We start from the raw sequence: 64,059 nt of genomic DNA on the forward strand, positions 1-64,059 counted from the left end.
TACCTGGACTCTGGGTGCTCGCGACACATGACGGGAAGAAGGTCTACATTCCAAGACCTGGTGCTTAAACCAGGTGGAGAAGTCAAGTTTGGAGGAGATCAGAAGGGCAAAATCATTGGCTCTGGAACCATAAGTCTTGGTAACTCTCCTTCCATAACTAATGTACTTCTTGTAGAAGGATTAACGCATAACTTATTATCCATAAGTCAATTAAGTGACAATGGTTATGATATAATCTTCAATCAAAAGTCTTGCAAGGCTGTAAGTCAGAAGGATGGCTCAATCCTATTTACAGGCAAGAGAAAGAACAACATTTATAAGATTGATCTTTCTGATCTTGAGAAGCAGAAGGTGACTTGTCTTATGTCTGTTTCTGAAGAGCAATGGGTCTGGCACAGAAGATTAGGTCATGCTAGTTTGAGAAAGATTTCTCAGATTAATAAACTAAATCTGGTCAGAGGACTCCCAAATCTGAAATTCAAATCAGATGCTCTTTGTGAAGCATGTCAGAAGGGCAAGTTCTCCATACCTGCATTCAAGTCTAAGAATGTTGTTTCTACCTCAAGGTCGTTAGAACTCTTGCATATTGATCTGTTTGGCCCAGTCAAAACAGCATCTGTTAGAGAGAAGAAATATGGATTAGTCATCGTTGATGATTATAGCCGCTGGACATGGGTAAAGTTCTTGAAACACAAGGATGAGTCTCATTCAGTGTTCCTTGAATTCTGCACTCAGATCCAATCTGAGAAGGAGTGCAAAATCATAAAGGTCAGAAGTGATCATGGTGGTGAGTTTGAGAACAAATTCTTTGAGGAGTTCTTCAAAGAAAATGGTATTTCCCATGATTTCTCTTGTCCTAGAACTCCACAACAAAATGGAGTTGTAGAGCGAAAGAATAGGACTCTACAAGAAATGGCCAGAACCATGATCAATGAAACCAATATGGCTAAGCATTTCTGGGCAGAAGCAATAAACACTGCGTGTTATATTCAGAATAGAATCTCTATAAGACCTATTCTAAATAAGACTCCTTATGAATTGTGGAAGAACAGAAAGCCCAACATTTCATATTTCCATCCTTTTGGATGTGTATGTTTTATTCTGAATACTAAAGATTATCTTGGTAAGTTTGATTCTAAAAGCACAAAAGTGTTTCCTTCTTGGATATTCTGAACGCTCTAAAGGCTACAGAGTGTATAATACTGAAACATTGATTGTAGAAGAATCAATCAATATCAGGTTTGATGATAAGCTTGGTCTTGAAAAACCAAAGCAGTTTGAGAATTTTGCAGATTTTGATATTGATATATCAGAAGCAGTAGAACCAAGAAGCAAAACTGCAGAAGTTGGCAGTCTCAAAAGCAATGGATCAGAAGATCAAGTTGCTGCATCTTTAGAGAATCTCAGGATTTCTGAAGAACCAACAGTCAGAAGATCACCTAGACTTGCCTCAGCTCATTCAGAAGATGAGATCCTTGGAAAGAAAGATGATCCCATCAGAACAAGGGCATTCCTTAAGAACAATGCAAAATGTCAATTAGGTCTTGTTTCTTTGATCGAGCCAACTTTTGTTGATCAAGCTCTAGAAGATCCAGACTGGATAATTGCCATGCAAGAAGAACTAAATCAGTTTACAAGGAATGATGTATGGGACTTGGTTCCTAGACCAAAAGGATTTAACATCATCGGCACTATGTGGGTATTCAGAAACAAGCTGAGTGAGAAAGGTGAAGTGGTAAGAAACAAAGCCAGACTGGTGGCTCAGGGTTATAGTCAGCAAGAAGGGATTGACTATACAGAAACCTTTGCACCAGTGGCCAGGTTAGAATCTATTCGTCTATTAATTTATTTTGCCACTCAACACAACATCACTCTTTATCAGATGGATGTTAAGAGTGCCTTCTTAAATGGTTACATAGATGAAGAAGTTTATGTCCATCAACCTCCTGGTTTTGAAGACTCCATGTCTCCAAATCATGTTTTTAAATTAAAGAAATCATTATACGGATTGAAACAAGCTCCCAGAGCTTGGTATGAACGTTTGAGTTCTTTCCTTCTGGAAAATGGTTTCACTAGAGGAAAAGTGGACACTACTCTCTTTTGTAAAACATTTAAAAAGGATATTTTAATTTGTCAAATATATGTTGATGATATTATCTTTGGAACATCTAATGCTACACTTGGAAAGGAGTTTGCTGAGTCTATGCAGGCTGAATTTGAAATGAGCATGATGGGAGAACTCAAGTATTTCCTTGGGATTCAAATCAACCAAACTTCTGATGGAACCTATGTTCATCAAACGAAGTATGTGAAAGAACTTCTGAAGAAGTTTAATCTTTCTGAAAGCAAAGAAGCCAAAACTCCTATGCATCCAACATGTGTCCTAGGTAAGGATGAGGTAAGTAAGAAGGTAGATCAGAAGTTGTACAGAGGTATGATTGGATCTCTTCTATACCTAACTGCTTCTAGACCTGACATTCTCTTCAGTGTTTGTTTGTGTGCTAGATTCCAATCAGATCCGAGAGAATCTCATTTAACTGCGGTTAAGAGAATTCTGAGGTATCTGAAAGGTACTACTAATGTTGGTTTAGTTTACAGAAGATCCAAAGATTACAACTTAGTAGGATTCTGTGATGCTGACTATGCTGGAGATAGAATTGAAAGGAAGAGCACTTCTGGAAGTTGTCAATTTCTTGGAAGTCATCTGATCTCATGGTACAGCAAGAAGCAAGCTACAATTGCCCTCTCAACAACAGAAGCAGAATATGTTGCTGCTGCTGGTTGTAGCACACAAATGCTCTGGATGAGAAGTCAACTAGAAGATTATCAGATATATGAGAGTAACATTCCTATTTTCTGTGATAATACTTCTGCTATATGTTTATCTAAGAATCCTATCTTACATTCAAAAGCTAAACATATTGAGATTAAACATCATTTCATAAGGGACTATGTTCAGAAGGGTGTTATATCTTTAAACTCTTTGGATACAGACCATCAATGGGCTGACATCTTTATAAAACCCCTTGCTGAAGATAGGTTTAAGTTCATTCTGAAGAATATCAGTATGGATTTATGCCCAGAATGAGAAGATGAGAAGATCTTATGTATGAGTATCTTCTGAAATGAGATTGGATTTGTCTCTTATAAGATGTTCTGATTGTAATCAATTAGAAGTAGTGATTCAGTTATTACTAACGTTTCATTGTCTAAGTTGACTCAGAATCTCTTTAAAAGTAAAACAGCTGTAACTGGCCATCCAGATGGTAAACACGTGTTCACTATTTCTGGACAAGCGTGCATGCAGTTGAGGGGACGCCTACTTAGGTAACTGTGCTAATCACTTCTTTTGTCATTATTATCTCTCCTCACGTCATGTACATTAAATGCCACTCATCATTTCAGTTTCTTTTTATACTCTTCAAACGTTTCTTTTCCCTCTTATATTTCTCTCTCTTGCATTCAGTTTCTTTTTCGCCCTCTCTCTCTCTTTGCATTCATATCGTAAACCCTAGCAGTTTTCACTCACTGCAACTTCATCATGAATCCCTCGTCAAGTTCTGCAAATCAAGAAACTGATCGTAAACAAAAGAGAAAGGCAACTGATGAACCAGAAATCAAACCAAAAAGAGTAAGGATCACCTATGACCCTCTCAAAGTGAACCCGTTTGAAACTATGATGTCTGGAAACTACTCTAGACGTTTGTATCAACCTCTTGACAGTATCCCTCAATCACCTTCCTCTTCACAGACTTCCACCACCCTTTTCCCACCAGAACACCTAACCCCTACAGTTTTGTGTTTCCCGACTCCAGGTTCACTGTCAACCCTCCAACACCTACCACTCAATCATTTCTAGAGCTTTTACATTCTGATGTAAATAGCTGGTTGGAGATTCTGGGTGCTGCTCACCTTAATCATCTGGATGAGTATGCTACCTGCAACCTCTGGGAAGCCTTTCGCCAGGATTTTCTGGTTAGGGCTACGGATGTCCAGAGAATGATCATGACTGAAGCACCTGGGGCTCGTGGTCGTCTCTTGGAAGTTGGTGAAAGCAGCTATCACCATCTCATCAGGAACAGAAGAGTTCTTGAAGAGAGGATACCTGCAGATGAGATGGAAGAAGGAAATCCCTGCAGAGACATTGTGGTATGGAGACCAAGGTTTCCAGTGCTGACTGGAGATTTTCAATGGCTATTCAATTGGTTCAGAATGAACCCTTCTGAAAGTGCTCCTCACATGGTCTTTCCAGAAGTGGTTTATCATGCTGAAGTGGCTGGTCCTACTCCTCCAACAAACCTAGCAGCTATTCTTCAGGCGTTGGAAGTTGGAGCTTCTGAGTTGCCTGAACCAGAATATGCTGAGGCTAGTCCTGAGTCAGACTCAGATGTTGAGATGGAAGGTACAGAAGCTGAAGACCTCCCAGAAGATCGTCCTGCTGAGATTGCTGTCCCTGTTGGCAGAAACTATGGTGCTTCTTCTTCTGGTGTACCCTCAGCTCTGATGGAGACCTTGGAAGCTCTACATCAGAATCAAGCTATGCTGGCTTCTCGTTTGGACGCGCAAGAAGCAGCCAATGCTGAGTTTCGCTCCTTCATGGCAAGGCAAACTGCAAGCATTGACGGGGTTCATGACATTCTGGCGCAGATTTTGTCTAAGCTAGGGTCTTAGTCGTTTGGTCTTTGTAGTTTTCTTTCCTTGTTACATCTGTTTTCTGCATACATCTTTTGTAATCCTGCTTGTTTAAATCAATGAAAAGTTTAATTCTGTTTCTTTCCTTTGTCATTTTCTACATCTGAATCTTTTATCTTCTTTTTGATGTTATGACAAAAAGGGGGAGAAAATATATGATAAATGATCTGATTAATATTATCAGTTTACCGGGTAAAAAGGCCCCACATTACTAACAGAACTTGCAAAGTTCTACACTTTAAGTTGTGTTGTTGCAGGAATCGAAGATTCAAGATCAACATAAGAAGCAACAAGATGAATCAAGTTCTTGGATTCTTGAAGCAAGCTGAGTGCTATGAAGCTTCGGAATCAGAAGCAAGAAGGAAGAATGTTCAGATATTCTGATGATAGAATATGATCTGATTCTGAATGTCTATTTGTTCTGATACATTCTATATGACTTACATGGCTCTGATACATATTATGTGTTCTGAAACATATTTTATGTTCTTATTCATTCATGCTGACTTTTGTCGTTTAGTTTTGTTCTGTAACATTTCAGGATGTAGAGATGCTCTGATGAAGCTCTGGTACATTCAACAATGTTCTGATACAATCTAGCATGAAGTGATGTAAGAAGAAATTCAAGCTCTAAAGCTGTCCCAATGGAAGCAAGAATCAGAAGCTGGGAATGGTCTGAAGATCAAAGAAATTCAAGTTCTGAAGCTGTCCGATGGAAGCAGGAATCAGAAGTTGTGAATGTTCTGAAGATCAAAGAAATTCAAGTTCTGAAGCTGTCCGATGGAAGCAAAAGTCAGAAGCTGTGAATGTTCTGAGGATCTAAAAGAAATTCAATGTTCTGAAGCTGTCGTATGGAAGCAGAAATCATAAGTCATGAATGTTCTGAAGATCAAGCACTGTGAACGTCTCTACCGAAATAATCAGGGAAGTCTTTTATTTATAAAATTCTTCTAGTATTAATTTCAGGGGGAGATTATTCATCTCAGGGGGAGATTGTTAATCTCAGGAGGAGACATATTCACATGCTTATGCTATAGCTGTATAATTTGTCTTTAGCCGTCTGATCTTTCTGATCGCAAATTCATATCATTTATATATGTTTTTGTCATCATCAAAAAGGGGGAGATTGTTAGAACAAGATTTGTTCTGATCAATATTCTTAGTTTTGAAGATAACAAGGATATGAATTTTGTGTGAGATAATGTGGTACTCTAATACATTGCAATTTCCCTTTCAGGAAATATATAAAGAGTATGCACAAATCAGCGCTCAGAAGCTTTGTCTCAGAAGGTTCAGCATGCAACATCAGAACATGGTCTGGCAAGACATCAGAAGATGGTCAAGGCACAATCAGAACATGGGTCTATGGAAGCATCAGAAGAACTTGAGATCAGAAGCAGAAACACTGAAGTTCTCATGGTATCACGCTCAGAAGCACTTCAAGGTCAGAAGACAAGAAGACGCTATGCACCAAGCTGTTTGACTCTGATGATATTCAAATATTATATACACAAACATCAGATCAGAAGAAAGTACAGGTGGCAGGCTACGCTGACTGACAAAAGGAATGTTGGAAGCTATTAAAGGCAACGTCAGTAGACACAGCGTGAACAAGGCTCGAGGTAGTTGACAAAAGCGTGAAACATTAAATGCAATGCTGTACGGAATACGCAAAGCATTAAATGCTCCCAACGGTCATCTTCTCAAACGCCTATATAAATTAAGTTCTGATGAGAAGCAAGGTTAACGATTTTTGAAAGAACTTATTCTGAAAAACTTGCTGAAACGCTGTTCAATTCAAAGCTTAGAAACTTCATCTTCATCAAAGCTCACTACATTGCTGTTGTAATATATTAGTGAGATTAAGCTTAAACGTTAAGAGAAATATCACTGTTGTGATTATAGCTTTTCAGAAGCATTGTAAAACTCTTATTTGATTACATTAATTTGTAAGTAACTAGAGTGATCAAGTGTTGATCAGGATACTCTAGGAAGTCTTAGCTTGTGTCTAAGCAATTGTAATTAGAGTGATCACGTGGTGGTCAGGATACTCTAAGAAAGTCTTAGCTTGTGTCTAAGCATTTGTTCCTAGAGTGATCAGGTTGTGATCAGGATACTCTAGAAGACTTAGTCGTGGGCTAAGTGGAAAACCATTGTAATCTGTTGCGATTAGTGGATTAAATCCTCAGGTGAGGTAAATCACTCCGTGGGGGTGGACTGGAGTAGTTTAGTTAACAACGAACCAGGATAAAAATAATTGTGCAATTTGTTTTTATTGTTCAAGTTTTTACGACTACACTTATTCAAACCCCCCTTTCTAAGTGTTTTTCTATCCTTCAGGAAGCACTCTTCCACGAATCCATGCAGGATCAACAGAAGATTGAGTTCTAACAGAAGCTTCCAAGTAACGCTTAACGGCCTTGTGAAGTTCTGCTTGGAACAATGTAGCAAAGCCTTCCACAGAAGTTTTTCTAGACATAATATCTGGGAAGCTTGCAGGAGCAGAAGTTACATCTCTGATAAGTTGCATCCTTAACAGATCAACACCATTGAAGACAGGACCCTGAATAATTCCAAAGAACCTAGGCGTTCCAATAGTCCTTAGGGAGTCCATCAAATTACTTTCTATCAGAATATCTGAGATCATTCTGACGAAGGGAATAGTATTTCTTTGAAGATGAGGATACTTCTCACGTTCTTCATCCCTTGACTCTTCAATAGCCAACTTCAGATTCTGAAAGAGAATGTTGGAGATGTTGAGTTCAATTCTTCTTCCAATGCAGAAGAGAGTGTATTTGTGATCAGGACTGATGTAAGAGGAGGAGAACGATTGCCTTCTGTGATGGAGAGAACCCAGAATAATTTCAGCCCGCACTTGATAAAACGCCCTCAATGTACCGGTTTTATGAGATTCAATACCAGTAGCAAGTGAGATTTGTTTTTCAACCTGTAGCCAGTTAACTCTACCATGAAGAGGACCAGTGCATCCTTCTTCATCATCCAGGTTGTACAGTTTCCTGATCAGTTTCTCAGTTATCACAACTTCATGCCCTAGCACGAAGGAGATGATAGCAGTTGGAGTAACGGTTGCATGAGCCCAGAAGTCTTTCACAAGAGTTGGATAAATTGGTCCAACCAATCTACCAAGATAATTTGACCAGCCTTGTTCCAAGATTCTTGCATCAGGATGGAAACCATTTGCTTTCAGATTTTCAAAATCCACAGCAGACTCACAAAGAACTTCCAACTCTTCAGTAGGAATGGAGCAGGTTTTCAATGGAGCAAAATCACGCTTGCTCATAACCAGTTGAGTGGATGATACTTCTGTTTGGCTTGCATAGCTTGATGAAGGATTCATGGTGAAATGCTTGGTTTCAGAATAAAGCTAGGGTTTGTGCGATGAATGCAAAGAGAGAGACAAATGAATAGAGAGGGAGCGAAAAAGATGAAATGAAGATGAAGCGGGTATTTAAAAGATGAATAAAAGAAAATAAAAAATGCAGTATGGTTTAATGAAATGATTACAGAAAAACATGACATCAATTTGCATTTAATGAGAAATGACGTTAGGAGAGATAAAGTGACAAAATGAAATGATTTGCACAGTTACCTAGGGCGGCGTCTCCTCAACTGCACGCATGCTTGTCCAGAAATAGTAAACACGTGTTTGTTTTCTGGAAAGACTGGTGACAGCTGTTTTGCTTTAAAAGAGCTTCTGAATCAACTTAGATAGTGAAACGTTAGTAATAACAGAATCAGAACTTCTAATTGATCATTATCAGAACTTCTTATAAACACATAATCCTAACACATTTCAGAATATACCCATACATAAGATCTTCTCATCTTCTCATTCTGAGCATAAATCCATACTGATATTTTTCAGAATGAACTTAAACCTATCTTCAGCAAGGGGTTTTATAAATATATCAGCCCATTGATGGTCTGTATCCACAAAGTTTAAAGAGAGAACACCCTTCTGAACATAGTCCCTAATGAAATGATGTTTAATCTCAATATGTTTAGCTTTGGAATGTAAGATAGGATTCTTTGATAGACATATAGCAGAAGTATTATCACAGAAGATAGGAATGTTACTCTCATATATTTGATAATCTTCTAGCTGACTCTTCATCCAGAGCATTTGTGTGCTACAACCAGCAGCAGCAACATATTCTGCTTCTGTTGTTGAGAGGGCAATGGTAGCTTGCTTCTTGCTGTACCAGTAGAGATCAGATGACTTCCTAGAAATTGATAACTTCCAGAAATACTCTGTTAGACGCTGGCCTATAGATCTAGAGGGGGGGGTGAATAGATCTCACTAAGTTTTTACAGATTTTTCTACAGACTCGAGCGAAAGCGGTTCTGAATCGACTTGCGTCTATTCTGGACCGCTATTGCAAAGGTCGTATGTGTTTCAAAACCAAAAAGTAAGTGGAATTGATGGTGAAGTAATATGATAGCTAACCAATACGTTTAACAACTGAAATCCAATTAACTTCTAGATTGACAACTTTGATTTGCAATGCAGTAAGATTGGATTAAGCAAAAACACAAACACTTGGTGATACGTCCAAATTGATAGTGATTCAAGTTGTGGTGAATTGTGATGTTTGTGCAGAACTTTAATTCACAATTTTAACACTCGAATCGTTGATCAATTTTGCACTTATAACCAATTTTGAACAGAAAGTAAAAGAGAAAGTAAAAGCGACAAGAACACGATATTTGTTTAGGCAGTTCGTCGATCGTCCTCGCTACGACTACGTCTGCCCCCAATTCCAAATTGAAATTGGGTAATCTTTCATTAATGTTGAAAGTAGTATATACAAAGAAGATAACAAAGCGATAAACGATAAACCAATTATGTCGATCCTTTGAATCTTCTTCCCCCTTAATCTTGAGTCAGATCAAGGTTATCCAAGAGCTTCACTTTGATTCCCTTCTGCAGTGTCTTGATTCCTTGAACTCCCCGTTCCTCAATCGTTACACTCAGCCGAATCCTCAATGAACGCCTCTTGATAAAAACCCCCAAGAACCACCCGTCGTGGAGGACAAAACCCGCAGATTTTATTCACCAACAAACCCCACAAACCTTCACCCACTAGGAATCTTCAATTCCGTTCCATGGACGTTATCGAACTCATCACTAACCCGCAACGCAAGAATGATTATGTGTAATTGTGTTGGAGATGACGAAGAACGAAGATGAGAAGCGTTTATGTATCTTTCAGTCGTTGGTGTTGCTGAATAATTAACCCTTGCACAGTATATATAATTGCATAACAGTTAGAATCAAGAAAAACTGATTTTTGAACTTTCTTGATCAGTTAGGTCGACCACTTGTAGTGCTTAGGTCGACCTAACAGAGCTTGCAGAATTTTTCTCCCAGTTAGGTCGACCTGTTGAAGAAGTAGGTCGACCAGAATCCTCTTCTGATGCGTTCTGGGGACATTTTCACAGATTAGGTCGACCTAGTTGCCATGTAGGTCGACCTAGCAGACTGATGTGAAGATTTCTTCATTTTGAGTCGACCTAAATAGTCTGTGAGTCGACCTAGCAGAGGTATATGGATTTTCCTTCATTTTAGGTCGACCTAGGTTGACAGTAGGTCGACCTAACTGCTGATTTTCTGCATTTTTCATGTCCAGCTTGTGTTGAGTCGACTTATATGCATAGTGGATCACCTTGTGCTTTCATGAGTGATCAAATTCCTCCTTGTTGTTTGAATGCTCATTTGAGTTTGCCATAAATCAAAAACATCTTTGAGTGTACTCTTGTATTCACAAACTCCCCCTTTTTGATGATGGCAAACCAATACTCAAAAGCTTTGGTAGTAAGTGACAAGGACTCAAAAGGCTCCCCCGTACATCCGGCATCTATCTCTCAACAGGGCAATCTCTCAACAAAGCTCCCCCGTACATCCAGCATCTATCTCCCCCTTTGTCAACATCCAAAAAGAGAAAACAGGAGAATAGAAGAGTAACAAGAGAACCATAGATAATAATGCTAGCATGTATAGTGTAGTAGGTAAAAGGTAGTTAATGGTAGAATGAGACACATATGTGAGCAGGAGCAGTTTTTATGCATGAGGTCACTATAAGCATGTTAATTGATAGCATATTATAGTATCAATAATATTTTTGGAAGTGAACAACAATTACGTTACCGCTTTTTCAATATGACGCCTGGCTTGATGATGAACTACCTTTATGCTAAAAGAAATGTTAGCAAGACAAATAGATATATACATAAAGTAAAGGAATAATATTAAGAGAAAACAAACGTAATTAGCCCAAATTAGAGATATCGAGTATCCCTAATTCCCTACGAATGTTGAAATATTGCTCCGTTGCTAGCGGTTTGGTGAAGATGTCAGCTAGTTGCTTCTTGCTTTCTACATGTTCAAAAGTAACGTCTCCTTTCTCTACATGATCTCGTAGAAAGTGATGCCTTATTTCAATGTGTTTGGTACGTGAGTGTAAGACAGGATTTTTACTCAAGTTTATGGCGCTTGTGTTGTCGCACATGATAGGTATGTGATCAAGCTTAATACCAAAGTCAAGAAGTTGTTGCTTGAGCCATAATATTTGTGCACAGCAGCTTCCAGCAGCTACATATTCTGCCTCAGCAGTGGATAATGCAACCGATACTTGTTTCTTACTATGCCAACTTATTAATGAGTTTGAGAATAGATGACACGTTCCACTAGTGCTTTTTCTATCGGATTTGCAGCCAGCAAAATCTGAATCGGAGAATCCTACCAAATGACACTCATTTCCTTTTGGATACCATAGGCCATATGTAGTAGTTCCACGTAAGTATCGCAGAATTCTTTTGACAGCTTTCAAGTGAGATTCTTTTGGACAAGATTGATATCTTGCACACATACACACACTAAACATGATGTCTGGTCTTGAGGCAGTAAGATACAATAGTGAACCTATCATACCTCGGTATAATTTCACGTCAACCTCTTTACCTTTCTCATCTTTGTCTAGATTTGTATTTGTTGCCATAGGTGTGTCAATTTCCTTTGCTTCACTCATTCCAAATCTTTTGAGCAGCTCCGTACAATATTTAGTTTGATTCACAAACGTTCCATGACTGAGTTGCTTGATTTGTAGGCCAAGGAAGAAATTTAGCTCACCCATGAGACTCATCTCAAATTCACTCTGCATAAGCTTAGAAAAGTCTTTGACAAGTTTTGCATTAGTGGACCCAAATATAATATCATCTACATAAATTTGGACTAAGAGAATATCCTTATCTTTTCTTTTAATAAAGAGAGTAGTATCAACTTTACCTCTAGAGTACCCTTGACTAAGGAGAAATTTGCTCAAACGTTCGTACCAAGCCCGAGGAGCTTGTTTAAGACCGTATAGAGCACGTTTCAGCTTATAAACATGAGTTGGATACATGTAATTCTCAAAGCCGGGTGGCTGAGCAACATAGACTTCTTCATTTATATAGCCATTTAGAAAGGCACTCTTAACATCCATTTGGAATAGTTTGAAGTCTTTAGAACAAGCATAAGCAAGTAAGAGGCGAATAGCTTCGAGACGTGCTACAGGAGCGTATGTCTCTTCATAATCAATACCTTCCTCTTGATTGTAACCTTGAGCAACTAATCTAGCTTTGTTTCTAGTAATAACACCGTTTTCATCAAGTTTGTTACGAAAAACCCATCTAGTGCCTATTACTTGATGATCTCCCGGATGAGGGACTAAGTCCCAAACATCATTCCGTTTAAATTGGTTTAATTCTTCTTGCATGGCCATTAGCCAATGCTCATCAAGTAATGCATCCTTAGCGTTTTTCGGCTCAACTTGTGAAACAAAAGCAAAATGATGGCAGAAGTTACTTATCTTTGAGCGTGTTGTAACGCCCCTTGAGATGTCTCCTATTATATTGTCAATTAGATGGTCTTTTACGTTTGTCCAGGCCTTGGGAAGTTCTTCATTGTTTGAGATGCTTTCTTTCTCATTTTCATTGTGAGACTCATCTTTCTCTCTGTCAGCATCTTTCTTTACAATACTTTCATCCTCATCTTCCTTATCCTTGACAATGTCTTCAGTGGATGGGCCTGCACCATTAAATGAAAGACCTTTCTCGACATATTTTGCGTAAGATTCATCAAAAGAAACGTGTACTGACTCTTCTACTATAAGTAATCTCTTATTATATATTCGATATGCTTTGCTAGATTGTGAGTAACCAAGGAATATGCCCTCATCAGCTTTAGCATCGAATTTGCCAAGATTATCCTTACCATTGTTCAAAACAAAACACTTGCAACCGAATACATGGAGATGAGATACATTTGGTTTTCTACCCTTTAGTAATTCATAGGGAGTTTTGTTCAGTATAGGACGTATTGTTATCCTATTCAAAACATAACATGCTGTACTGATCGCGTCAGCCCAGAAATACTTTGGTAGATTACCCTCATTCAGCATTGTTCTTGCCAGCTCCTCTAGAACTCGATTTTTACGTTCAACTACTCCGTTTTGTTGAGGTGTTCTAGGAGCTGAAAAGTTATGCTCAATTCCATGTTTATCACAGTATTTTTCAAAAAGAATGTTTTCAAATTCTCCACCGTGATCACTTCGAATTGCAACTATTTTGTTGTTCATTTTGTTTTGACATAATCTTGCAAATTGAGTAAAGGCTGAAAAGGTTTGATCCTTACTAGGTAAAAAGATTGTCCAACAAAATCTCGAGTAATCATCGACAATGACAAAACCATAGGTGTTTCCACCTATGCTTTTAGTCCTTGAAGGGCCAAAGAGATCCATGTGAAGTAGTTCAAGAGGGCGTGATGTTGAAACCACGTTCTTTGATTTAAAAGAGATTTTTGTTTGCTTTCCCTTTTGACAAGCATCACATAGATGATCTTTTGAAAACTTCATTTTGGGTAAGCCGATTACTAAATCTTTTGAGACAACTTTATTTAGTAAGTCAAAATTTATGTGGGCGAGACGTCTATGCCAAAGCCATGAGTCATCGCCTAGAGCAACTAGACATTTGGTACTAGACTTAGATACCTCATCCAAGTTTAGCATGTAGATGTTGTTTACTCTTAAGCCCTTAAACATAATGTCTCTTTTCTTAGTATGTTCTATTGTGCATCCAGAATTTGTAAACATTACTTTAAAATCTTTTTCGCACAATTGACTTATACTTAAAAGATTATGTTTAAGACCTTCTACTAGCAGCACATCAGTTATAGTAGTGGTAGAAGGGTTACCTACACTTCCTTTACCAAGTATGGCTCCCCGATTGTTATCTCCATAGGTGACATACCCCTTTTTCTTTGCTTGAAACTCAACGAAAAGAGATAGGTCTCCAGTCATGTGTCTTGAACATCCGCTATCAAGGAACCACAACCTTTCGGCAATGTCAAGACACTTTTCAGCTTTCTTTTTCTTGTTTTGATGAGCCATGAAACATAGGTTTGCTGATTCTTCTTCATCGCTTGACGAGCTTTCACTAGATGAATCACTTTCCCATGCTATGTAAGCTCTTTTAGATTTGTTATGACCTTTGCTTTGGTTCTTCTCCTTTTCTTTCTTAAGGTATGGACAATCCGGTTTGTAGTGACCGGCCTTCCCACAATTGAAGCAAAGACCTTTGATCTTTCCTTTGTTGTCGTCATCTTGTTTGAACATGTTTGATTGCTTTCTATAGTTGATCAATCCTTTGTCGGAATGTTTTGCTCCATTTTTCTTTAGATATTTGTTGTATCTTCGCACAAACAGTCCCATTTCCTCATCATCGGAGTCTTCGTCATCACTTGTGTCACTATCCTTTGGCTCTCGTTTTGAGGTCTTGGAGCTCGAAGCTTTTAGAGCTATTGACTTCTTCTCTACCTCTTTCTCCATGTTCTTTTCTTTCTTTGTCCTCTTCTCATGCATGTCAAGGCATTTAAGATGCTGTTCATGTTCCTCTAGTTTACCAAAAAGAGTGGTAATGTCTAAAGTGTTGAGATCATTTGCTTCCTTAATTGCTGTAACTTTGGGCTGCCATTCCCTGTTCAAACACCTTAAGATTTTGTTAGTAGCAACTGCATTGGAAACAGGTCTATCAAGAGAATTTAATCGATTTTTCAGGTGAACGAATCTTTTCTGCATGCTTTCGATGGTTTCACCATCTTCCATGTGGAAAAGTTCGAACTCTTGAGTTAACGTATTGATCCTAGCTAGTTTGACATCATCCGTTCCCTCGTGGGCAACTTGCAATGTGTCCCACATAGCTTTAGCTGATCTACAATGGGAAACGCGATAGTATTCATCAACTCCTAGAGCTGAGATTAGAATGTTTCTCGCTTTCCAATCGTATGCATATTTCTTTTCATCTTCAGCATTCCAAGTATCTTCTGGTTTTGGAACAACTGCACCAGCTGCATTTGTCATAGTGATCTGAAATGGACCATTGACAATAGCTGTCCAGATGTTCCTATCAATTGCATTGATATGGACACACATACAATCCTTCCAATAGCCGTAGTTTTCTCCGTTGAAAACTGGAGCTCTATTATGAGCCCCTTTAGGTCCAGAAGCCATCTTTCCAATAAGTGTTTCACGTAGCACGGAATAAACCAGAGCTCTGATACCACTTGTTAGACGCTGGCCTATAGATCTAGAGGGGGGGGTGAATAGATCTCACTAAGTTTTTACAGATTTTTCTACAGACTCGAGCGAAAGCGGTTCTGAATCGACTTGCGTCTATTCTGGACCGCTATTGCAAAGGTCGTATGTGTTTTAAAACCAAAAAGTAAGTGGAATTGATGGTGAAGTAATATGATAGCTAACCAATACGTTTAACAACTGAAATCCAATTAACTTCTAGATTGACAACTTTGATTTGCAATGCAGTAAGATTGGATTAAGCAAAAACACAAACACTTGGTGATACGTCCAAATTGATAGTGATTCAAGTTGTGGTGAATTGTGATGTTTGTGCAGAACTTTAATTCACAATTTTAACACTCGAATCGTTGATCAATTTTGCACTTATAACCAATTTTGAACAGAAAGTAAAAGAGAAAGTAAAAGCGACAAGAACACGATATTTGTTTAGGCAGTTCGTCGATCGTCCTCGCTACGACTACGTCTGCCCCCAATTCCAAATTGAAATTGGGTAATCTTTCATTAATGTTGAAAGTAGTATATACAAAGAAGATAACAAAGCGATAAACGATAAACCAATTATGTCGATCCTTTGAATCTTCTTCCCCCTTAATCTTGAGTCAGATCAAGGTTATCCAAGAGCTTCACTTTGATTCCCTTCTGCAGTGTCTTGATTCCTTGAACTCCCCGTTCCTCAATCGTTACACTCAGCCGAATCCTCAATGAACGCCTCTTGATAAAAACCCCCAAGAACCACCCGTCGTGGAGGACAAAACCCGCAGATTTTATTCACCAACAAACCCCACAAACCTTCACCCACTAGGAATCTTCAATTCCGTTCCATGGACGTTATCGAACTCATCACTAACCCGCAACGCAAGAATGATTATGTGTAATTGTGTTGGAGATGACGAAGAACGAAGATGAGAAGCGTTTATGTATCTTTCAGTCGTTGGTGTTGCTGAATAATTAACCCTTGCACAGTATATATAATTGCATAACAGTTAGAATCAAGAAAAACTGATTTTTGAACTTTCTTGATCAGTTAGGTCGACCACTTGTAGTGCTTAGGTCGACCTAACAGAGCTTGCAGAATTTTTCTCCCAGTTAGGTCGACCTGTTGAAGAAGTAGGTCGACCAGAATCCTCTTCTGATGCGTTCTGGGGACATTTTCACAGATTAGGTCGACCTAGTTGCCATGTAGGTCGACCTAGCAGACTGATGTGAAGATTTCTTCATTTTGAGTCGACCTAAATAGTCTGTGAGTCGACCTAGCAGAGGTATATGGATTTTCCTTCATTTTAGGTCGACCTAGGTTGACAGTAGGTCGACCTAACTGCTGATTTTCTGCATTTTTCATGTCCAGCTTGTGTTGAGTCGACTTATATGCATAGTGGATCACCTTGTGCTTTCATGAGTGATCAAATTCCTCCTTGTTGTTTGAATGCTCATTTGAGTTTGCCATAAATCAAAAACATCTTTGAGTGTACTCTTGTATTCACATACTCTTCCTTTCAATTCTAACTCCAGCATAGTCAGCATCACAAAATCCTACTAACTTGTATTCTTTAGATCTTATGTAGACTAAACCAACATTAGTAGTACCTTTCAGATACCTCAGAATTCTCTTAACAGCAGTTAAGTGAGATTCTCTAGGATCTGACTGGAATCTAGCACACAGATAAACACTGAATAGAATATCAGGTCTAGAAGCAGTAAGATATAAAAGAGATCCAATCATACCTCTGTACAACTTCTGATCAACCTTCTTACTTACCTCATCCTTACCTAGAACACACGTTGGATGCATAGGAGTTTTGGCTTCTTTGCTTTCAGAAAGATTAAACTTCTTCAGAAGTGCCTTCACATACTTCATTTGATGGACATAAGTTCCATCAGAAGTTTGATTGATTTGAATCCCAAGAAAATACTTGAGTTCTCCCATCATACTCATTTCAAATTCAGCCTGCATAGACTTAGCAAACTCCTTTCCAAGTGAAGCATTAGATGTTCCAAAAATAATATCATCAACATAAATTTGACAAATTAAGATATCCTTCTTAGATGTCTTACAGAAGAGAGTCGTATCCACTTGTCCTCTAGTGAAACCATTGTCTAGAAGGAAAGAACTTAATCTTTCATACCAAGCTCTAGGAGCTTGCTTCAATCCATACAATGATTTCTTAAGTTTGAAAACATGTTCTGGAGACTTAGAGTCTTCAAAACCAGGAGGTTGGTGGACATAGACTTCCTCATCTATATAACCATTTAAGAAGGCACTCTTAACATCCATCTGATACAGAGTGATGTTATGCTGAGTGGCAAAAGAAATTAATAAGCGAATAGATTCTAACCTGGCCACTGGTGCAAAGGTTTCTGTATAGTCAATCCCTTCTTGCTGACTATATCCCTGAGCCACCAGTCTGGCTTTGTTTCTTACCACTTCTCCCTTCTCACTGAGCTTGTTTCTGAAAACCCACTTTGTACCAATGATGTTGAATCCTTTTGGTATAGGAACAAGGTCCCATACATCATTCCTTGTAAACTGATTAAGTTCTTCTTGCATGGCAATTATCCAGTCTGGATCTTCTAGAGCTTGATCAACAGAAGTTGGCTCGATCAAAGAACCAAGACCTAATTGACATTCTGCATTGTTCTTAAGGAATGCTCTTGTTCTGATAGGATCATCTTTCTTTCCAAGGATCACATCTTCTGAGTGAGCTGAGGTGAGTCTCGAAGATCTTCTGACTGTTGGCTCTTCAGAGATTCTGAGATTCTCCAAAGATGCAGCAACTTGATCTTCTGATTCTTTGCTTCTGATATTTTCAGCTTCTGAACCTTTGCTTCTTGGTTCTACAGCTTCTGATATATCAATATCTATATCTGCAAAATTCTCAAACTGCTTTGGCTTTTCAAGACCAAGCTTATCATCAAATATGATATTGAATGATTCTTCTACAACCAATGTTTCAGTATTGTATACTCTGTAGCCTTTAGAGCGTTCAGAATATGCAAGAAGGAAACATTTTTGTGCCTTAGAATCAAACTTACCAAGATAATCTTTAGTATTCAGAATGAAACAAACACATCCAAAAGGATGAAAATATGAAATGTTGGGCTTTCTGTTCTTCCACAATTCGTAAGGAGTCTTATTTAGAATAGGTCTTATAGAGATTCTATTCTGAATATAACATGCAGTGTTTATTGCTTCTGCCCAGAATTGCTTAGCCATATTGGTTTCATTGATCATGGTTCTGGCCATTTCTTGTAGAGTCCTATTCTTTCGCTCTACAACTCCATTTTGCTGTTGAGTGTAGCAACCTGCCCGAAAAATTAAAGGTTTTAGAGTCGCCACCTATTCTGAAGGGCAAATAGGAAACCCTACGCAGTTTAGAGATTCGAGGTAAGTTATTATAATCAAGTCGAGGGAAGGTGTTAGGCACCCTCAACCCTTTCATATGGCTTTGAATCTAAGGTAACCGTTTTATGGCTAAAATTATTAAGGCAAGGTTCATGCTTTCAAGGATTAATAATTAAGGGAATCAAATCGGGAAAAAATGAGATTTAGAGGGAAGGGGACTCACCTTGGTTATCCAAGTGCCTACGTATCTCCTTAGGGAGAATCAGAGTCAACGTAGTTCGGGCACAGGGTTGTACGCCTTAGAATTTGATTTGTGGTTTGAAATTGTTTAAAGGCTTTTAGAGTGGCCTATCGTAGTTTTAGAAGTTGTGATTTGAAAGGCTTTTTGAATTGCCTAATTGAAAAGGATGAAAATCCGTAGTGTCGTGGTTTAGTGTGTTTTAGGTGTTTTGAATTTGTTTTGAATGTTTGGGCGTACAACCCTGATTTAATATGTCACTGTTAGTTGCGATGATCAATAGGTTTGATCATTATAGTTAACGGATTAAAGGGCATTGCTGGTTACTCTGATCGATAGATTCGATCGTCGCGGGCAGCAAATTAGATGTGTTTTAGATTTGATATTTTTATTCTTTTATCTCTCATCTAATGCGACTAATAGCTTTAGTCGGGTCGAGGAGAGAATTAATCGAAGGTTAATGTTTTGCCAAATGGCAATGGGATTGGGCAAGCCCTCGTTCTTACACCTTTATAGGGTTTTTGTGATTTTTTTAATATAATAATAAAAAAAATTAGAATAAATTAAATCGAGTAATTGAAATAATCGGGAAAAAAATCCTAATTACTATCCTAATCCTAATGCTCATTTTATTATCTAATTCCTAATAAGAATGATTTAATTGAATTAATCAATATTAACTAATATTAACTAATATTTGGATAATGATAATTAATATTTATAAAGAAAACCTGGCTTCTATTGCGTGTGGCAGCCCTGGAGTGTTTATGATATACCCCCAGCCTCATGGGCGTTGGATCTTGTGATGGTGGCAATCCAATGGTTGATGTAGCAGGGCGTGGCGTAGGTGTGTATGAAGGAGCAGCCTTGGATTTTGTATCAAGATACATCATACAATTTAAAAAGTAAATTGTCTTTGGTGGGGATCGAACCCCCGTCTGTAGATTTCCCAGCGCTATCCCATTACCACCCTTGCTACAATAATCAGTTGTGAAAAAAGCAAACAGAATAGATTATATAGAAAACTAAAGCGTTAAATTAAACAAAAGCAGTCTAATCCTTATCTATTCCCTTGACCCATACCAACGACTCCTATCCTTTTCTTTTACCAACCATCAACATGAATATGCAGCAAGCTAAAACTCCCTTTCCCTTTGATTTCTACACAAAAAAAAACACAAACAAGTAAGGATCAAATGAAGTGAAATTGAAGGTATCATCCCCTGTTTATCATGCTCGGGATGAATCGAAAAGCACAGGGGTAGCCGGAATTTCAGATCCGCAACGGGGAAGGGGGCGGATCCACACAGAAGGGATGCCGTGGGTGGCGCTGAGTCGTTCGGTCCGTGGGTTCAATCGCGGGTTGCTGCGGAAAGGTGTGGTTCCCGGCGTTTTTCGGTGACGGTTGGTATGGCCTTTACGTGTGGCTGCGCGTGCGGATCCGAAGACGATGTTTGGTTGGAAATCGGCAGCGGATCTCCTTCGACTTCATTCACTTAATCAACCTGCAATCGAAACTGAGAGAACAATCAAGCAATATACAGCAATGCCAATTCAGTTCTTACTTCTTTTTCTTTTGATTTTTCAACTGTAAGGGGATGTTGTATGTATTGGAGTCAAAATAAGGATTCGGACTCCCCCTGTTTATGTTTTCTTTTGAGAAATTCTGTTGTTGATCTGTTATTACCTTTTGACAGCAGCTCCCTGTTTTATTCTTTTCTAAAAAAGGGAAACAAACTTCAAAACAAACAAGATTTTGTCAGCATCTTTGTTATCTTTGGATTTTTCAGGTGCTTGGTAGAAAAACTTCAACCAATTTATTTCGACTCAATTGGTTACATGTTTGGTGATGTTATGAGATGGTTCTGTAAAGTTGGGGTTTGAATTTTTGTAAAAGGTTTATGTGATTGTATTGATTTCTCGAAGGTTTTGACTATCTTTTGTGCTAAGGCATGTATAAAAATATGAACAACGTGAAAAGTGTCGGTCCCAAATTGGGTGGAAAATAGGGGTTAGGATAAAAATAGGTTTTATGAATGGAGTTGGCCTCCCCTAATTGTTAAAATTAGTCTTATTTATATTAGTTAAATTAGGTTTTCTTTCCTAATGGGCCTAGTGCCCAATTAACCTAATAACTCAAAATAAGTTAAATTAAAATTGATAATAGCTTCATTATAATATGAACCTTGAAATAAAAATAGAATACTAATTCTAATCAGACTATTATTAATCCTGAAAATAATCCTAATATATATTAGTAGTTAGTAAAACACAATAATACTAATAATAAAATAAGATTGCAAATAAAAATTCAACAAAAAGTGCAAAAATGAAAGAATTAAATAGTGGGACCAATTTATGGTAAAATATCTCAAATAAAATGATAAAATCCTTATGATGAGATAATTGGACCAACTGTTTGGGCCCCAAAATACCTGCTGATTGCACCCCCGTTTTGACCAGTTAATTAGAGAATGAGTTTAACAATATGAATGTTAAACCCCACGGCTCCAAATTTGGTATTTCCTTAAAGAAATGATCAGGCAAATTTTGGGGTATGACATGGAGTTCTAGGGCAAGAGAAATCATGGGCAATACCATTTTCTTTGAAGAACTCCTCAAAGAATCTGTTCTCAAATTCACCACCATGATCACTTCTGACCTTTATAATTTTGCACTCCTTTTCAGATTGAATCTGAGTGCAGAATTCAAAGAACACTGAATGAGACTCATCCTTGTGTTTTAAGAACTTTACCCATGTCCAGCGGCTACAATCATCTACGATGACTAATCCATATTTCTTCCCTTTGACAGATGCTGTTTTGACTGGTCCAAACAGATCAATGTGCAGAAGTTCTAACGGCCTTGAGGAAGAGACAACATTCTTAAATTTGAATGCAGGTCTGGAGAACTTGCCCTTCTGACATGCTTCACAAAGAGCATCTGATTTGTATTTCAGATTTGGGAGTCCTCTGACCAGATTTAGTTTGTTAATCGGAGAAATCTTTCTCAAACTAGCATGTCCTAATCTTCTGTGCCAGACCCATTGCTCTTCAGAAACAGACATAAGGCAAGTCACCTTCTGCTTCTCAAGATCTGAAAGATCAATCTTATAAATGTTGTTCTTTCTCTTGCCTGTAAATAGGATTGAGCCATCCTTCTGACTTACAGCCTTGCAAGACTTTTGATTGAAGATTATGTCATAACCATTGTCACTTAATTGACTTATGGACAATAAATTATGCGCTAATCCTTCTACAAGAAGTACATTAGTTATGGAAGGAGAGTTACCAATACTTATGGTGGAAGAGCCAATAATCTTGCCCTTCTGATCTCCTCCAAACTTCACTTCTCCACCAGACTTAAGCACCAGGTCTTGGAACATAGACCTTCTTCCTGTCATGTGTCGCGAGCACCCAGAGTCCAGGTACTATGAAATTTTATGCTTTGTCTTCTTTGCTGCTAAGGATATCTACAACAGAAATTATCTTCTCCTTAGGTACCCACAATTTCTTGGGTCCTTTCTTGTTAGTTTTCCTCAAGTTCTGATTGAACTTGGGTTTAGCATTATAAGTAACAGGAGGAACAACATGATATTCTTTAGGTTTGGCAGCATGATATCTTTTAGGTTGTGTCACATGCTTCTTGGTGTGTGTAGTGTGAAAACTCTGTGCATGTGAGGTGAGCCTGATATGATGTGAGTGGCCATATTTGAACTGATCATACAATGGCTTGTATGTGATTTTCAAATCATCAACAGGTTCAAATTTATGTGAGGTATCACCCTCATAGCCAAAACCAAACCTTTTGTTTCCAAAAACACCATATATCATAGAAGCAAGGTGACTTCTGCCAATACTCCTAGATAGGAACTTTTTGAAGCTCGAGTCATATTTTTTCAGAATATGATTGAGACTAGGAATGGATTTTTCTGATTTAGAAGGAGATCCACTATCTTTGGATGATTTTAAAACTTTTTCCTTCAGTTCATAATTTTCCACTTCCAGCTTCTTAGTTTCAAATTCAAATTGCTTTTTCAGCTTTTTGTATTTGATACTAAGTTGAGCCTTGAGTTCCAGAAGTTCAGTTAAATTGGAAACTAACTCTTCTCTAGATAGTTCAGAAAATACCTCTTTAGAATCTGATTCTGATGTAGATTCTGATCCATCATCCACAGTGGCCATCAATGCAAGGTTTGCTTGCTCTCCTTCAGAGTCTGATTCTGATTCAGATTCAAAATCATCCCATGTTGCCATAAGACCTTTCTTCTTATGAAACTTCTTCTTGGGATTCTCCTTCTGAAGTTTTGGACATTCATTCTTGAAGTGCCCAGGCTCATTGCACTCATAGGAGATGACCTTCTTCTTGTCAGATCTTCTGCCTCCAGAAGATTCTCCTCTTTCAGGCTTCTTTGAACTTCTGAAGCTCTTGAACTTCCTTTGTTTGATCTTCCAGAGATGGTTCAGCCTTCTGGAGATCATGGACAGTTCATCTTCTTCTTCTGATTCTGATTCTTCAGAATCTACTTCTTCAGCCTGAAAAGCGTTAGTGCATTTTTTATAATTAGATTTTAATGCAATAGACTTACCTTTCTTCTGAGGCTCATTTGCATCCAGCTCTATCTCATGGCTTCTCAAGGCACTGATTAGCTCTTCCAAAGAAACCTCATTCAGATTCTTTGCAATCTTGAATGCAGTCACCATTGGACCCCATCTTCTGGGCAAGCTTCTGATGATCTTCTTTACATGATTAGCCTTGGTGTAACCTTTGTCCAGAACTCTTAATCCAGCAGTTAGTATTTGAAATCTTGAAAACATCTTCTCAATATTTTCATCGTCCTCCATCTTGAAGGCTTCATATTTCTGGATTAGAGCAAGAGCTTTGGTCTCCTTGACATGAGCATTTCCTTCATGGGTCATTTTCAATGACTCATATATATCATAGGCAGTTTCCCTGTTAGATATCTTCTCATACTCAGCATGAGAGATAGCATTCAGCAAAACAGTCATACATTTATGATGATTTTTGAAAAGCATCTTTTGATCATCATCCATTTCTTGTCTTGTAAGCCTTACGCCAGTAGCTTTCACTGGATGTTTGTAACCATCCATCAGCAGATCCCAAAAGTCACCATCTAAACCAATGAAGTAACTTTCAAGTTTATCTTTCCAGTATTCAAAGTTTTCACCATCAAATACTGGTGGTCTAGTATAACCATTGTTACCATTTCCATTGTATTGCTCAGCTGAGCCAGATGTAGATGTAGGTGGTGGAGTCTCAACCATCTTGACTTAGTGTTTTTCTCTTCCTGAATCTTTTCTAAACACGGTTACGTGCTTGCACCTTAGAACCGACGCTCTGATGCCAATTGAAGGATAGAAAAACACTTAAAAAGGGGGGGTTTGAATAAGTGTAGCTTTAAAACTTGTAAGATAAAAACAATTTGCACAATGATTTTTATCCTGGTTCGTTGTTAACTAAACTACTCCAGTCCACCCCCTTGGAGTGATTTACCTCACCTGAGGATTTAATCCACTAATCACACAAGATTACAATGGTTTTCCACTTAGACAACTTCTAAGTCTTCTAGAGTATACTGATCACAACCTGATCACTCTAGGAACAATCTGCTTAGATACCCTCTAAGACTTTCTAGAGTATATTGATCAACAACCTGATCACTCTAGTTCTTACAACTTAATGTAAACAAATTAAGAGTTACAATGCTTCTTATAAAGCTATTATCACAACTGTGATTTTCTCTTAAGATTAAGCTTAATCTCACTATTATATTACAACAGCAATGTAGTGAGGTTGAAGATGAAGGTTGAGAGCTTTTTGAATTTGACAACGTTTCTGTATATTTGCGCAAGAGTTCTATTCAGCTTCTCATCAGAACTTCATATTTATAGGCGCTTGAGAAGATGATCGTTGGGAGCGTTTAATGCTTTGCGTATTCCGTACAGCATTTCATTTAATGTTTCACACTTTTGTCAACTACCTCGAGCCTTACTTTCGTTGTGTCTACTGACGTTGCCTTTCATAGCTTTCAACGTTCCTTTTGTCAGTCAGCGTAGCCTGCCAGCTAGTACTTGCTTCTGATCTGATGTTTGTGTGAACAACGTTTGAATATCATCAGAGTCAAACAGCTTGGTGCAGAGCATCTTCTTGTCTTCTAACCTTGAAGTGCTTCTGAGCGTGATACCATGAGAACTTCAGTGCTTCTGCTTCTGATCTCAAGTCCTTCTGATGCTTCCATAGACCATGTTCTGATTCTGCTTGACCATCTTCTGATGTCTTGCCAGACCATGTTCTGATGTTGCATGCTGAACCTTCTAAGTCAGTGCTTCTTGCGCTGATTTTGTGCATACTCTTTATATAATTCCTGAAATGGAAATTTCATAGTATTAGAGTATCACATTATCTCATACAAAATTCATATACATTGTTATCATCAAAACTAAGAATATTGATAAGAACAAATCTTGTTCTAACAGACATTGCCTCTACACATTTATTGTTATATTTTATTTTAAATATATATATATATATATAGATATATTATTTTTAAAATAATAAAAAAGATAAAACTTTTAATCAAAATTAAAAAAGAATTAATTTTTTTTTTAAAAAAAAGAAAGTAAATAATAACGTAATAAAGAGGATTTAAAATAAAAAAACAAAAAATATTAGTGACCAAAATTCCGATCACTAATTTTTATATATAAAATCATTTTTTTTATCGAACAGGCGGTCTCAATTTTAATCTCTAAATTGGTGGTTGATTTATTTTAGTGACCGATTTTGTGACCTTTTAAAATTGACTCATGAATAATAAATTTTAGCGGATAATTCGGTGACTACAGTGACCAAAATTTTTCAATCACTAAATTTGTCACTAAAAGCGATTTTTATAATAGTGACTTTTACTAAAAATATCATAATATCTTAATTTAGTAAATAACACAAAATAAGACAACCACAACAGTAACCACAACAGTAAGACATTCTCTCACTCACTGCTAGTCTAAAGTGGAGGGAGGTCTTGGAATTAAACACTGCAAAATGTTCAATAAGACATTCTTGAGTAAATGGGCCTGAAAGATTCTTTCAGAGGAGAATTCAATTTGGTATCGGATACCCTCATTTATTTTATATATATATATATATATATATATATATATATATATATATATATATATATATGAGGAGGGATCAAATTACACCCGAAGAGTTACACCACGAGTTACACTCGTTCAATAACTACATCTCGAATTAATATTTTTAAAATTCAACCGTTGGATTGAAACATAATATCATATAGATCATACCTATAAAGTTTGAGCTTAATCTATAATGATTTACTATATCATCAAGATATCCAAAGATTAACGTCAAAATGAGCTTTTATATAACGTTAATTTTAATGTAATTCAATGACATAGTAAATCATTATAGATTAAGCTCAAACTTTATAGGTATGATCTATATGATATTATGTTTCAATCCAACGGTGGAATTTATAAAATATTAATTCGAGATGTAGTTATTGAACGAGTGTAACTCGTGGTGTAACTCTTCGGGTGTAATTTGATCCTTCCTCTATATATATATATATATATATATATATATATATATATATATATATATATATATATATATATATATATATATATATATATATATATATATATATATATATCTTTTAATAAAAATCAAAAAAAGAATTAAAATATTTTTTTAAAAAAGAAAGTAAATAGTAAAATAATAAAGAGGATTTAAAATGAAAAAAAAATATTAGTGACCGAAATTCCGTTCTCTAGTTTTTATATATAAAATCATTTTTTGTTGACCAAACCGGCGGTCTCAAAATTTTGATTGCTAAATTGGTGGTTGATTTATTTTCGTGACCGATTTTGTGACCTCCTAAAATTGGCTCATGAATATCAAATTTTAGCGAATAATTCGGTCACTACAGTGACCGAAATTTTTCGATCACTAAATTTGTCACTAAAAGCGAATTTTATAGTAGTGACTTTTACTAAAAAATATCATAATATTTTAATTTAATAAATAACACAAAATAAGACAAGCACAACAATAAGAAATTCTCACTAGTGCCGAAAGTACTTTTTACCTCGGGCGAAAAGTACTTTTTACATCGGTCCTGAGCCCGATGTAAAGCCAGACGATGTAATAAGTTTGAGACATTTTACATCGGGCCACAGCCCGATATGAAAAGTATCATATCACATCAGTTTAGTTCATAGGTCTGATGTGAAAAATAATGCAATTTTTTTATAAAAAATAATATACGCGACATTTTACATCGGTTTTCAGATTGGCCCGATGTAATAGATATACTTTTCCCATCGGGCAGAAAATGGGCCGATGTAATAGCCCAAACGGCCGTTACTTTTCCCATCGGACAGGAAATGGACCGATGTAATGGCCAAAAGGCCACGACTTTCCCATCGGTACTACTATGGCCCGGTGTAAAAACCCTTATAATTCAATTTCATTTTATTTACAAGTTTGCCACCGCGTTTTTGTTTCCATCATTTAAATTAAATACCTGATGTAAAATCACTAAATTAAATTTTTTTCACATCAATTGGTTATTTAAGCTGATGTAAAATCGTTTGATAAATATTTTTCACATCATATAACTTTATACCTTATGTAAAAACTGTTTATCAAATGTCAAATTTGTAGTAGTGTTTCACTGTTTGCTAGTCTAAAGTGGAGGGAGGTCCTGGGATTAAACACTGCAAAATGTTCAATAAAACATTTTTTTAGTAAATGGGTCTGGAGGATTCTTTCACAGGTGAATTCAATTTGCTATCGGATACTCTCATTTAAATATGGTGACATTAAGGCTTCGTCTCTTGATTCTTCTTTTCCCTCCAACTCAAAATCTTTATTATGGTGGCGACATTTGCAAGTTGTTTTGAGAAATTATAATAATGACGAAAATTTGTTTGGTAGTTTTGTTGCTTGTAAATTGGTAAGTGGGAATTTAATTTACTTTTGGAGGGACCGTTGAATTGGGCAAGATTCTTTATCTAGGAAATTTATTTTGTTGTTTGCCTTGTTGCAAGAGCCTCGGCTGAAAATTGGTAGCGTTGGCTTTTTGCTTAATGAGGTGTGGTTTTGGAACTTTATTTGGATACTATGTTGCTTCATAGGTTTGTACTCTCATTTTGGATTGCATTGGATTGGCTTGCCCTCTCTTTTCTTTGATCATGATGATATTACAGATTATTTGTTGGTTTTTAATCATGCATTAAGATGTAAAAACAAGAAAAATTTAGAACCCTTAGTTGGTCAGCGGCCGTTAGGGAAATTTGGTTCATTAGAAATGACACTTTGTTCAATGGGGGTACAAAGAGAGCTCGTGACATTGTTTTAGGTTTGAAGTTGTTGTCTTGGGATTGGTTTGGGGTTAGATTTAAAGGCATCTTTACTTTTTCTAAAAAAGATTGGTTGGAAAACCCTTTGTGTTGTAAGAGATAGTTCTATCATTTTCTTGTATTTGGGCTTCGTACCCATGTACTCTTCATCAATACATCATTGCTTATAAAACAAATAAATAAATAAACAAATATTCAACAACTTACATTCAAGTGGTTTTGTCTTCAACTAAAAAAATTTAATTTTGTCTTAACCGCTGTTTAATTATTTCCTTTTAGTGTGGATATTTATACGATATTTTTTACAACCGTCGCAATTATCAAAACTATTGGAAACTGGATGCTATTTTCCTTACACTGGTGCTAGAATAGTTTTTAGTAAAACTTTTAAAATATATTGTCCTAACACCCGACTTAAGAAAAAACGAAACTTTTGAAAAAAAACTTGGTTATATAAGATATCAACTGTCTCTTTTTAGTAAAGTATGATTTGTCTATGTAAGTGTGACTCAAATAACCAAAAACTTCATTTTAATCATGCAACTTTTTGATTCGAATCATTTGAAAGCTTTATTTAAATTATGGATGAAGTGCCCAATTTGGGATTCACCTTTATTTGTGTGATTCGAATAACATATTTCTTTCACTCGAATCACATGATAAGAATCACGACTAAAATAATCAGTGCAAATATGGATTTTCTGTTCTTGATTCAAATCATTCTCTCACTGACTCAAATCATATTATTTATATTTAACTCAAATCATAAGGGTCTTTTACCTCATTTTTATGCATAAACTCTAGCACATGTATAAAGCAAAAATTTCTCATAGACACACATAACTCTTACAACTTTTGAAAAACCATTTTGAGTTTTGTCTTTCACACAAAATCTCTCTCTCAAATTAAACTCGAAGAACAAATTTTTCTTGCTTTGATTTCATGATCTTTTGAGCAATGTTGTGTGAAATATTACTTCAAACCCTTCATCTTGATCCTTTATAATTTCTTGTGTGTTTAGCTTCTATACCATAGGAGTCTAGGATATGTTGAGAATATGGTCATTAAAGGGCTAATATTTGTGAAACTTGAGCTTTTAGATTGCAAAATCAAGATGTGACTGTGTAGTTAGGGCTAACAATCCAGAAGGGGAAATAAATGGTTTTCTTTTCTCCAAGAAGGCAACGTTACAGCCAAGTGAAGGACGCTACAAACAAAGTTGAAGTTTCTAGTTCCTTAAGACAGATAAAAGGCCCAGACAAGGGACTTTTGCAGAACTGAGTGAAAGTCACTCAAACTGAGGCTTCGGAGAAAAAACTATGGATTTTGAAGGTTAACGACTTCCATAATGAGTAAGTATCTAATATAATTCATCCTCGTTAGTTCTATATTTGAGAAGAAGAAGATTTTGATTGAAATTGTTTATCTGTTGATTTTAATTTTTAGCATTAAGGTTATCTGATTATATTGAAAGGCATGTTGTAACAATCGTCTAAAAAGTGAAAGACTAACGAATTCTTAATGGCTTTCCTTTTGATATTAAACTAAGTGCTAGTGAGGACGAATGTGCTGGACAAGCATAAACTTGGTGCACTAACTTTGTTTCCTTATCTCTCTTTAAATTCTTGTATTTATTTGGAAGATCTTAGGTTTTTATTGTGATTAACTCTTTAGAAAGTGGCATATGAAATGCATAGCCATTTAAATTTATTTTACTAACATTTTGGTTGAGTTTTAAAGTATTTTCGGATAAAGGGTGCAAAGAAATAATTAAATAAAGAGGGTTCCAAAATCAAAATGCGAAAGCCTCTTGATGCGTCCGCAAGTGCACAGATATATCGAAGTAATATAAAAGATTGTAGAACCACAGAGATCAATGTCAACCTACTGTAATCTATTGTTGCTTTGTAAAGCTAAGGCTAATGAATGTTTGATTGAGGGGAAACTAAGACTAAAATAGAAATAAAATAAAGATTAAGATAAATATAAGAAAAGAGAGACCGCAATGTGGGCTCCGCGTACTTCGGGAACTCTGTAATTCGTTGACTTATAAAAATGTTAAAAACATATTCAGTAGAAAATATTATCTTAAAGACTAAACCTCACACTTCCGTGTTTTTGAATAAATTCATGCTCTTCAATCATAGGATTTTGCTTCCGCTCTCCCACTTAAATCAAGGAACGCGTTTTGAAAACTAAACAAGTTCTAATTAATCCTAAAGCGCTCTCGCTATGTTTAGAATTATTGCCTAGTTTTTAATATCCGGTTTGACCCCCACGTTTCCGCAGTGTCGGTTCGAACCTTAATAGATCTCTCACTTCCGTGACGAAATCGTGATAGGTAACCTCTCACTTCCGTGACAAGTTTACCTAAATTAATATTAAAAACTTAAACCGAAATAGAAATTAATAATAATAATTAAGCCAACACAATAATGTATTAGCGTAAACTTAGTGTTGCCAAAACCTGACGCAAACACTAGCGTCAACTCAACACTAATGTTAACTTTGAGCTGTAGTGTGTCGACCACGACACCGATGATAGGCCAAGAATAATGTCCATTAGCATCGGATTGTGAGTTGTTAGCAAGGGTTTTTTGCCAACGCTAATTTGTAGTTTTCTTGTAGTGCCCTATCCTAAACCCTAAGAGAAGATTCAACACTCTTTCCACATTTATTAGAAGAAACACACAAGCTCTCACCCAATATCTCCATATAATATTAAAACTAAATCTAATAGACATATAGCCCACAAACTTCCAACTAACTGAATTATACTCTTTGTTAAATTCCACTTTAAAATGAGACAATACTTTATAGATCTCGTAGCCAAATCTATCAACTAATCATTAGCCACCACACCATTCACTAACAATCTTCCTTAGGGAAAGATCAGTTGATTTGGAGAGATGAGCTTATCCATCATCATCCTAAGTCTAGTACCCAACTATTTAGCCATCAACTTATAGAGATAAATAATGGAGGAACTAGCCCTAAGATCACATAATTGAGAATCAAGTTTTTCTTAAAAAAATAATTCAAAACTCCCTTTCTTGCATTTTTCTCAACCTTCAAAATTTCCAATCCATACTTCTTGTTCTATGTTTCAAATATTTCAATCATTAACTCCATCAATTGTCTTTTTATGAAGTGGTTTGGAGTTCTATAACCACCCCAAACACAACACACTTTCAAATAAAAACCATAACTAAGAAAAAGGTAAATAAAGGGTAAAGGAGACATGATGTTACTTGAAATTTTTAGAAAACAGAGAATGTGAAAGTAGAACGAGGGTTGAGCATGAAGCATAGAGAAATAAGAAAGAACATAGTCGTGAAAAGATATATGTATTTTCTATTCAAGGAGATAAGCGGAAGACGAGAAAGTAGCTACATTAAATGTTAGCTACCTAGGGATGTATGGGTTAATGATAACACGGTATCCATGTGAGTCCTAAGGCACTTAGAAATAGTTAGGGCTAGCCAAAGATAAAACCTAATAAATGTATGGAGGACAAGAAATAGGAAAGTAAACTAAAAAATATCGATTACAACTTCACCTCACCTTTATTATAAAGTGGGCATCTCGCACTTACAAAAGAGTAGATATCTTGCCCATACAAAATAATAGACATTCAATCTAGAGGAACTTTGTATAATATGATCTTTCCACATAAAGAATTTCACCCTTAATTTCCTTATGCTTGAGGGACTGTGTACAATAGAGTCTTTTCCATAAAGCATGTCACCCTTGTACGCATGATGCTTGAGGGACTGTGTACAGTATGCTCATTCCCAATAAAGCATTCCATCCTTACAAGCCTCATAATTGAGGGACTATGTACCATCTGATAGTGTTGGTTGGATCTAAACCTAAACTTTGAAGATCCCGCCCCAATTTCTAACATGTCCAACAAGGCATGGCCAAGCTAGGTCAACTAACAAGTCAATTCAATCAGGTCGGCCTAGAACGTGAATGGAGAGATTATTCAAATTAGAGAATGAAGGACAACACATTAATGTTTGTGTTAGGGAAATTATTGCTGGAAATCATGAATTAAAATCCACCATTAAGATCTATCAAAAGGATACAATCTTCTTAAATGGCCTTTATGGATATTCAATATAAAGGATGCAATCAAAGAGGAAAAGGCACACACTTTTCATACTATTCAAATCCATAAGTGTTTATGTTACTAGCTTTGTGTTAGAGGAGTTTTCAATTAGTTTACTCTAAACGTACAAATATGTATTTGAAAATGATGAAATGTATCTTTTCTTATAAACTTATAATGTCATGATTTATGCATTATTCAAAACAAAATATTTTTACAATTCCCTTATGTTGTTTAAGAACTTTAAGCGTCAATGATTTTGTAATTCATGTATTGAGTTAGAGAAGAATATATTCTCTAATTGTATTTTGATTGATATATTGCTGAAGATAAAAAAAATATTTACGAAGCAAATGAGATTGTAGTTAAGATTATCAGTAATGATCAAGGCAATAATAAATATTTTCAACATATTTGATAAGGAGTTGAAGTTGAAGGTGAGATAGAGAAATAAGACAAAAATTGATTAGTACAAGCAAACATATTATAATCCATGGACCGAGTAAGGTTAGCAATTTTGTGGGTGATTAAAATTATTTAGAATATACAAACACATTGGTTCGGGTGATGGTTTGAATATATGAAAGTTGTAATATAGCACTTTGGGAGTATGCATGTATTATTGAAACATAACAAAAGAAAGACATTCTTTTATGATGTGTAGGAATTCCCGAAAGGTTTGGAAAGAAATGGCCGAGTGGATAGGAATGGAATTTTGTAATCATGTGGATTTTAAAGAGAGTTTTTGGGCTTGGAGTTCTTTTTGTCATAAAAAGAGAGTCAAGAAAGGAAAGGAGGGAGTTGTTTAGTTGGCCATATTATGGAGTTTGTGATTGAGTAGGAATGGCATTATTTTCAACAATTCTTCTAGCAATATTCAAGATCTTATTTGGAGTGTAAAACTCTAGTTTGGAGGTGGTCGGACATAGGGAAAATTACACATCCCAAATGTAATTTCTACGAGTTTCGCAAAAACCCGTTGTTTTACTTAAGTTAGGATCCATTTGGGGTGTAATTTTCTTTTCTTTTTGGCTCTTGGCCTCGTTTCTTTATATCCGAGACTTTTTTAGAACTTTGGTTCTATATTAATACATCTTGCTTATTAAAAAAAAAACTAGGAGAGATTTTTATAATTATGCTATAAGGAATTTGAAATTCATATAAGATGATAATTTACATAAAGTACACCAGAGACTGGCCATAGATTGACACAACCATAGTTTTAACTAAACTTGAGTTGGTTTTATTTAGAATATATAATAGTGCTGCAAATACATATAACATGATATTTTCATATCATATTTATTCCCAGATAAAACTTTAGAAAGAGGTCCAAATATGAGATTCTAATCAAGGTGCAAATCAGCTTAGATGACACAAGAATGGCCACCAGACTCACTCATATCAGGTACCCAAGCAATAGCCTTATTGTCGATAAAATGGCAAACGGGGACAGTTCCTGGCTCAACATTGAGAACTTCCTTCAACATGCTAGGATCCATACCTCTAGTGTCATGGTGGCAACTAGTAAGAGCTTTTGATTTAGTTCCATCAGAGGCCACCAATGGGACTATGTAAGTTGTTGTCGCATTGACTGTGTGACAATAAAGTACAACTTTTTTTAAATTCAATCTATGACACATTACTGCTTTGTCTCCAATTTTATTTACTTCCTCCACTACATATTTGTCCTGATTTTGAACAAAGGAACTTGACATCACTTTGATATTCTTTCCAAGCTTTGAAATGACAAAATCTATCATTGATTCTAGTGATAACGCACAATGTTTGTCTTCTCCTGTTGCTGCTGGGAGTCTACAATAGTTGTTAAGAATGTGAGCTTCATTTTCATCTGATGTGAGGGCTACAAAAGGTTGAATTTCTTTTCTAGTTTCTTTTTTAGACCATGCCCAAAATCCAAAAGGTTGATTTTCTTTTTCTGTTTCTTTTCTAGCCCATGCCCAAAATCCAAATGGTTGATTTTCTTTTTTAGTTTCTTTTTTATCATACTCACTAGATTCATAATGTTTTTGAACACCTAAGTTCATTGTTTTTCCAGGATATAGATCATGTTCAAAAAAGATAGTCCAATATTGATTCTCTTCGTGACTTTTGATAGGCATACTGGTTTCTATATCTGCGGCATCAAATCAAATGTTAAACCAAATAAATACATACTAATATATAAATAGTTGTCCTATACATTAATATATGAACTAACTAATATAAAATCATATAAAAAAGTAGTACATGTCAGTGTAACATACTATATAATTGTAGTCAAATTGATCTTTGTAATACGAAAAATATTAATTTTAATCATTTAAATTAAGTACTAAAATAAATATTACAAAAACTGATTTTAATAAGTCAATATTTTAGAACAAACAAAACTAATAAAGACTAAAAACAAAATTAAAATATTTCTAAAAATATATACATTAACTTAAACTAAAATGTGATACAATTATAATGACAAAATATATATTATATGATCAAGCTGAAGAGATCTAAAAATCTCCTCCAATTATCAATAGTGTAAACTTTTTTTAAAGCTATATATCATTCGATTATTGAGGTAAAGAAATGGTGTTCTAGTTTTCTTGTTATATATACATTGTGATTTGAAGATAATCTTATAAAAAGAAAAAAAAAAATGTATGTAAAGAGTGAAAAAAAATCAACATATGACAAGATCTTATTGATGTTTCTACTAACCGGATTGTAACATATCTGAAAGTGCCTTAGGTATAGTAGTGTTTGGCCAAACTGATTTCCAATATTCTTCTCCTGATTTAGATCCATTGATTCCAACAAAAGCCAACTGCAAATATATTCAAGTTTGAATGTCATTTTCATAGAACACAGAAGAATATGAAAAAAAATATTAAACAAGTGTTATTAAAAAAAAATTAGCATTCAACAACAATTCAATTTTAAAATGTAAGAAAAGAAGATATTTTTAATAAGAAATATTGGGTTGTATTTCCTTTAGATTTTCCAATTCTTACAAAATATTGATAGAAAGATGAGACAACTAAATAAAAAGTGCTAAAACAGCTTACAAAAAAGAGAGCTAAAACAGACAGATTTTTAAACTCCATTAAGCTGTGTAGTAGTGATATGAACGAAATACTTCTGCAGTATATATAGTGATATGTTGTCGTTTTGGAGTTCAATTAATAAAACAATTTATTAAATTCATAATAAATATTGATGAGCCCTAGCCTAGGTTATCATTGAGTAACTGATCTATTAAATTTACAATAAATATTGCTCAGTACTAGTACTAGGTTTTCTTTGAATAACTAAATCAACAATATTCAACGAATTCACAATAAATATGTAAATTCACAATAAATATTGATGAGCTGTAGATTTCTTTGAATATTTATGGACAAAATAAATATTGATGAGCTGTAGGTTTTCTTTGAATATTTATGGACAAGTTGTATTAACAATGATTAATAGTCATGAGTGTGTTTCCAAATTTTCAAAATAATCTTGTCACTGTATAAACTATGATATGTGTATTTATCTGCTAATGTAATATAATTCAGTAGTTTCCAAAAATTGTTTCTCTTAAATGTTCGTTTTTGATAACGAATCAACCAAAACAATATATTAAAGTTTTTTCTAAGGCTATGTTTGGGAGTTTGGAGGGGAAGGGAGGGGAGGTCTTTGAAAAATAGGAGAAATTGGATGAAAAGGATAAAAAGATTTTGGGTAACAGGGTTTTGGAGGTTTTGAGTTTATTCATAACACCAAAAACCCCATAAAATGGGGGAACTCAAAAATTATATTGAAAGAGGGTTTTGGAGGATTTTGAAGGGCTTACATAAATTTCATGAAAAAACTTTAATATATTGTTTTGGTAATTTATAAAGTATTTAAGTAGATGTATGGATTTTGTTTTTCATGAAATTTACTTTAAATACTTTATATCTACTTAATATAAATCTAAGGTTGTCATGATAATAACCCTAAAAAAAAAAACATAATATTTACTTATGTGTCATCCTCACATAGCCTCATGCTTATATGTCACCTCACAAAAATCTACAAAATTCTACCAATTAATAAAACCTCATTAAAATTATAACTAATAAAATCAATTAAATAAAACTTAAAAAAATATTTGCATTTCTATTCCAATTATTAAGAGTATTTAATAAAATAAAAATAAAACAAATAAAAATCTAAACATATATATGAATAAGTAAGTATATATATATATATATATATATATATATATATATATATATATATATATATATATATATATATATATATATTACTTACTTACTTATTCATAAATTTTTAACTAATTACGATAAAAATAGCTTTCACTTAGTTTATAAAAATTAAACGATTTTTTCTCGATTTTATTTAGTGACTAAATCATATATCAATTTTATATAATTCAAAATTTAATTATTAAATATATTAAAAACATTTTTTCCTTTATATAAGTAAATAATAAATTTTTAAATTTCTAAATAACAAATTTATTTTTATCTTTAAAACTGTTTTTGAAAATTAGTTTATCAAAGAATTTTTTTATATTTCAAACTAAATTTTAATTAAATAAATAAATAGTAATAAATACCTTAATCATCATTATTAATTTTATGTATCATAACTGAAATATGAATAATAATATTAACCATACAATTCATATTTTTATTTCAATTCTAATTATAAATTAATAAAATAAAATCAATAAAAATATATACATTCATATTTCAATTATTAAAATATAAAATCAATAAAAACACTTACATTCATATTCCAATTAGATACTCTATATATAAAATATAATTTTATGTAATATATAAATTTACATATCCATATAATAAATACAATATATTAAAATACAAAATATTTGAATTCATTTCATAATCATATTCATATTGTATAGTATAATATCTTATTAATATTTTGTAGGTTTTACAATTTGAATGAGAGTCTAATCGACCCTAGCTCTTACAAACAACAATTTTAGAACTTGAAATATACTTCTCTTGAAATCATTTGGAGCATCTGAATTTTAGAAACTGTAATACATATTTTTATTTTTTGTATTGATTTTTAATTTATTTTTTGTTTAATTTTCTTCCTCTTTCTTCGCAATTCTAGAATGGTACTACTTATACTTTTTTTGGATATAATAAATGGGTACATGTGTACTATTTTAAAGACAACACTGTGTTAACAGGGAACATACCAAATGCTTGCTCCTGGATATTGAAAGCCATAATCAATAAGATAGATATAATACCCTCCATTCAGCAACAGTGGGATGCGCTGGTAACTAAGAATCAGTTTGAGATGAAGGTTACCTACCTCTATCTTATTGAAGATCATAGTAGAGTGGATTGGAGAGAGCTTATGAGAAACAATTATGCTAGACCTCGAGCATTACTTACATTATGGCTGGGATGTCATACACGACTTGCGACCAAAGATAGGTTGGTGAAAATGGTCATGCTTAATCAGGTACAGTGTGAGCTATGCAGTAGAGATGATGAAACTCATGATCATTTTCTTTTTGATTGCTGTCAGACTAGAAATATCTGGGTTGGGGTGCTACAGTGGTTAGGAATCGATCACTCCCCCCTTGTGTGGAAGGATGAACTCCTTTGGATTGTTACACTACAAGAAACAAGCACCCTAGCTGCTTAATATAGTGACGTGATTATCATGTGTTAAAATTTTGGCTGTTCCGACGTGATAATCACGTCACTACATATTATATTAATAAAATATTACAAAGTACAATACATTTGTGTGTGTCAGCATATTTATTTTTAAAAAAAAATTAGCGCCATTATGATCACGTCGCTATTTGAAAAAAAATTAAATTAAAATGGGCGGTGGATTTCAAATGGGGGGAGTTTGAAAATTTTAAAATTCAAACTAGCGACATTGATCCCACGTCGCTAATAATAAAGCTGGGAAAGTAATAAAGTTGTCTGACTCAAACAGACAATGATTAGACCATTTATTGACCGTTGCAATGCTAGCGACGTGAACCCCACGTGTGTATCTAGCGAGGTGGAATTAATGACGTTGAGGGTGCATTAATTCCAATTAAATATGACCGTTGTGGCTTGCGACGTGATTGGCATGTGGGAAACTGGCGACGTGTAAATCACGTCGCTAAATATCTTATAAGCCTCCCAAATCTGCTTCGTCTTCCCAGACAGTCTTCTTCATTTTCTTCATTTCATTCTCATTTCCTTCCCTCTTCAACTCTCTCAAACCCATTTTCTTCTTCAACTCTCTCAAACCCATTTCCTTCTCCAATCTCTTCCAACATCACCATTTCAATTAAGGTATATCTCCAAACCATTTTAATTCCTTATTCCATTTAATAAAATATTATTTGTGTGTTGCTAACAAAAATCTGTTTGTTGTAGATATTTTTTTTCATTGAAAGGAGCTTCCAGAGCAACATTTGAAGAAATTATAGAGGAAGATAGAGGTATTTTAGCATTTATATTTTATTTAATGTGTTATTAGGTATAGTTTTTTATTTTTGTAGGTATAATTTGTTTTATTATATACACTTTAATGTTATATAAATCTGTTATATATATATGTTATATATAATATGTTATATATATGTTATATAAATCATGAATTCTGAGTCCAATTTGTTAACTGAATGAACAAAGATATAATTGGCTTGATGAAACCATGAATGAAAGATATAATTGGTATGATGGATGGATGAATTTTTGGTGGTGTCTGTTATATATGTTATATGTAATTTGTTATATATGTTATATAATATAATATGTTATAGATATATATTATTAAAAACAGATTATTAAAAATATATTATAAATGTTATTAAAAATAAGTTTTTTTAAAGAATTATTAAAAACAGAATATTATATGTCTTAAAAAGTTATTAAAAACAGAATATTTTAATAAATAAGTTTTTGAAAAAAATATTATATGTCTTGAATAGAATATTAAAAACATATTTAAAAAGTTATTTTAATAAGGAATATAATTATGTAAAGAAATATTAAAAAATATATATATATATATATATATATATATATATATATATATATATATATATATATATATATATATATATATATATATATATATATATATATATATATATATATATATATATATATATATATATATATATATATATATATATATATATATATATATATATATATATATATATATATATATATATATATATATATATATATATATATATATAGTTATGTAAAAAAAAAACAGAATTATTAAAAAGTTATTTTAATAAGGAACTTTCTTTTTAAAAAGTTATTTGTTTGTTTTTTTTTTTTACTAAAAAGTATTTATATTTAAAAACTGAAATGTTTTTTATAATAATTTTTGATAGTTTTTTATAAGAAAATAATAAATTTGATTGATAATTATTAAAAATATATAAAAATTAATATTTTCTAGAAAATTATTAATTTATAATAATATTTTTTATGGGAATTTATAATAATCTTTTATATTAGTTTGGAGAAATGAAATTGGGGAAGAGATTGGGGAATTAATTTTTAATAATTAATTCAATTTTAAATGATAACAAATATGTATTAAAAATTTAAAAAAAGTTAGAAATTAAAATATTTTGAAAAGGATATTTATATGAATAGATTAAATATTTAACACGAGAGTAAAAAAAAACTTGTTGAAAGACTTTATAGTAATAGATTATAAAATCTTACTTTATGTTGAAATAGTTATATGAATTTAACTATTTTTAATATTTAAAAAAAAGTTAGAAATTAAAATATTTTGAAAATGATATTTATATGAAGGAGAGAGAAAAAATATTTCACATATAATATCCACCATTTATTTTAAAATTCAATGGTTCAAATTCATTATCACATTCTCTTATAAAAAAGGTATTGTCATATGATATGCGCTATATATATATATATATATTATGAAAGTGACATTTTTATGTGAGAACATGAGAATGAATATGAACCATTAGATTTTAAAATAAATGGTTAATAGTCATTTGCCCCCCTGCAATAGTAGCGATATTCGGTTTACCCCCCTTTTAAAAAAAAATTTGTTTTACCCCCCTATAATATTAAAATTGTAAGTCTTTTGCCCCCTAAGAGGGAAAATTACCCCCCTGTAAAATATATATTTTTGATTTTACTCCCTGGTTTTTACACGTTTAGGGGGGTACCCAAATATTACAGGGGGGTAAAACAATTTTTTTTTTAAAAGGGGGGTAAACCGAATATCGCTACTATTGCAGGGGGGCAAATGACTATTAACCCTAAAATAAATGAATGAGATTATGTGTCAATATTTTTCTCTCTCTCCTCCGTCGTCTATTTTAATAATGGAGGAGAGAGAAAAAAGATTGACATATAATCTCCACCATTTATTTTAAAATCTAATGGTTCAGATTCATTCACATATTCTCACATAAGAATGTCATTCTCATATGATACGTGTCGCTACCGCGAAAATCAACAGAGTCGCCACTAACATATTTATCCTGAAAATGAAGGAAATACAAGCAAACCACAAAACAAAACAAGGGTCTCACAATCAAAGATAAGGGTAAGGGAGTCGGTTGCGCGAGGGGAAGATGTGAGCACCCCTCGAACCCATCGGATTCGATGGTATCCACGCTTGTGTCTAAAACTATGGGTGTGTATCAAATCTACGCCTAAACTGAACTAAAATGCATGCAAAATGTAGGGAAAAGAAAGAATTGTACTCGCACGGGCCCTACCCCGCTGCCTACATATCCTTTTTGAGGAATCAGAGGTACCGTAGCTCGGCTAACTAGTTTTTGTTTAATTTGTGTTTTTTAGGTGAACGAGTTACATTCACACTCCGCTGCTCGGCCTTTGGAGGCTTACGCTTGGGAATGGAGCGGAAATAACAAGATCTTAAGAAAAGAAAATCAAAGAGTATGGTTTGTGTTTTAAAAAATGCATGAGGAAAACCTAAGCTAAGGAGGAAAGCTTGCTACCTATGTTATCATACAAAGGGTATAAGACTAAATTAATCTATCAACCTGTGGGAAAAAACTAATGCAAACAAAAGTATCACACAAAAGAGTCTCGCTCGTAAAGCAAACACCTACTGGCACAGGCCAAGTAGTAGAAAAGCGGTCCCGCCATAGCCAAGGGGAGCGGATCACCCGAGTAAACCAAGCATTAGACCTCGCGCAAAAAGAGATCGGGCCATAGACAAGAGGAGTGAATCCCTCTCAGTAACCAAGTCGTCATAGATCTAAAAGGAAAACGGTGCGTGCGTACAGCGAGCATCAACGTCGGTCAACATGAGCTAAGAAACGTGGGGGTTCAATTGCATGAACCCGCTTCACTTTACCCATTGGGCCTTCGACTCGACGATCTTGGGGACTTTTCCAAAGCTCTGAACTTGCAAAAGTGAGCATAGGGACGACCGGGGGAATGAAAGTTGCGGTGGTTGATTGCTAACCCTCTCCGCTTGCCTTCTCGAGGACTTACAATGGCTTTTGTTAGGACTTCCTGCAAGCAGAAACATAATTATACCAACAAAAACAGAGCCTCTATCGAGGGCTTGGCCAGATGTGATGCATGCCTAAGTCCTACTTCTCATGTTAAAGGATGAAAAAAGCGATAAAATGTTGGAAGAAGATAAAATGAAACGGGATCAATACCAAATGGATTATGATCCGTAAACTGCAGCAAAATAAGAAAGAAAACCAGAGATCCCGCAAGCGAGCTAGCAAAGGCAACAACAAATAGTCAGTACACCGACTAGCCACGTAAGGAAACAATGGTCGACGTCATGAAAATAAATCATGCTCCGACGTATGCGTCGAGCATAATCACGATACACTTGCAAGAGGAACAAGCAATCCAAGCAAACAAGTATAAGGTAAAAGAACGTGTCTCCATGATGAGAACACGACATGAGGGTATGAGATTGTGCTCCGCAAATAAAGCAGAACACACGTGAGATAAGCCTTGTTCGATGATCACCTTTTGAAATTCCTCGCATACTAGTACTCAAGTTAGAGATGACAACATATCGCAATCGGAATTGCGTTATTGTACTATAACCTAAGAGAAAATGAATGACTAACAAAAACATGAAATGAACAACAAATGTAAAGGGGAAAACAAACATGAATAACCTACAATCGCACAATACCAATCATCTCACAAGATAGCACGTTTCACAAGCTTTCCAACGATATAAAGAACGCGCAAATCGGAGTTACGAATCAAAAGATATGAATGATCGAAGTTGGGAACAAAATCTGCCTACACACAGTGGTAACCGGTTACCAGCCAAACACTAGCAAAAACATGTAAAGCGGTAACCGATTACCCAGTTACGGTAACCAGTTACTAGCAAGTCAGAAGCAAAATCAAGGCAAATGGTAACCGGTTACCTAGTTGTGGTAACCGATTACCACACATCAAACCTGCGTAGTAACAGCAAATAACGTCTGGGTAACCGATTACCCCCATATGGTAACCGATTACCACTGTGCAAATTTTAAAAAAACATCAACAACACTATTTTACGGCATCGACGGCATGCATCTTTGGTGTCATTTTTTTACCTCCCCGTTTCACTTGGGAGGACGGCACGCTAGACCCTTCACACGAAATTTGGAAGGAGAATGCGCCCGTTGCGGGATGAATTTTGTTTCCGTTCTTCCTATGATAGCACACAAACTTTTTAATTATCCTACGAGGAGGAAGGGGAAAAAAGATCTCAAATAAACCCTAGGAGTTTGCTAAGTGTGGGGATTCACCTAGACTGGAAATTCTGGAGTCCGGGAGGTCGGTTATACATAGGGAAGGTTTTAAGCACCCTACATATCCGTAGTACTCTGCGGGAACCTTCTCTGTGTCTATGTGTTTTTGTTTGTTGCTTAATGATTGGGAAAGTTTCTCCTTTGTGTTAGGAGAGAGAATTGAATTGAATTAAAAGACAGACAGGCTGACTATTTTTGGTTTTTTGATTAGCTCGCTGAGATTCCTTGTGAACCTCATGCCTACATATCCCTAATGGAATTCAGAGCTTTTTTGTAGTTCGGGGAACTAATTAGGGAAATTAATTATTTTTGGTTCCTTGCTTGAAGCTCAAGGTTGAAGCTTGAATTAAATATCTGTTTACAGTAAAGAGACATGAAGTCATCTTTACAAAGAGGTATTTCTACTATTCCACCACAAACATTAAAAGTGACAAAAAAGCTGAATTCATTTCATTAAGAGAGGGACCTTACTTGTGTGTGTGCAAGTACGCCAGTCGCGTGTCTCTTGAATGAAAGAAAGATTCTCAACCAAATTAGGGAAAGTTGTACAAGTCTGGGTGTGTTTTCCTCAGAGCATGCCTATCAAAATCCTAAATGGGAGAATGATTGAAATTGAAATTGAAATGTTTGTTTGTTTGTTTGTTTGAATGTGGTGAGATAGGAGAAATATCTCTCTATAGAGATAAGCTATGTCTATCTACTGTTTGAAAGATTTGATTTTAGCTGGCTTGTGTGAGGCCCAAGCTTGAGGCTTAAAAGGTTTTTTATTGACTCTGGGAGATGACTCCACTGGGAATTAACTTAAACTAAGAAATTTTGTGTTCTGTACAAAGCCCAGAATTGAGGCTGACTCTAATTGGAGAGTGTTTATTTTGATGGATTGAAGATTTATTTTAGTGTTCTGTACAAAGCCCAGAATTGTGGCTGACTCTACCTAGGGAGACTCTATGTTGTGCCTTGTATGAAGCCCAAGGTTATGGCTGACTCTTGCTAGGGAAGACTCTATTTTGTGCCTTGTATGAAGCCCAAGGTTGTGGCTGACTGTTGAGGAAACTGAGTATGGATGACTCTATGGGGAAAAGATCCTGAAGGTTAGGAGTCTTTTGACACAGGAAAATGTGGTTTTATCTGCCTTGTACAAAGCCCGAGATTGTGGCTACTTGATGGTGAAGGACTCACTAGGGAGACTCTATTATATGCCTTGTACAAAGCCCAAGGTTGTGGCTGACTCTGGATATGGGAATACCTATGAGTAGGGTTTTTGACTCTAAAGGGGAGTATGTGCCTTGTACAAAGCCCAAGGTTGTGGCTGACTCTTAAAATAGGGAAAGATCTACCAGTGTGGGATATTTTGACTTAGAGGGGATTACTCTGTTGTTTTTAGAGACTAAGGGTTGACCCTACTGAGGATTGTGCTTTTGTTAAGCAGGAATTGATGAATGAAAGACCTAGGTTTGAAGATTGACTCTATTAGGGAATTTGTTTGGATGATTGACCTAGACTCTATTGAGAAGTTTTGAAGGTTTGAAAGATGATTTTGGAAGCTAACCCTTTCCAGGGAATTTGGATTTGAAGGAGTGTTTTTGGAGGCTGACCCTTTCCAGGGATTTACTCTGCTGGAGAGTTTATCTTTTGAAAGCTTAATTTTTGGAAGCTAACCCTTTCCAAGGAATTTTGTTAAAATGAAGGAATGATGGAGGCTGACCCTTTCTAGGGGATTTTGAATGATGGAAGAGTGACTAACTATTTGAGACTTCTTGTTTAAAGCCCAAGATTAAGGTTGACTCTGACTGAGGATAGACAGATGTGGAACCTAGACTCTGCTAAGGAGGAAAAATATTGAAGATAAAGGTGACAGAAACTGTCCATGTCTCTCATTCCAAAAGGTGAGCTCAATACTGAGATTGAGACATTCTTAGCTTGTTTAAAGTCTAGTTTGAAGAGTAGAGGAAACTCACTAGGGTAGTATAAAAGGTAACTAAAGACATGTTCCTATTTTTATAAGAAACCTGATGGGTCCTTGTATACAAGCTCAAGAGGAAGATGGGAATGCTTTTAAGAAGCCTGTGGGTCCTTGTACAAAGCCCAAGAGGAGGCTAATCGAGGGTCCTTGTTATAGCACAAGAGAAAGCTATGTGGTTTTGAACTTATTTTGGCTCTAAGCAAATGGGTAGGAGGTTTCACCGGGAATAATTCCTATTGGGTGGATGTGCCCTATTTTTGGCTCTAAGGCTTTTTTCAAGATGTTTCACCGGGAATAATTCATCTTGAGGTTTGAACTAAAGATCTCTAATTAGGAAAGAGCCTTTACCGGGAAGACATTCTCAATCCTAGGCCATAGTCCTATAATATATATATATATATATATATATATATATATATATATATATATATATATATATATATATATATATATATATATATATATATATATATATATGGGAGCATATCAAGTGAGAGCATTTTAAAATGAGAGATGAGAGGAATAAATATCAACCATTGGATTCATCAAGAGAGAGAAATTAATAGCTACATTAATGTATTAACCTTCTCTCTCTTGATGAATCCAATGGTTGATATTTATTCCTCTCATCTCTCATTTTAAAATGCTCTCACTTGATATGCTCCCATATATATATATATATATATATATATATATATATATATATATATATATATATATATATATATATATATATATATATACAGTTTATATTTGATAGTAATTTAAATGAAAGCTTGTAAATGGAAAGCTATAAAGCCTAACCTGGATGGAGTGGAGGCCTTTGAAGATTTATGTACAAAGCCTTACCAGTAGCTTAGTTGTTTATTGATAAGCAGTAGAATGTTTATTGAAAATAATTAAATGTTTTTGAAAACAGAAGAGGTGAGGATGGACACTTGGTCACATAGGTATCTGAAGAGTTTCACCGGGAATAATGCCCTTCAAATACCAGAAGAATGTTTTGAATACAGAGAGAAGATTTTGTAAATACAATTTTTGAAAATTGACAAAAGTCAACTTAATTAGAGTAAAGACAAAGTCTATACCTAATTAAGACCTAAATGATTAGGGTTTTATCACAAAGATATTTACAAGAGATTAGATTTTGAAAATCAAGTGAAAATTATATTTTTTAAGCATTAAAACATACTTTAAGATATGTGATTTTAAACCTAATTAAAACATATTAAAATAATATATTTTTTATGATTTTTTGGTATATTCTCAACACAGAAAACACTTACCATCTGGACCACGCGCGTGGCTTGTTAGATAAACACCTCCAACTCAATATACTTTATAACTAGTTCATAAATGAGTTAAAAAAATAAAATGATCCAAACAAAAGGTCTGAGGGGGGGATCGAACCCCAGACCTAAGGCAAGGCAAATATTTTGTACACGCGCTATAACCATTGAGACACTACGATGAATTCGTAGATGACACGCCTACCATTGAAAATAAAATAAACTCTTCCCTGGGAAATTTGAAAAATGGCGCCACCATATTCATCTTCAACCTCACGATTTCAAATTTCTGGAAATCCTATCTCCCTCAATTCTCAACCAAATCCAAAGATGTAAAGATGGATTTTGCTCGTTTTTAGACAAGGATCGTGATGGTATTCTTTAATTTCATTTATTCTGAGTGTAACATAAAATTCGCAAGCATGAACACTAAGAACCCTAAAACTAGAACTTAACATGAAATGGTGTATATGTATGATATAATGCAATTGATTGAGGGTTAATGATCCTCAAAGGTGCAGAAACCAACTGGTAACTTCATTTTTAATTTATCATGCGTGAATTATGGAGTTTGAAGTTCATGAAACTTACCTAAAAAATGAAGATTGAGCTCTGATCAAAGTGTGCTACAGAGTTGTTGCAATGATCCAGATAGCTTCAGTGATCCCCCAGGAAGGTGTTGAGATGCTTAGCTTGGGATGAAACTCCCCAGAACCTCTTGCTCGACCCCAACTGATGTAGCTCCAAGTGAGAGGTGAAGACGATGATTCTCCACTTATAGAAGTGTTCCAGGTGTATGGATCACTTCTAAATACCTCCCTTGAGGTGTTTGAATACTTAGTTTTAAAGGAAGAGCTCTGGTTTGAAGAATCCGAGTCTTCTTGCGAAAGAGCCTTTGAAAAACCTAAGCATGAAGGAAGAAGAGAGAAAGCAAGATTTCTATTACTTTGGTGTGTCTAATTACTGAGGTATGCTCTTCTATTTATAGGCAAAAGGTTCAGAGCAATTGGAGATAGTAAGCTTTGCTTAATGAGGTTAACTTGGTTTCTTGGCTATGAAGGAATTTCCAAAATATCCAAAATGCAATGATGGCAATTTTGATTCCACTTGATCAATCCCCTAGCCATCGATTTTGTGTGATCTTAGGGGACAATTCTGTTGCAGAAGTGAACTCTAATTGGCTTAGGAGAAGATTCTTTGGTGATTCATCAAGATTCCAATTTTGTAATGATTACTTAATCAAATGGCATTGAATTCTTGCAACTTGGCCAAAAACGATGGAATAGTGCATTTGATTCCTTTAAACCTCTTCTGATATCTCATGGATGAGGATGCATCAATTGGTAGAGGCATTGGTACAAAGTTTGCAAAATTCAAATTTGGACATGACCCATAATTTCACTTCAAATGCCCAAATTTTGATCAACCATATCTCTTAGCTCATAATGAATTTGAAGATGGTTGAATACAATTTGAAAAGCCCTTTATATGTACTTCAATTCATTAGTTTGGTGTTTGCCCAAAATCCTTAGGGAAATTAGTGAAAAAGTCCCATAAAGTTTGAAGAAAACTAGGGTTTCTTTGCTAGTTTTGTGAAGGCAGTCACTTTGAAGCTCCATATCTCTCCAATGGTTGATTTCTAGCCAAAGAATTATATGTGACAAAGTTGTTTATTGGATCAAAATATACCACTTTAATGTTGGGAGTTTTTTGAGTTGTGTAGGTGAAGTTTTGAGATATTCCCTTCCAAAGTTTTGAAAAAAAGACCTTTAAACACTTAGAAAAATTTCTAAGTATGAAAAGTCAATCTTTGACTTTTTGATTCTTGATTGATTCTCTTGATTTCCCTTGGTCAAATGAATTTAATAATCATATATTGATGATATTGATCCTTAAAAGTCATGTTTTGATCCAAAACCCTAAAAGTCAAAGGTGATCTGGTACAGTTGACTTTTTATAGATGAAATGAATTCTTGGACTTTGGTGATGAATTAGGTTCTCCTCCTCAAATGAATGATACGAATGGAACATATTGAGGTAATAGAATCTCTTGAGACATGTTTTGAGTTGTGGATCCATGTCCTGATTAAAAATCAACTGTCTAGGTGAATTAGGTTAAAAACCCTAATTGTCGACCAGATGAAATGAATGACAGTAGATCTTGAATTGAGGTACAATGCCCAGTGGATATTGTTATATGGATTATTTGAAGGTGATTGAATCCCTTGAGTGATGTCCTGAAGCTTTTTAGGGTTTCCCAACTGTGGTCCCTGATTTTAGTCCTTCATGGGCTCAAAACCCTAGTCTGGTGATTTAAGCAAACCTGAATCTTGATGACTGGTGTCTAATCAATCATAGGTGAATGAATGAATCATTTGATTCATGTGATTGTATTAGAGGTTATTCTCATATTGATTGATCCTTTGCCTGAACTCCTTTGTCCTTGAGCACCCTCAGTCGAGTACCAGATAAACAAGTGACTGCTCTGAGTACCTGTCTTGAGTTTGATGAGATGTTTGGAGGTGTGGCTTCTCAGGGGGGGTCAAAATTAGGGTATGACAGCATCCATTAAAGGTAACACCAAGCACAAATTTGCATCAAATTATATAGCAAAATAGGCATCAAATGACCATAATTAGGCATCAATTCGTATCAATTTCATGTCATCATCAATGATCATCATGCATAAGATTCTCGCAAACATTAACACAAACACGTAGTGCACACGAATTGTATCAACATGCAATTGCAAGCAAAGTTTCAATCTAACAACTTGAATCTAACATTTAATCATCATCAACATCAATTATACACAATCAACACTTAGATCTAACATTCAAATCATGTTAACATCAACAATTAATCACTTAATTAAAGATTTGAACACTTACCGAATGAAGATCCAAACACGAACGCGAATACGAATGAAGTCGAAAAGCGAATCCGGAAGGAGAGAGGAGGGAGGCACAACAACTATGAGGAGAGGAGAGTGAATTCGAACTCGAGATCTTGACTTCAATCCATGTTGTTCTTGAGTTTGATGAAGATCAATGAATATGCATGAAGATTGATGAAGCTTTTGTGTACTTGTGGTTTTCAATCTTTGGGAATTGAGAGAAAGTGTTTATGAAAATTTTGGGAGAATTGAAGTTATGAGAGAAAAAGAGGGAAAATTGTTTATATAATGAGAGTGGTAAAATGTCTGAAACGCCCTTAATTATCTCTTTTTTTCTCGTTTTCGGAAAAATGCGACTCGGTGCGAAATTCGGGAACGGGACCAATGTCAACTCAAAGATGACTAAATTTGTGGATTGTAGCCGCGAGAATCGTCTCGATCCGATAAGCGATGAAGAAATTACACACGTTTGAATGACGAGAAACGCCGATTCATCTGGTGCGACTGTGAAGAATTTTGTGGGTATCGCTCAAAGAACTCGATAAAACTCATCCTTCGGTTGGAAATCTGACTAAGCACGTGTGACGAAGAATCTAAGCTAACGAAATTTCCGAGAGAATGCCGCCAGAATGGACTTCATACGATAAAAATCGAAGAAGTTATGAATTTTCAAACTTGTCACGACATACCCGAAAACACACTTTTCACTGAAAAACCACGACGCTCTTCCAAATGCTGGGCATTTTATGTGCATAATTGGTCTTCGGCCCGAACATATGAAATCTCAAGAATAATGGCGCAGAGCTTTAGTTAAAATTCCGAGCAAATCCAACAAGCGGATCATGAGATATGAATTTTCTAAGGCCAGAAAACCTACATTCAGCACCATTTTTCACTGTGAAAGCTCAAGTATATTGCTAATTCGACCCCCTTCCTCATAGAATTGGTTTCTGAGCCAAACACGAAAGTTGTAGGGATTGTCGAAAAAGTCTGGGCCCCGCGAGAACTGAGCTCATAACACCTTCCAGCTAAGACTTGTGAATTTCTTTGCATTCTCACCGTATAAACCAATCTTCACGTCACATTTCCTTAAATCCATGAAAACTCTTTATTATTTTTCCTCCCTTTTTGAACGACGAAATAAACGTCTTTGGTAACTTATGCTCAAATAAAGAGGGCAAATTTTGGGGTGCAACAATACGTACGTATCGTCAGAAATTGACATTTTTATGTGAGAATATGAGAATGAATCTGAACCATTAGATTTTAAAATAAATGGTGGAGATTATGTGTTAATAATTTTTTATTTTTCCTCAATAATTTATTCTAATAATGTAGGAGAGAGAAAAAAAGATTAACACATAATCTCCACCATTTATTTTAAGATCTAATGGTTCAGATTCATTCTCATGTTCTCACATAAAAATGTCATTCTCATATGATATGTCCTATATATATATGTGTGTGTGTGTGTGTGTGTGTGTGTGTGTATATTTACCTATATAAATTTCGAGATGGTGTATCTTAAAGTGAGAGTTGGAGTTTCTCTCATGAAAAATTCATGAAAAACAGGAATAATACATGGCCATAAAATAGTGATAGGCGAGAGATGCAAGCGAATACCCATTAAAGAGTGTGTGTATGGTAACGCCGGTATAATCACATGGGATAACAGTTCAAAGCATAGCTACCTAACATTCTGATTATACTTTGCGTTTTCTTTACAAAGGTTAAGTTTAAATCAAAAGATATTTATCTGTATTAACATTCTTTTGTTTTCTATATTCTGGAATTGGACTTGTCATTATTATAACAAATGGGGGATTTTTGTAAATTATTAACAATAATTAATAATCATGGGTGTGTTCCAAAATGACAAGAAAAATTTGCTAGCTGTTTCTATTCAATCATATATTGATGCTGCTTGAATCCTTTTTTTTCCGAATATTCAAATTAAAGACTTCTTGCTCAGTCTTAGGTTCATTCTTCTCCATCTAATAAGCAAAAAAATATTTTATCAGTATTTCTCAAACAATAATAATAGAAATAATAGAAACTTGTAATAGGTTATGTACCAGTGCTAATAAATAGAATACTATTAGTAAACACATTTATACCATGCTTTGAAACTAGCTATCATTAGAATCCAAAAATCATGAAGATCATAAAAATGCAATTGCAAAAGTTTCAGGAAGATGAAATAATAGCAAAAGTTATTCTTTAGAATGAACAATTTCAATTAAAGAGTAATAGTTTAAAGGTGATAATTCAGGAAGATGAAATAGTTGTAATAGAAAAATTTATATTCCATATGTGATAGTTTAAGGATGTGATTCAATTAATCAGAGGTTGAATCAAATAATCAGAGGTGTTTATTGAATGATAAAACACATGGGCTGTAACAAAAACAAAAACACAAATATAAAATTCATCTTTGTTTATTAATTGCTTCTCTTTGTATCTCTGTGTTTTTAATTTTTTGTGACTGTTTTTCTCTTTTTGTTTGTGAATAAATACAGAGGTCACAATAAGATGAAGAGAAAGAGAGAATAAGCAAAGAGCGTGAGTTCAAGTCGCTTGCGCTTGCGTCTATGAAGTTATCTCACTTTAGAAAATGCATGACGAATACGAGCAATTGGAGTCATCTCGCTTTGGAAATATGAATACGACATCATACTCAAAAGAAGAAAAAAAGTAGAAAACCTGATTGCAGTTTAGAGAAAGAATAATTTAGGGTTTGAGGAGAGCTTGCTGTCATATTTATGGGTGCTATTGATCAATATTGAAATTTGAAAGGGTGAGATGATTGGAAGTTGTGTATTTTCAAAAAGGGTATTCAATGATTCAGTGATTGATCAATTGAAGTATGGAGTAGTGGAGCATTAAAGAATAAAACAAATAAAATAAATAAATAAAATATCACTACACAAAATGTGTTCTGATGACAAATCAACAACATTTATTGCCATAACATTGTGGTGAGAGTAGTGGTAAAAAAAGACTAAGATGCCCTTGTAATTAGTCAAAATTAATTTTGGATTAGTAAGGTTAAACTTGCTTATTTCACGTACTTAAATTTTTATAGATGTATATTAGACTCAAAGTCCAAAGTCTTTATCATATTCTATCATATAAATAAATATAATATTAATATAAATATTAAAGAAAAAAGTTAAATACTATTAAAACTTAAAATATTACTCTAATTTAGGATTACATATTAATATATTATTTTTTAGTATTTGGTTTTTGAAAATTCTTATAAGGCCCTCGAAATATAAGAATTTTTAAATTTTTATTTATTTTAATTTGTTTTATTAAAGAGTATCCGCAACAAATTCTACAAGTAAATCTGCAAAAACATCCATATATGTTCTCACGGATCTCTCAAACTTTCCAATCAATTCAGAGCAAAAGACTTCTCAAATAAAACTTCACAAACTTAGTAGAGCTATATTTCTATCAACAGAATCTCAAATCAATAATTTAAATTTGGCAAAATACTCTTTTTGGTCCCTTATGTTAACTTCAGGGTTCATTTTGGTCCCTTAACTTTAAAAAGTGTCACATTGGTCCCTTAACTCTTCAAAAGGTGTCATTTTAGTCCTTTTTGTCACATTAGCGACGGAAAAACTCAAAAATCGGTCGCTATTTCCGTCACTAATATGACAAAAAGAACTAAAATGACACCTTTTGAAGAGTTAAGGGACCAATATGACACTTTTTAAAGTTAAGGGACCAAAATGAACCTCGAGGTTAACATAAGGGACCAAAAAGGGTATTTTGCCTTTAAATTTCAAAGTGATTGATGATGATGAATGTGACCTAACTTTGACAACCCTGTTGCCTTTTTAAAAATCATTTTTTAAACTTCAAAGTGATCATTAATAATATAAAAGAGGAAGAAGGAAACTAAACAAATGAAATAATTGTTATCTCATCGTTGCTCCTTTTAAATTCTATTGAACTTCAAATTCACAGGAAACGTAGAAAAGTGGAGAGATTTCTTAACCATTAACTTTCTAAAAATGGTGGAAAATTTATAGGAAAATATGTGTGAAAATTCACAGGAAAATTCGAAGGAAAAATCACTGGAAAACAAGCATTTCAACTTCATTAAAATATATAATAATTTTGTTTTTGGATAAAAAATGTATAATAGTTTCCAAGACCAAGCCGAACCATTCCAGGTCCTTGTTTCAGCCATACAACAATCTGTATTATTCGCAATTTCAAACGCTTCAGGAAAAGCTTCCTTCAACAGCTGGTTGCCCTAACATTTAGAATGCCAAAACGCAGTCCCCTACCATTTTTCAACTTAGACAAAGCCGCACTTGCAAAACGATTACCATTGGTATCAACAACTTTATCGAACAAGATAAAATCTCACCACCAAATCGAATCATTACAGTTCAACACACTTATGTCACCAACAAGAACTTTTATAACAGGATTGACATATCTTCTTCTCAAAATACTGGTCCAAACCACCTCATGCTATATAATGATCCTTCACTTCCACTTATTCAACAAGGCCATATTCAAAGTCTCAACATCTTTGACTCCGAGCCCATCTTTCTCTTGAGGATAGCAAGCGGTTTTCTAACTAACCCAATGAATCGTGCGTCTATTCTCACAACCTTGCCATAAGAAATTACTTTGGAAGGAGCTTTGTAAAAGGAAAATGCGTATATTTGAATTGCGTTCATCACTTAATTAATCAACATCACACGACCCGCCATAGTAAGATACCTTCCTTTCCACACAACCAATTTAAATTTCAAGTGATTGATTAAATATTTCCACATAGATAATTTTCTTGGACTATCTCCAACTTTGACTTCAAGGTATTTGAAAGGTAAAGAATCAATGTCACAAGACAAAAAATTAGAAGCCACTCACAATAGTGTATATTCATAACAAAGTTGCTATTAAATATAAGGGTTAAATATGTTGGTTCCTATAAAATAGAAAACTTTATTTTTGGTTCTTATAAAAACAAAAGACATGTTTTGGTCCCTATAAAATTATTATGCACATAGTTTTTATCGTAACTGTTAAACCAATGTGTATTTTTAAATATTTTTTTTTGCCGACATGTTTAGAATATTTTAAAAAGTTTCTTGAAAAAAAACAAAATATTTGATTTTAAAGTCGAGATTTTTATTACTTTATCATTATTTTTTGGAATTTAAAATATTCATATTGAATTCTACTCATTTAAAAAAATTCTAAAATTTGGTAAATAAATATTTTGCAGTACTCGAAATATGTATACAAAAAATATTCAAAAATTTAAAAATTAAAGAGTAATTAAACAGTTTTTAAAATTTTAGAAAATGGCAAGGACTAAAACTGTACGCATACAAATTTTAGAAGGACCTATTACTGAAAGAAAATTTTTTGGGACTAAAATTGAATGTTGGGTTTATTTATAGTGAAAAAAAAGCATATTTAATCCTAAATAAAAGAAGTAGTCTTAGATGCTAACCGTTATTCATGCAACCAACTAAAAGTCTACTATCGAATTGGCTTACTAGCAACCATTAAGCTATTACAAACCAACATTCATTAACTTAAATGTGCAAAGAATACAACCAATAATAGAATTTCTATGATATCATCCAAGACTGACTTGGATTCCTTATGTCTACTCTACTAAAACAACAAGTAATATACCTTTTACTAGAAGAGTAAAAGTGTGTTTGAATTCCTCTGCACCTTACAATAGAAGAAGCAAAATTCCAATGCAAAGAAATTACACTTAGAACTATTGAAGACTTAAGAACATGCATAGGTGTATAAACTATATACCTGTAATCAATTAACTTTCTTTGATGTTGGAACTTGGAGCCCAAACGACAAGACATATCCAAATAATTATGTAGCCTCTCCCATGCAAATGCAATATAAAGAAAAGCGAGTCCTTTATGATGTAGTATGAAGTTGGTTGCATGTAGAGAATGAGACAGAAAAGCCTTATTATTAAGTCGTATGACAGGCACACATAATTATACAAGAGAAATTATTCTCCACACTTACAAGATAATACAAGAAACACACATGAAATAAAATACAAAGTGAAGTAGCACACTTGGGTCTTATTTAAAATATACTGTGATAGTTATAACTTGACCCTAATTATGAAAGAGTTTTTACTAGATAGATATAGCTAGTAATTCATCAGCTTATTCAGTGAGGATTTTTATCAAGCTATTCTCCAAGGAATCATGATAAGGGGGGATTGGGGGGATTGGAAATCCTTTAGCCTTCCAAATAAAAATACCAAGGAGTTTTGAATGATTTCTGAGTTGTATGCAGCCAGCAATAAAAATCTCCCACGGTATCTTATTATTGTTAGGGTCCGTGCTTGTTCCCGGAAGAACTTTGTTAGGAGGATAGTCTTTTATTAGATTGTTATAGATCACTGCAAAGTCCTTAACTGTGGATACAGTTTTTTCTTGTTTGTTGAATTGGTAGTCAACCCAGTTGATATTGGCTTTGTTTGCCTGATACAAATCGCGGTAGAGGAATTCGTTTTTCTCGGATGGAGCAATGGACACCACATTAATATTTAGGTTAGCGTCATTCTTGAGTATTGTTATAACTTGGCCTATGCAGTTAACAAATAGCTCATTACTAGTTTTGATAGTATCATAATTAATGTCAATGCCATCAATTATACTGCCGCTTTCATTGTTGTATTTTCCGATGAGCACTTTGAGTGATTTTACAGCCTGCCTAGTCCATACAGTTTCCTCAGCAGGATAGAATGGAGTTTCTACATCACGACCTCCCAAGCTTATTACCACCTTTACATTTGGATTATTTTTCTTGAAATCTTTCACTTTATCTGGGCCTAAGTATTCCAAATCCCAAGTTTCTATAAAATTTCCGTTGCCTTTCCCATCTTCGTTATACTCCTCACTTGCAAAGCCCAAAATTAAGTGGAATTCTATTCCGGGACGGATAATCTCAATTGGAAAATCAGTTGAATATTCCCTAAAGATAAGTTTAGGCATTTTGAAATGAGAAGGAGATTAATTTGTTTTTGTGGGTTTGATTGGTTGTGGTTGGAATTAATGACCAACTCTTGTTTCCCTTTTATAAGACCTAATATTCAATTAACTAATGCAAATAAGTTATGAGTTATGGTGTCGTGTGCATCCCAATTCAACTGAATTAACTATTTATGCTTATTTAGAAGTACAACTAAAGTCTAATACTATATAATGACTAATTATAATATAATTATTAGTCAATTAGTTAATTAGTTAATTGTTGTTATAAATAAGAGCGTTTTAATATAATTTTTTTTATTATGATAGCTATTTATCACTGCCATATACAGGGAGGGAGCTATTCTCATTGAAGTGTGGGCTCATGCGCCCACTAACTTTTAAATCATCCACGTCAAGATATAATACTATATATATATTATATATCATATATACTATTAGATAAATATTGTAGTTCATTTAAAAATGGTTTCATATGTTATATGGTTGTGGGGCTGCTGTCATTAAGTATTAACATTTGTTATACACGTAACAGCTAAGTTACCTTTGATATACACATACTTAATTCTTTATTCCAAAAAAAAATTAATCTAATTAAATTAATCAACTTCTATAACAATCCAATTGAATCACAAGTAATTTTAAAATTTGAACAAAACTCAAATGAATCAAATTGACACACATGTTATAGTGTATATACATTTTTTTTTCAATAACCAATGGATTAATCAACGGAGTATATAAGGGATACTCCAACCACCATACGAATCAACGGAAGCACCTACGGTTCGAAACAAGCGAGCGGTAAAACATTCCAAAAATGAAAATTACAAAAATCTCTTAACTTGTGTTTAGCTAAAAGCCAATTCCAAGAAGAAAGTATAATAATCGACATGATTTCGGTGAAACTAAAACGGTCTTGCTTGAATATAATAGCATTCCGCTTCAACCAAATATTCCAAAGAGTGGCCAACCAAATAGTTGCCATAACATTTCTCTTGGACACACCCTTCACTTTGTCGCAAAAGAGAAAGAAATTCAGGAACTTCTCGAAGGAGAGAACCGTGTCGGTCCCAAATTTTAAATATTAACCAAAAATTTTTTCAATTATTTATAAATATGAAAAAAATTTAAAAAATTTAACTATAAAATCATTAATTTTTTTTAATAAGAAAATTTTTATAGAAAAATTTAAAAATTAAAAACTTTTAAATATAAAACTTTAGTCTAATTTAACGAGATATATAATCATTACTAGGTGACAGTGTAAAATCAGTACAACATCTCTTTTCTCATTTTTTTTTAAAGGCAAGAGATAACACACACACATATATATATATATATATATATATATATATATATATATATATATATATATATATATATATATATATATATATATATATATATTAAAGAGGGAGAACTAATGGTTCTTCAACCTTTATACAAAAGGGCTACAAACCAACCACCCTCAAAAAAGAAGATGAAAATTACACACCAAATAAATTTATGAGAGAAATAGAATGGGATCTCTACTAAAATCATAAAAGGAATAATTGGCATAGGTAATTTTCCCACAAAATGACCACTTCCAAACTAAGGTTTTAATATTTCTAATAGTATCATTAAAGTTCCAATCCTCCTCCCGAAAGCACACTCCATTCCTTAACACCCATAAAGACCAAGTCGTTGCTAGCCAAACCACATCTTGCTTGCCTTCCTTCACCTTTTGCACCCGAAAGAAAGAATGCCAATCCATAAAATTTGATAAACATTCATCCTCCACACTAACCGCCTTACCCATCCAACGGGCTATTTCACTCCAAATCTATTTCACCACTCTACAATCAAAAAAGAAATGTTTCCTACTTTCTACACCATACCCACATAATGTACAAAAAGATTTTGCAAAAGGGAACGAAATGCCTCTACGAACTAATAGTTCCTTCAAAGGAAGCCTATCAAGAAGAAGTCTCCAACCGAACGCCTTCACTTTAAAGGGCACTTCCGCTTTCCACAAAAAATGGAAAGCCTCATCATGTTTGCCATACGGTCCGAAAGGTATTATATTCCTTTCCAAGAATTTATAACAAGATGCCACCGTGAATTCCGCTCCTACACTCCCTTCCCACCACACCTCATCCTTCTCAAGTGTTTCTTTCAGCTCTACATAAAGAGTTAAATTCTCCCGCAACATAAAACTCCTACCCACCAAATTCTTCTCCAACAACCATGCTTCGGAAATACCAAATTCTTTTCTCATTTATTAAAACTACAATATATATATATATATATATATATATATATATATATATATATATATATATATATATCTTTTTTTTGTTTGCTCCCAGTATTCAATATTTCTGGCTCCGTCTCTGGCCATATGGGGGCTTTACGAAAAACCCCCTGTAAAAAAAATCACATGGATGACCCTAAAGTTATTAAAAAGTCCCTATTAAAACCTTTCCCATGCCAAGTCACCCAAAATGCTAATGTGTCATTGTTTTTCTGTTTTTTCCATTTTTGTTTAAATGTCACATGTGTTTATTCATTTATGGAAGGACATTTTTACCCTCAAGTTGTTTTCTAGCCCTATTCTTAAAAGCTCTGACCTGTTGGTGGAATCCGTAAATTTCCCTCTCCTTCTGCCGTATTCTCTTGTTTCCTCCTATCCCTATTTCAAATCCTCCTTCCTTGCTTGTCTTCCTTGCTCGCCATACCTTGTTTGTCTTCTTTGTTTGTGACCTTCAGTAAAGATCCATGAAAAATTTATGTTGTTCACAGTTAAGCATCTCCAGCATAGATTCAAACGGCAGAAGAACTCCTAAATGTGGTCATAATCTCTCCATGAAGTTGTTTGTTTCAAAATCGGTTGCAAATCCTAGTAGGAAGTATTGAAGTGCAAGTTTTGGGGTAAAGAAGATGATTTTGAGTTATTTATTTGGAATGATAAATTTTTTGGTGAAAACTGTGCAAATACAGATGGAGATGTGTCAGAGCTTTTGAAGTAATTCGACAAAGAAATTGCGATAAAGATGGATGAATTGAAGAATAAGGTTGAAGGCTTAGCGAAGAAGATGAATTTTATGATAGTTGTAATTATTTGTAACTGGTTGTTCCTTGAGTTAGGGTTCATGTAACAGATAATAGGTTTAACTTATGGAAGATAATTTGTAGGTTTAAGTTATATTTTAAATTAATGGAAACGAGAGAATACGGTAGAAGGAGAGGGAAATTTAGGGATTCCACCAACATGTACGAGCTTTTAAGAATAGGGTTGGAAAACTACGTGAGGGTAAAAATGTCCTTCCATAAATGAATAAACACATGTGGCATTTAAAAAATAGAAAAAATAGAAAAACAATGACACATCAGCATTTTGGATGACTTGGCATGGGGAAGGTTTTAATAGTGACTTTTTCAAAATTTTAGGGTCATCCATATGACTTTTTTTTTACAGGGGGATTTTTTGTAAAGGCTCCTTATGGCAGGGGGTAAATAGCTATTAACCCTTTTATTATTTACTATCACCTCCAATCTCCTTTTTTATCAAGCTAATTAAAATAGTCGTTGAAATGATATTGTTCTGTTTGAGAACCAAAAATTGATGTAGTTAAAAAATTAATGATTTTGAATGGTGACTTTGATCTCCTTTATATTAACGCGGGTTAAACTTGTACGGTTATCACTCAAACGTTTAAGTCAGTCCAAAATTCAAGGTATGTGTAGTAAAAAATGGAAATCATAAATTATACTTTATTTATAGCTTGTGAATTGATTAATACTTTGGTTGAATTGGAATAGATTTGAGATGGATCACGTTTTAGTCAGTTAGGTATTTAACCGGTCCGGAACCATCTTTTTTCAAGGTTATTATTGTTTATATAATATCAAACAAAAATTCTATAATATTGATAATTGTAATATATTAAAAAACATAAAATGTCATAACCACATAAATTAACATAAAAAATAAAATATTATTACACTTTAAAAACGATTTTATATCAAATATCATAATTATTTTGGGGGTACGCATTTGTGGTAAATTTTTTTAATAGAGAATTTTCCTCGTCGATTGTCCTCACCACATCCAAAGATTAGTTTATGCATTTTTACTTAAAATATCATAACAATTTAATTTTAAATAGAAAACAAAATTACATAACCACAACAACAAAGAACCAAATATACAACAACTTTCATTCAAATGGTTTGATTGGAATTAATCACCAACTCTTGTTTCCCTTTTATAAGACCTAATATTCAATTAATTAATGCAAATAAGTTATGAGTTATGGTGTCGTGTGCATCCCAATTCAACTGAATTAACTATTAATGCTTATTTAGAAGTACAACTAAAGTCTAATACTATATAATGACTAATTATAATATAATTATTAGTCGATTAGTTAATTATTGTTATAAGTAAGAGCATTTTAATATAATTATTCTTATTATGGGTTAATAATTATTTACCCCCTGCTATATGAGGCCTATACGAAAAAAATCCTGTAAAAAAAAAAAAGTCACATGGATGATCCTAAAATTTTGAAAAATTCAGTATTAAAACCTTTCTCATGCAAAGTCATCCAAAATGCTGATGTGTCATTGTTTTTCTGTTTTTTCCATTTTTTTAAATGTCACATGTGTTTATTCATTTATGGAAGGACATTTTTACCCTTACGTTGTTTTCTAACCCTATTCTTAAAAGCTCAGATATGTTGGTGGACTCCGTAAATTTCCCTCTCCTTCTACCGTATTCTCTCGTTTCCTCCCATCTCTATTTCAAATCCTCCTTCCTTGTTCGTCTTCCTTGCTCGCCATACCTTGTTTGTCTTCTATTTGTGTTATTTAGTAAAGATCCATGAAAAATCAGGTTGTTCACAGTCAAGCATCTCCAACATAGATTCAAACGGCATAAGAACTCCTAAATATTGTCATAATTAATCTCTCCATGAAGTTGTTTGTTTCAAAATCGGTTGCAAATCTCGGTAGGGACTATTAGAAGTGAAAGTTTTGGGGTAAAGAAGATGACTGTGATTTATTTATTTGGAATGATGAATTTTTTGGTGAAAGTTGAACAAATACAGATGGAGATGTGTCAGAGCTTTTGAAGCAAATCGACAAAGAAATTGCGATAAAGATAGATGAATTGCAGAATAAAGTTGAAGGCTTAAGGAAGAAGATGAATTTTCTGATAGTTGTAATTATTTGTAGCTCGTTGTTCTTTGTGTTAGGGTTCATGTAACAGATAATAGGTTTAAGTTATGTTTTGAATTGATGGAAGATAATTTATAGGTTTAAGTTATGTTTTGAAATAATGGAAATGAGAGAATACGGTAGAAGGAGAGGGAAAATGAGGGATTCCATCATGTCTGAGCTTTTAAGAATAGGGTTAGAAAACAACATGAGGGTAAAAATGTCCTTCCATAAATGAATAAGCACATGTGACATTAAAAAAAATGGAAAACACAAAAAAAATGACACATCAGCATTTTGGATGTGACTTTTTTAAAATTTTAGGGTCATCCATGTGACTTTTTATTTTACAGAGGAGTTTTTATGTGACGCGATGCTCACACTTATGTCTTCCTTTGACAACATTCTGAAGGAGTCTGTGATTACATTGTCTGGGCAGGAGGGTTCGGATTCGCAGCTTTCAGCGCAGAACTCTGAAAATCAACAGTTGACTCCTGTTCAGAAATTGCTTTCAAAGGCCGTTATTATGCCTATTGGGGATATCATAAAACTTAGGATTGTATGTTTCCAAGTTGTTTGCAATTTATCGTTATTTATTATATATTGCCATTTTTTTGTTGCATTTGACTGTGTATCATATTATTCTTTTGTTCCGTTATTGTAGATTACATTTTGTGCGACTGTTGGAGAAACTAAAATGCTGGTGGCCTCTCCCTATGGATGGTATTATCGTGGTTGCCATGCTTGCTCCTGTATTGCGCGTGGTGACAAACCTCCGTTTGAGTGTGAGGCAGGCCATTTCACTGGGGCAGAGATTTCAAGGTTCGCATACTTGTCATATGATTTACGTTATTTCATTTAAATGTGTGATCGTCAAGATACGTGACACTGACCTGTTTGTGTGATCTATGTATACTGCCAATGTAGGTATAAGACTGAGATTGAAGTTTCTCATGCAGGGAATAACTGTAACTTTCTATTTTGGGACAGATAGTGTGAGCTTCTTTTGGGATTGTCTGTTTCTCAACTGCGTCATACAATGATTAAGGTATTTCCGTTTATATTCTGTCCCAAAAACATAGACAATTATGCCGACTTAAATAATCATTGACTTGCATTCTTGTACAGGCTGGCATTCATGATCCATTGGAATTCCCACTGGCATTGGATCAGATGTTGGATCGCAAGATGGCTTTTAAAATCAAGTGGCAACCATAGTGGAAGAATGCCTTGGTAGTTATGCTATTGAAGAATGACCCTTTTGTGAAAGAGCTTGCTGATCAGCTTGACACAGATGAAGTATTTGAATTTAATCATTGCTTTTTAATTTCGAAGCCTATTATAATATATATTTTTTCATGGTAATATATTTTAATTTACTCTTAATAGGAGGTTGTAACTATAAACTACATACCGGCTGACCAGCTTGAGGTATTTATGTTTCTATATGATTTTGGTCTCTTAGTAGTTGAAAGTTAATTCATTTTAAACTATCTTTGTGCATATTATGATTATGTAATACATTTCCAATGATTTGTAGATGAAACAAGCCGGTGTTGAAGCAACGGGCACTGTTCTTTCAGAACCTGATTTTGTCGTCGTAACAACATTTAATGGACTGAAATGTACTCCAATTTGATTGTAATGATCAACATCAATATTGTGTGATGTTTGTTCACTTATGTAACAGGATCTTGATGTAACTTCGACGCATAACACATATCCAATTACTCCTACTGGCAAAAGGCAGTTTCCAGGCGCATCAAGTGAGTCGACAACCTCGGATGGCACTTGTGATGGAGAACTTTCATCAAACAAGCTCAAGAAAATGATAAAACTAGAGAAGATAGATTAGTACTTCCTGCATAATTTTATGTATGTTTTGGTGTGTTTTTGTTTTATGGTGTGGACATGTTCTAATTCCTTTCCACTTTGTTCGGTTTGTGTTTGGATTGCCGCATAAACAAATAAAACTTGTGAGTGTAGTCCTTTTGGTTTGGTTACCACTATGTAATTTTATTTCTGTTCACTTAATATAAGAGTTTTCTGCTTTTTGTTAATCATTCAGTCTACTGCTATGATATACTTTGTCTTTTACTCATATGCAATACACAAACTAGCATTACATGCTATTATAAAAAATTAATCTCAAAAACAACATGAACAACAATTTGCAATATTGACGAGAACAACACGGCTAAAAGACACAGACAAAATCATCCACTGGATGTTAATTAATCTAAAAAAAAACATGAAAAAGAATTTGCAATGTTGTTGAGAAATCAACACGGCTAAAATGAACATACTAACATGAAAAGGAATTTGCAATTTTGCTGAGAAATCAACACGGCTAAAATGCACAGACAAAATGATCCGTTGGATGTTATAAATAATAATTAATATAAGAGTACGTTGGTCAGGTAGTGCTTGT

General features: G+C 34.3%; 2 protein-coding genes across 2 annotated transcripts; both read right to left on the reverse strand.

The window, feature by feature from the left end:
* Nucleotides 1–33,567: 33,567 nt before the first annotated feature.
* Nucleotides 33,568–35,572, reverse strand: LOC131599572 (unknown seed protein USP-like). The gene is made up of 3 exons (XM_058871877.1): nucleotides 35,515–35,572; nucleotides 35,168–35,273; nucleotides 33,568–34,586 (listed from the first exon to the last, which is right to left on the reverse strand). The coding sequence occupies exons 1-3, from the start codon at nucleotides 35,551–35,553 to the stop codon at nucleotides 33,817–33,819; spliced, it is 915 nt and encodes a 304-aa protein (XP_058727860.1). The 5' UTR covers nucleotides 35,554–35,572; the 3' UTR covers nucleotides 33,568–33,816.
* A 19,816-nt stretch (nucleotides 35,573–55,388) lies between these two features.
* Nucleotides 55,389–56,460, reverse strand: LOC131599573 (chitinase 2-like). The gene has a single exon (XM_058871878.1). The coding sequence runs from the start codon at nucleotides 56,424–56,426 to the stop codon at nucleotides 55,593–55,595; it is 834 nt and encodes a 277-aa protein (XP_058727861.1). The 5' UTR covers nucleotides 56,427–56,460; the 3' UTR covers nucleotides 55,389–55,592.
* Nucleotides 56,461–64,059: the final 7,599 nt, after the last annotated feature.

This window comes from Vicia villosa, linkage group LG4, assembly GCF_029867415.1.
Source record: "Vicia villosa cultivar HV-30 ecotype Madison, WI linkage group LG4, Vvil1.0, whole genome shotgun sequence".
NCBI lineage: Eukaryota > Viridiplantae > Streptophyta > Magnoliopsida > Fabales > Fabaceae > Vicia > Vicia villosa.

What these genes read in the sequence shown, in the direction of transcription:
- LOC131599573 (XM_058871878.1), bottom strand. Translation starts at nt 56,426, where the DNA reads ATGCCTAAACTTATCTTTAGGGAATATTCAACTGATTTTCCAATTGAG.
- LOC131599572 (XM_058871877.1), bottom strand. Translation starts at nt 35,553, where the DNA reads ATGGAGTTTAAAAATCTGTCTGTTTTAGCTCTCTTTTTT. An exon ending in CTGTTTTAGCTCTCTTTTTT is followed by an intron (nt 35,274 to 35,514) that starts GTAAGCTGTTTT and finishes ATATATTTGCAG; the next exon opens with TTGGCTTTTGTTGGAATCAA. An exon ending in TTCAGATATGTTACAATCCG is followed by an intron (nt 34,587 to 35,167) that starts GTTAGTAGAAAC and finishes TTGATGCCGCAG; the next exon opens with ATATAGAAACCAGTATGCCT.